Below are 65,501 nucleotides of genomic sequence, written 5' to 3'. Positions count from 1 at the left end.
TTCATCACACATGTCGGGCTGTATGAATTTAATGTACTCTCTTTCGGGCTGCGGAATGCACCCGCCACCTTCCAAAGACTTGTAGATGGTCTCCTAGCAGGATTAGGAGAATATGCAATCGCCTACCTTGATGATGTAGCCATATTTTCGGATTCCTGGGCAGAACACCTGGAGCATCTAGAAAAAGTCTTTGTGCGCATAAGGGAGGCAGGACTAACTATTAAGTCTAAGAAGTGTCAAATAGGCCTAAACAGAGTGACTTACCTTGGCCACCAGGTGGGTCAAGGAACTATCAACCCCCTACAGGCCAAAGTGGATGCTATCCAAAAGTGGCCTGTCCCAAAGTCAAAGAAACAGGTTCAATCAAGACAATTTGTACAATACAGCCAAATCACTGCCCCACTGACAGACCTAACCAAAAAGAAACAGCCAAATGCCGTTCAGTGGACCGAAGAGTGTCAGAAAGCCTTTAACCAGCTTAAAGCAATACTCATGTCTGACCCTGCACGAAGGGCCCCAGACTTTGACAAACCGTTCCTAGTAACCACAGATGCGTCCGAGCGTGGTGTGGGAGCAGTTTTAATGCAGGAAGGACCAGATCAAGAATTCCACCCTGTAGTGTTTCTCAGAAAAAAACTGTCTGAGAGGGAAAGCAACTGGTCAGTCAGTGAAAAAGAATGTTACGCCATTGTCTACGCTCTGGAAAAACTACGCCCATATGTTTGGGGACGGCGTTTCCACTTGCAAACCGACCATGCTGCGCTACAGTGGCTTCATACCGCCACAGGAAATAAAAAAAAATACTTATTCGGTGGAGTTTAGCTCTCCAAGATTTTGATTTCGACATCCAACACATCTCAGGAGCGTCTAACAAAGTGGCTGATGCACTCTCCCATGAAAGTTTCCCAGAATCAACTGGTTAAAATCGTCCTTGAAATGTGGAAAATATTGTTAGTCTTTATATACTTGGTAGTATATTTAGAGGTGCATGTGTCTTATTAACTCTGTTTTTTCCTAGAGCTCCAGGAAGAAATCCCACCCAACGTTTCACCCTATCTGTGATTTGGGGGGGGGGTGTCATAAATATAAAGGGAAGGGTAAACACCTTTAAAATCCCTCCTAGCCAGAGGAAAAACCCTTTCACCTGTAAAGGATTAAGAAGCTAGGATAACCTCACTGGCACCTGACCAAAATGACCAAGGAGGAGACAAGATACTTTCAAAAGCTGGGGGGAGGGAGAAACAAAGCCTAACTCTGGCTGTGTGATGCTTTTGCGGGGGACAGAACAGGAATGGAGTCTTAGAATTTAGAAAGTAATCTAGCTAGATATGCGTTAGATTATGATTTCTTTAAATGGCTGAGAAAATAGGCTGTGCTGAATGGAATGTATATTCCTGTTTTTGTGTCTTTTTGTAACTTAAGGTTTTGCCTAGAGGGATTCTCTGTGTTTTGAATCTAATTACCCTGTAAGGTATTTACCATCCTGATTTTACAGAGGTGATTCTTTTACTTTTTTTCTTCAATTAAAATTCTTCTTTTAAGAACCTGATTGCTTTTTCATTGTTCTTAAGATCCAAGGGTTTGGGTCTGTGGTCACCTATGCAAATTGGTGAGGATTTTTATCAAGCCTTCCCCAGGAAAGAGGGTGTAAAGGTAAGGGAGGATTTTGGGGGGAAAGACGTTTCCAAACGGGCTCTTTCCTAATAATAATAAACCCGGTTAGATGGTTGGTGGTGGTAGTGATAAAGTCCAAGGGCCAAAGATAAAATAGTTTGTACCTTGGGGAAGTTTTAACCTAAGCTGGTAAGAATAAGCTTAGGGGGTTTTCATGCAGGTCCCCACAGCTGTACCCCAGTGTTCAGAGTGGGGAAGGAACCTGGACACATGGGTCTGCGAGGCTGCTATCAGCGTTGGGAGCTGCCCCCTTGGGGGTTCTGCTGAGAAGGTCCTGGAGATATTTGATGTACCTGATGCAGCTCATAAGGTTTTGACTTTGCTGAGGTGTTTCTCTGCTATGGAAGGTGGCCTTGGAGCCAGGCATAGCCTTCATTAATGCACTTCACCCTCCAGCTCTCCCTCTCTTTCCTCTTCTGCATGAAGGCAAGTTCAAAGGTGTAGTCGCAGACCCCAAAATGCCTGTAGAAAGGGACCCAAGATAACCTACTGCCATAAGTGTCATAATAGGCTGGGTCAGAATTGATGAGGTGGAACCAGACAGGGATATTGGGTCAAAATGTCTGCTGAAGGAAGATGAGAATGGCCATGAGAAGGGGAAATTACCAGTTGCATGCAGCTGTGGGTAGCCATTGTCCTCCTGTTGACCAGTGCTCTGCAGCAGCTACTGCTCATGGTTGGCTAAACAAATCTCGCTTCTCAATTTGGCTGAGTGATCCCGAGCAGTAACCGACCTCCAGCAGCAATCCCAGCTCCCTGAGTGTGAACAGCTAGATGGTACTCCTGTCGATTGCTTCCAAGCGTCTTGTATCGGCCTGGAGTTAAAGAGGACTGGAAACAGAACCCAGCTCTCCAGACTCCACCCTCTCCACTGGCCTGCATGGCGTCTTGTTATCCTGAGCTACTTAGTCATTGTAGCCAAGCCACAGCAAAAGGTGCGACTGGCTGGCATGTGTTTGGCAGCCATAAGATGCTGAGCTCAACATTTGTCCTTATCGTGGGGTCAAGTCCTCACCATCTCTGTCCAGCAACAGCTGCTCCAAGGACCTCTTCCTCGTACTGCTGGCAGAGCTGTGTACCGATGTGCAGAGGTTAACCTGCAAGCGGGGACAACCTCAGTCATCTGCAGGCATCCCAGCTTTGTGGGAGTCTACTTGGTGTCTTATCCCACCCTCATCCTGGTGGTGCTGGAGCACTGTGCAGCTGTGCATTAAGCGACGTGAATCCCATGTGTTTTGTTCTCTCAGCATCTTCCCCAGGGGGAGGATTGGGTGTGCAGTGTAGTGGTTTGTTTTGGTAGGGCTGGTTGGTGGTTGAGTTCTTGAACAACTGCACTGCTCTGTACTGATGTTCAAGGAGGCCGGCTGCAGATGTGTGCCTGGCACTGGAAGCAGGAGCTGGGGAGGCCTGTGATGGTCCTTAGCTCCTCGACAGGGGGTTCCACAGTCTCTGAGAGGCCCTAAGGAAGCTCTGCCTCCTCCACCAATGAGCTTGTGATGGTCCCTTGTGGTGGATGGTTGGATGAGCAGAGCTATCGACCTTTGTGCTCATCCTGGAGCTTTACGCGGGAGCTTGGGCCCAGGCTGTTGAGCGCCTTGAAGGGAAGGACTGAGCCCATGACATTGACTTGTTCTATGGCGAGCAGGGTAGAGAGCGCTGGCCAGATGAGTGGTGTGATGGTCCAGTGACTAGACCTCTGGAGTGGGAATTGGGAGACCCTGTCAGTGCCACTGACCTACTGCATAACCTGGGGTAGGCTGGCATTAACTCACCCATTACACCCCTGTGGGACAGTTAACACAGGGTTCTGGTTAGCTGGAGCGTATACAGTTACTCGGTGTTCTCCTGGGTATTAGCTTGCAGAGCGTCTCTCTCCCTTGGTTAAACCAAGTCCTCATCCTCCCCGCCTACCTGTCCCAGGTTCCAAGCCCAACCCATCCCCCACGGTGCTTTTTATTCCACCCAGCTGCTGAGGCTGCCTGAAGACAGGGAGGGGGGAAAACTTCTGAACATTCACAGTTGCAAGACCTCCATGGGACTGGGGTCTTCTGGCCAAAAGCAGATTTCTCCTGAGACCAGAACCGAAGTGTTCTCAGGCGGCGCCTGGCTGCGAATACAGCTGTGGTTACAGGTAAAGCCAAGAAGCACAATTACCACAGGCCCCTGTTTATTTTCACAGCTGCACCTGCTGGGTTGTAACCTTCGGGTTCTCCAGCTGCTTGTCTCTAGGCTCAGGGACTCTCTCAGGCTCCGGATCCTGCTGCACCCCAGGTCTGAGCCAGGTTGTGCCACTGTTTGAAGCCTTCATTTCAGAGGCAGCATTCACCTTGGATTGTCCTCCGCATTGCGGCCTCCGTGGGGAGGGCAGGAAGTGTCCGGCTGTTGGGATGCTCACAAAGCATGTTAGGAGAACGGGGTGTTCACGGAAAGCATCGCTCCCCATCCAGAAGGGATGCCAGGAGATTTGAGGGTCTCCTGCATGTTTTGCCACCCAGCTGTCTGCAGTGAAGTAAACACCTAGCCCGGACTGGCAGTGCGCCGTGAACCCTGCAGCTTCAGCACTAAAGCACGTTTCTACACGTGAACCATAGGCGTAACTCAATTAGCTGATAGCAGCAGGTTCTATCTGGCCACTAGCTGGATCCCCAACATTAGATGGAATTATGCCATTAAACCCAGGGGAGTTCTGATCCAGGATATTTGTTCATGACTCTCCATAAATTTTAAATAGATTTATTTTGCTGCAGTGACAGGCTAGCCTCAGGGAACAGCCACAGGGCAGCGGTGGTGAATTTCACGTTGAGGAGGCAGATGCAACTACAGGAAAGAAATTTGGCTTGTAAAACACAGGTGCACCTGAGCCTGCGAGTAGGACAATATGAAAGCCTGTTCGAAGGATGGGGCCATATTTATCCCTGGTGTAACGCCAAGCTGTGGCTGCCTGTCGCCCATGGTCCCCAGAAAAGCGCTGATGAGACCTTTGCTGTTTTTTTGTGGGATCCAGGCATGCAGGCCCAAAATAAACCAGGAGGGCTCTTTATATTTTGAGTGACAGTGTATATTTTGTTAGCCCTCTGCAGGATCCAGTCCTAAGTACCCCTGTGAGGTATTCTCCCACCCTCCCAATACCACTGAAGTCAAAGCAGTTTCTCAGCACCTTTCGGGATTAGGCCTTTAGCCAACAGCCTAGAAGCTGAGGTCAGAAGGCGCTATTCTGATTATTGAGTCTCACCTCCTGCATAGCACAGATCAGAGAATCCCATTATCTGACTGGGTAAACCCTGCACATCAGCTGAGCCTGGGCAGACGTTTAACGTAAGGCTGGGAGAACACAGGGAAATTTTGGGTGATATTTATATTCCCTTCCCCCAGCTGCCAATTCCACCCATTGCCCCCCTTTCTCCTCTTCCCCTCCCGCCCAGCTGCAATTAATTTTGCTCTGAAAACCAGGTGCTCATCCTGGAGCTTAGAGCAAAGCCCAGCATAGAATATTTTAATTCTTACATAGCAAAAGTATCCAGTTAAAAAAAAGCCACTCAAGTGACACACTCCCTTGTTTCTGTTTAAAGAAGGGATGCTACATGATAACAAAACTCAAGCACTTAGCAAACTCTCTTGATGGGAAAACAAACCGGAATAACAGATGAATAAATACACTAATGAATTACTTTGCTTTCTCACACTCAGCAGAAATATTTACCATAGTCAAAGATCTCGAACAGTTTTTTTATGCATTACAGAAACTAAAGTGCATCTTTAGTAAATGTTCAGGGCTCTGTGATCTAGAAAGCAGGAGGGGCTTAAGTTCCAGACCTGCTAAACATAGTGAAATCTTTGTTCTAAAGTCTCATTGATACTAATGGCCCTATGCCTCGCTCTGCCAGTGTAAACGGGCCTGAAAGTGGATCTAAGTGTAACTTACTCCCACTATGCAGGGGCAGGGCTAAAGTGTAAATGAGAATCAGGCCTTTTTTCCCCCGTCCACCCCTCCAGGGCTTCTTGGGTTGTTAGTACCCAACACTCCTCAATTTCACAATGCTCAGTTAGACAGAAGGCTCAGGTGCCAGACTGTGATCTCAGTAATGTGGGTGTAGATCTGGAGAGACCCCACTGACGTCAGTGGAGTTACGGTAGATTTACACCAGAGTAAATGAGAGCAGCAGCTGAATCCCAAGGCCTGGATTTTCCTCTCATCCACACCAGTGCAAATCCTGACACTGGTGCCAATGAGAGGAGAACCAGGCCTTTTGTGTCCAGAGCAGCGTCCCTACAGAAAAGGCTCTGGGACCAGATCTTCCACTGATGTCAATGAAGGTAGCTCTACTGAGCTTAGTGGAATGATGCCAACTTACACCAGGTGAGAGTCTGGCTCCCTGTAGTACATGGTAGAACTTTTGGTACCCTGCCATGGAGTAGAACCATGAGACAGTATAAATAATATATAATCCCATCTCCTATTGAAAATGAGCTCTACGGGAGGACAAGCTGCATCCTACTTCCCACATGTACAGAACTGGCTTATTTCATACAGCACAAACACAAACTTTCTTCCCTTGTTGGTTTCTCTGGGTTCGCAGCCCCTCAGCTGAGGCCAGTGGGCTCTGTGTCTTGACAGCACAGTGGCCGAACAGGTTTGGCAGAAGACATGTGCCGAGATATCTGTGTAAGGCAGGAATGGGCTGAAACCAGCTTTGTTTCATTAAATAGTTTTCTTTGAATTCTCCAGGCTGCAGATTGTTACATGATAGCTCAAACAAAGAGACAAGGGACAAGGATTCCCCAGTGATTACAATGCCCTCGCTCAAGGCTATTTCATGCCACGTGACATGCTTCAGGAGAGGGGCATGCAAAGCGTCAAATGCAGACAAGGGTGTTCGAAAACCGGGTCCCACATTTGCCACATCTTGCAGCCAGCAGAAACGACAGGCCCCAGCATGCAGCACTGTGTCATGACCGCTGTCAAGATAGAGCAGTGCAAGCCAGGAGCTGTAGTCTCTGCTAGTCTCCTTATTAAGGATGGCAGCGGCTGCACCGGGATTCCTTTGGGGCCATTTGAGAGCAGTTGTCAGTGGGGCCCTCAGCTGGGCAAAGCTCAGGGTGCCTCTGGCTTAGGCTGCAAAGGGGGCAGGGGGCACAGTCATGGGCAGGCACTTTGGCCTTGTTTGCTCTATGAAAGCCAATACACCGGGGAGGATGGGATTGGGGGCTCAAACCAAACACTGTGGGGATCCTATTGGGTGAGACAGACATTGCCTATCCCCGCTATGCTGCAGCTGCCTGTCCCCAGCAGACCGTCACTGCATGCCTGGCTTGCTCTAGCTCAGCATCTTGTGCCTGTCAAAAACAGTCTTCCTTTGCTCCTGCACCTGGCGCTTCCACCGCTGCTGGGCTCCTTCCACCCTCTCCAACACCGTGTTGGCTTTGGCGCCGGCGGGAGCAGGAGCTGCTGCCAATGAGCGGGCCTCCTGCAATGCAAAGAGAAGGAATCAGGAGGTCAAAGGGGTGAGTGGGGTGGAGGAGTGATATCTCTAATACAGAAAAAGACTGCTCAGCATTGGGAGACACTCTTACATGAAGAGATATTTCGGGACTGAGTTTTCCTTGCAGAGAGAGGGCCTGGTTTTCGGAGATGCCCAGCTCCCACTGACTCAAACTGGAGGGGTGGGTCCTCAGTGTAACTGGGCTTGAAGCTGGGACCATCCGTGCTAAAAGCACAGACCTCCAGCACTGGAGCTAAAGGAGCAGCTCCCCTAGGAGGTAGCTGCAGTAGGCTCTTATCCTCTCCTGTATACCAGCAACTAGAAGGGCCAGTGCTCCACACTGCTAATGTGAATTGCATCAGCACCGCTAAAAATTTGGCCCATGCTTACCACTTGTGCGTGGGGGGACCCACTCATACATCTGCGGGGTGAAATTTCAAACCAAAAGGCAATCATTATTGGGTTTGGGTCCTACTGAGAGGGAGAGCATGAGAAAGGGCTGGAGCAAGAGCTCCTTATGCCAAAGCACAGGGTCAGATCCTCAGCTGGTGTAAACTGGTGTAGCCCAGAGGCTCTGACTCTCAGTGTTTATCCTGCACCAATTCCCAGCTGAGCTATTGGGGCTGTTCTAACCATGTGCCCTTGTCATTTAGTATTTATACTGCAGTGGTGCTCAAAGGCCCTATTGTGCTAGGTGCTGTATGACCGTGGGGGAAGATAAAAAGCTTACACGCTAATGTCCTGGTATTTATATCATGCTCATCACAGGGTTAGCAAAGTGCCTTAAAGAATTATGCAAATCTGTATTAGTGAACTACATGCAGAACCTGATTCCCTCTCACTCATCCTGGGTGTAAACCAGGAGTAACTCCATTGGCCCTGATCCCTCACTCCTGATTTACCCCAGGGTGAGTGAGAGGGGATCAGGGCCAGGGGAGTTACTCCTGGGTGAATGAGGGGGGATCAAGGCCAGGGGAGTTACTCCTGATTTACCCCAGGGTGAGTGAGAGGGGATCAGGGCCAGGGGAGTTACTCCTGATTTACCCCAGGGTTAGTGAGTAACTCCCCTGGCCCTGATCCCCTCTCACTCACCCTGGGGTAAATCAGGAGTAACTCCCCCGGCCCTGATCCCCCCTCACTCACCCAGGAGTAACTCCAGTATAATCAATGAAGATCCCTGATGAGGTTTTGCAAACACCAAACCAAACAGCCCCCTCAGTCCAGCCCGTTTCCGATACTGAATCTGCCCAGGAACGGACCGGCAGAGCGAGTGAGAGAGCAATACTGTTACTGAGCTACCGTCCACCCGAGCCCCTCCCATCTCTGCTGGACACAACAGAGAGAGAGCAGAGTTAGGAGAAACCCCAATAAAAATACCCACAGGGAACAGCTGTCCCTCAGACCAGGCACCAGGAGAAGGAACAGCCTGAGGACTAGCTGGGAGAGCAGTGGAGGGAGATGGAGCCGATTTCCCTCGCCTCAAACTCCTCGCTTTCCACTCCCTCGTCCCCATTCCACTACCCTTGCTCCCCTTCCCCTCCCAGGAATCTCCCCCTGCCCTCTGTCTTGGGACTGCTGCATTTCAGTCCTTCCCAGCCACATCTCTCCATCAAAAGGGAGCATTACTTCCTGTAACAGCAGGGAGATGCTGGGGCTGGCTCTGTGCTGAAGCTCAGCCTGGCTCCCCCGTTCCTGGAGGGACTTCTGAAGGGCTCCGGGCCCCTCTCCTCTGCTGCCACATACCTCGAAGGGATTACTATGCCGCGTTCGCCTCGCTGAGAGCCGCCTGCTAAATGCACCTTCCTTTGCAGTGCCCTGAGCTGGCAGGCTTCTAAGGCCACAGAGCTGCCATGCTTAGCAGGGAGCAGAGCAGGGGTGTGTGGGGAACCAGTCAGTGATTAACTCCTTGGCTTCAGCCCACTGTCAGATCCAGCCCATGGTCCACTGAGCTCACACCAGCGCAGGAACTGCCGGACCAGCACTGAAGGGGTTGAAGTGCCTGGCTGTTTGTCCCGGCTTTGCTCCCAATTAAGTCAGTGATCCAACTCTCATTTGCGCTAATGGGACCAAGCATTGCTCCATGCTCAGTGTGTTGCTCATGACTCTGGAGGATGTCGTGTTAGCAGGAAGGAGGGGTGGATCCCCAACCAGGGCTATGCCACCAGCAGATCCAGATGCCCTCTGAGCATGTGTCCAGCTGCACACTTGCTAGCCAGACCCCTCATGCTTTGCAGCAGTTGCTCTCCAAGCTGGGCCCTTCCCCAGCCAACAGGAGCTGGGCTAAACTCCTCCCAGGTGTAAGCAGCTGGAAAGCAGTACAAGTGACCACGGGCCTTCTGAACCACAGCACTGAGTCTGCTGCCATTGTGGGTTCAGTGCAAGCGCAGCATGTTACAGAGGAGACGCACACACTGCGCTCTCCCTCTCTCAGGTCTGGTGCTTGTCATTCCTCTGTTAGAAGGAAGCATGTGTCTGTTTTTTGTGGGTGAAAGGCAGTTTCAGAGTTTAGGTGCAAAAAACAGCGCTGGGAGAATGCAGGGACAAAGCAGAGCTGGAAAGGGGCTAGGGGATGGGCGTGAAGTCCTCTGGGTTGGGAACCTGGGACAGAGAGTTGTTTTTGGCTGTCTGCAGACTCAGGCAGATATCACTGCACTGGTTACACTTGGGGCTCATATGAAAGGTTCAGGCAGCCATGAATCCTAGACACGTACCGGTTTTAAAATGAAGGATTCTGGAACAGTTGCATAGGTCATGCTGGCCACGTAACTGCAGGATACAAGTTGGATCTGGCCTACAGGCCATTTATTTGACAACTCTGGCCTCAGACACCCAGTTCCGGTGACAGTGCTTTCCTGCAGATCGAGGTTTGTGTCCTACGGCTGCCACTAGCCTGATTCTGGGGTGGGGAGCCGGTGACTAATAGGTTTTCCACTGGTGATATTGGCCTGATTCTCCTCTCACACCAGAATCACACTTATGTGATTACAGTGAGGTCAGCAAAGTTACTCCTTATTTACACTGGGTGAGTGAGAAGGGAATCAGGCCCCATGGAGTGTGGAACAGGACACAGAAGGCTCCATGCAAGGCAGGAAGGGGTTAATGAACTCCTGGCAGCCCAATTAGCTCAAACACAGTCACCTAGAGCAGCAGGGCGGCATCCAGGGAGGGGCTGAATAAAAAGAAGAGCTGTGAGCAGCTGGAGAGGAGGCTAGCGAAGGGTCAGGGCTGGGATAGGCTGATGCTTTGCAGATCTCCTGGGACAAGTACGTGTTGTTTCACACTTGTTTTGGACTTTGAGACCCCTGGGAGAAGTAAACCACATAGGAGCCAGGGGGAGGGCTAACCCTCTGGAAGCCAGAAGGCTTTGGAGGTAGAGCAGCTGGATGAGAAGCTGGGAAAGGGAGGTGGAGTGGCTGTTGCACTGTGAAATGCTGCTAGGGGGGTGATCTGGAAAGGCAGCGGGGCTATCCGATGAAGTGAGCTGTAGCTCACTTATGCTCAAATACATTTGTTAGTCTCTAAGGTGCCACAAGTCCTCCTTTTCTTTTTGTGAATACAGACTAACACCGGCTGCTACTCTGAAACCAGTTACACCAGTGTGTAAATGAGAAGACTGGGGCCCTGTGGTTCTGTCGCAGCACTGAATAGATGAATAGATCTATGGGTTCTGCATAGACCAAATCTTCCCCCATTAGTGCGTCAGTCAGTCACCCTGTGAGTGCCCCGTGATCAGCCCCAGGAATGGGGGAGTGTTTCTGAACATGTCCAGGCCGAGCTCAGGGCTCCCTTCATCACACCCTATCTCCGCAAACACACTGGCTTCCTCTCTTCAAAGCGTGTCTGAGCATCTGGATTACAGCTAATCCCTGGGGTGGTGATGTGCCCAGCAGCTAGGCTGGGGCCCTGCCCAGCCTGCAAGGTGGTTGAAAGGAAGGCAGGTGTCTTTAATCTTGCTCCTGAGAGGTGCCCTCCTAGCGCACAAGGGCAGGCACAGCGAGGAAGGTCCCCTCAAAGCAAACAGCTACAGGGACACCTGGGCAAGGGCCCATGAGCTCTACTGAGTGCTTGGGGCACATCCTGTCCTGTAGAACCATCTCTGGCTGGGACAGGGAAGGGGGCTCTCCCCAAAGTTCCCCTGCCCCACTGAAGACCAGGCTGTGCTCTAAGGACACAACTGGCATCACGGGGAGCTGGGCTTGTGTCCTGCCTTCAGCTATCAGTGATACAGCCTGGGTTCGAAACTCTTCCTACTCCCTCCTGACTCCTTAAGGCCCCATATCCTGGTAATCCTCTGGCTGACCTAGGGTGGGCTTCTCCAGGGCCTGTTAACACTGAGGCAAGAGTCCTGGACATGCTGCATGCAATCCATCCCTAGGGCCGTTCCCGCTACAGGGCTGCGAGAGTGACTGGTGAATGCCGAAAGCCCAGTACCACCAGTGACATGCAGCGTCTCACACCATGGCTGGGCAGATCCAGCTTCCGCTGGCCTGGGGGCAGAGACTCACCTCTGGCTGAGGGCAGCTGGGAGCTTTCAGCGCCTGGGGCACAGCAAGTTCTGCCACCTCTCAAGGCCTCGGCACCATCCCTTCAATGGCTGTTCTCTCTTGCCTGTCAGCGTCCCCTCCCTATCCTCCTTGTGCCCCTGCTGGTAGTAACCAGGCCATTGGCTGAGGAGGGTGGCTGCCTAGGGAACCCAGAAGGGGTTGTCTGGAAGGGACTGAGATGGCTCCCCCTGCCAAGGGGGCTGCCTCACCCCACTTCTCTGCCTCATCTTTCTCCTGGGAGCCAAGGCCCGACCTTAGAACCTGGGCATGCACCATGGCAGTGAAATGACGAGCCACTAGGCTCCTGGGCCAGCCCTTGTTTGGTTAGTCTGCTCAGAACTCAGCTGGCCTGGAGACTGCAGACAGGTGGCTCCTAGAGGCAATGATGACCTCAGCCCAGAAGCTCCACTGATTGGGAAGGGATCATCTAGCGATCAACACAACTCCAGCTTGTCCAGCACCATGGTCCGAGCTCACAGAGCAGGTCCAAACAACCAACACCTAAAGGAAATGCTGGGTCCCAGAGCTGCATGTTCCACCTTCCATAATCAGCCCCCTGCATCTCTCAATTATAGCATGAGCCAGGGCTACAATTAGCTCATCACTGTGTGTGCATCAGCTCCACTACCCCGCCTCCTGGAATACCATTACCGCACACTAACCAGCTTCATCTGCGTTTCCTCTGGGAGGCCACCACGCCCCAGCCCCCTGCTCAAGCGATGGGAGCTGAGGGGGACAGACAAGGCAGGATAGATAGGGCCTAATCCTGGTGCCTTTGCCCTGAAATCCCCACGGAAGTCCATGCAAGTGTTGCCTGAGTCCGGAACTGAGGCTCAGAAGAGGATCAGTGGCTTTTAGACAGAGGTGTGGCAGCAAGACCATGTGTGACCCGATAGCTGTTTGTCATTCTCCAAAATCCACCTGAGCTAAAGGAGGCCTCCTTGAAGCTGCTAGCAGTAGCAGATCCTTTATCCTCACATCACTCCCTAGCTCATACACAAAGCTAGGACGTTACCGCAGGAAACACCCAAAGCCGATTTGAAAACCAAGCCCGTGTTTAGGGCTAGCAAGACCGGGCAGCAGTCAGAGTTGCTGAGGGATGGGCGTTCCCTGGCTTAGAGAGTCACCTCCAAAAGGAAAAACAATTGTATTAATGGGGCACACGCATCTTCTCACCCCGGAGCTCAGGGCACTGTATGGATACAGGGATCTGGCAGGGGAAAGATTAAAAAATACAGGACTTGGCCATGGGTACAGAGTAAAAAACCACCAACCCTCTCCCCGGCATGAGACAAGTTGAGGTGTGAGTGAAAGTGAGCAGGTGTGACTGGATGTTAAGGGGGAGTCAATGGCCAATCGAGGCCTATCAGCACAAAGGCCCAATCAACTGCTGACCCCTAAAATGCAACAAAGGTTGTCAAAGGTGGGTGTAGTCTGAGTGCAGCTCCTGGTCCAGAGGGGTCCATGGAGTAGGGGGTCTGGGGTGTAGCCCTTTGCACCCTTGCAGAGTCAAAAGGCACCATCTCTAGCTTTAAGTCAGCTCCTCTATGCAGCTCTCCTGCCTCCCAGCACTGTCTGGGCCTTCACCAAAAGACCATCCTCCTGCACCCCTCTAGATGGGTGTTGCCAGGCGGGGGCTGCCAGGGCTGCACACAGAAGGGAACAGTTTGCATTTTGTTTGGATCCGATCCACAATTCAGCAAATGAAAATCAGTCCTATCAGGACCACAAAATTCCCCTGCTAACCGCCCCGGGCAGGCCAACTCTGGGTCCCGGGAAACCTGCAGCCGCAGGCTTCACATTTCAGAACGTCACGTGGACCAAGATCAGGGATTTAAAAAATAAAACAGAATTAAAAATTCTACATTTCTAGTTGGCATGTAAAAAGGGCCAGCCCAGCAGGACCCAGGTGGGATGGGAGATGAGAAACATCAGCCATAATGATCCCTGGTGCCTGCCTGCCTGCCCTAGTTCCCAGGTGTTAACCCTGCTCTCTCTCCTCCTCTAGGTTTTCCTACCATGCCCACCACCCTCCATATCACCCACCGCAGCCCCCTTACCTCGTTCTCCTCTTCATTGTGCAGGGGCTGGGTGTAGGCATCTGGCTTCCGGATCAAGGGGTCAACCAGCATGAGGAAGGCCATGTACAGCAGCAGCGCCCCCACCACCGAGAGGTAGATGATGATGATGATCTGTGGGCTCATCAAAAGGGACTCTGAGCCGTCTGGAGTGATTGCAGGGTTGGGGGCCACCCAGCCTCCTCCCCAAGCCAAGCCGACCTGCCGAATGATGGGCTCAGGAGGAAACATCCCCCCCCCCATGGGCAGCTCAGTCCATAACTATCCACAGGATGGAGGGCAGGGGCACTGTCGGAGCCAAGATACCAGGCTAGAGGGGCCCCTGCTGTGCTGCAGTCTGGCAGTGCCTCAGGGAGGTGGATTGGGGCTCCATCCTGGGCTCCCTCCCAGACAGCTCCATGGGGCTGGGCTGCCTCTCTGTACAAATCTGACCCTGTCTGCCCAGCTGGGGCGTGGCAATGGGAGAAGCAGGGGAGGACCCAGCAGGGTGGCTGGCAGGCCTGAAAGCAGGCATCTGGAGATGGCCTGGAGCAGGCTGGTGCTAAGAGTGGAGGGGAGTGAGGCTGGGCTGATTTCTGTGGGGAGAAAAGGGGAGCGAGGAGGGCAGGGGGCTGTGCATGGAGGGCTTGGGAAGGAGGAGGAGATTGGCGCAGTGTTTGGGGAAGAGGGCCATGGGAGGAGCCTGGCCAACCTCCCAAGCCGCCCCACAGCTGAGCTACCTGCTCCATCTCCCAATGTCGACACCCTTCACATAGGGGAGGGGGTCAGTGTCATCATCCCCAGACCAGAGCCAACAAAGGGAAGGGGTGTGGAAAGTCTTTGCTATGCCCCTCCCCAAGCTGGCCGACAAGAAAGAATCCAAGTGAGGAATCCCTTCCTCCCCCATAGTATGGAGAACTGGCACCAGGCCCCCAGAGCAATCTCCTTTGTCCCATGTCCCGCCCCTGCGGTTCTGCCCCAGGACCGGGTGGTGCAGGGGTGGGAGTGGCCCAGCTTTACCTTGATGGTGGTGGTGCTGCGCTCCTCGTACTTGCACTCACACAGCAGGCAGTAGGCTTCCACGTCATTCCCCGGCACCGGCATCGGCTCCACCACGTGCAGGCAGTTGCTGCATCACAAAGGAGCTGGTGTCAATGGTGGGGTGGGGCAGGTGGCTGAGCTCTGGGCAGGTGCCTGTATTCTGGGGCCCAAAGCACAGTCATCGGTCATGGAGAACCCTAGGGGTGATGCTAGGCAGCGCCGATAGCTTGGTGGAGAACCACCAGGCCTGTCTGCATCCAGCAGCCCCCTTTGTGCTCAGTCCACCTGGGAGAGCTCAACAGTTGCTCAGATCAGTTTACATGGGAGTGTGGGAGGTGGCCACTGGCTGGCTAAAGCTCTGGGTGCTCCAAATACTCACCCCCAGAGTTGGGGCTGGAGGAGGATGGCCTCAGCCAGTGCCTTGGAGTCAGGTGGCTGTGCCTCTAAAGCCACCCCATGCTAATTAGCTCTCTGAGGAAAGAGGCCAAGGACTGAATGGGCCCTGGAGGCTGATCTCCCCCAGAGAGGGGCTGGGCTGAGGCGTAGGGGTAGCTTGGGGGGGAAACTTGCCCTGCTCCTGTCTCTGCTCTGGGGTTAAATAGATCCCTCAGGCTCCAGTCAGGCCAGTCACATGACTGACTCCACTTGCTCAGAGATCTAGCCTGCTCCAGCTTCTAGGCACCTCTAGGAGCACACAGGTGCAAACCCTGGGTTAGGTCACAAGTGCAATGAGTTTTCTGGCCTCAGCCTAGTCAATGAATGATGTATGGTCACATGTCACAGCACCATGACATGACAGTCTTTTGGGGGAGAACAAGGCCTGGCACTGTAGCTTATGTGAGGACTGAGGGGCATTGGCAGAGTAATGTTTGTGGGGAGTGGGGTGGAGTCCAGGGCTGGGCTAGCAGGGGGGTTGTGGGTCAGGATTGAAGGACACTGGCAGAGTTGTATGGCACAATGCAGACAGATGCACTGTGCCTTGCTCTCGTCAGTGCAAGGGCCTTTAATTCCCCATCCCTGTCAAAAGCATTAAATTCCAGTGCACTGTAGGAAGAGAGAAGCAGCTTTGGCAAGGCTCCCTCGCAAACAAACGTTGAAGCCTAGCTGTGGCCCCAGATTATCATGTTAGCAGCACAAAGTGGGGGCAGACAGCCTGGCGCGTCACTTTCCGCTGATTCCCATGAACCAATAAGTGCACGCACACAAGGAAATAGTCTTGACAGTGTAAAGTCACTGCAGTCTGGCATTTGGGGAAGAGCATGTACTTCTTGTACATGGTGGGCTGCAGGGCTGCTACTAGCAGGTGTCAGATATGAACTGGCTACAGAGCTTCCTTCTCACAGAGAGCCCCACCAGCTGTGTTCAGTGCAAGGGTCCTTAATTCCCTGCCACACCAGCCTTGCTGAGGTTAGGTTACATAAGGCATGTTACACACTGCGCCACCTAGTGGCTGGATAGTATCATACAAATTAGCATCCCATTGCCTGGAGGAGAGTCATGGGACAGACCCTCAGCGGGTGTAAATCAGTAGAGCTCTGGTGATTGCCACAGAGCTATGATGATTTACACCAGTTGAGGCTCTGGTCCAGAACCATTTGTTCTGGTCTCTTGTGCTTCTTCCTATTTTTTTCAGTGCACCCGGTGTGGCTGCAGCCCTCTCAGTATCCAGGTGCTTGTATTGGTATAGTTATGTCCCTACAAGAAAAGGAAGAAGCTACCCAAGTAAAAGGCACCTGTATAGCTGGGTCTACACTAGGGGTTGCTCCGATTTAACTAGTTCTGGAGAAAAACACCCTCTTCCCCCTTGTGGAAATAGTCAAATCAGTGGAAAAAAACCTGTAGATGGGGCCTATGCCAAGAGAAAACTGGTGCAGACAGACAGGATCCTGGTGAGAAACTAGCTTCACTGAACCGATGAGTAGAAATGATGAGGCTAAGTACCTCTAACTTACTCAGTTAATGGCCCATCATTTTAATTTTCAGCCCCTCCGTCCTGTCGCTCTCCTGAGATAAACTAACAGATCTCTGTGCCTAGGCTTGGCACCATTTAATGTTTATTTTTTTGTAACCTTGACAGATAATATCGATGTTGATTCTGAAGCACTTTTTTCAATTTTAGTGATGTAAATGTTCACAGTTGTGGGAAATCCTTGAGGGAGGCAGACAATTTTTTAATGACCATAGATGTTGAGATTCAAAAAGTTAAAGCTAGCTAATTGGTGCCCCGCTCTAACTCCAGATTCACAACACATTGTAAGGTGGGACTCTAATGAGCGCTCTAGGAGCATTTTTCTTGCTTTGCCTGCCTGTACATTTCAATTACTATTGATGGAAATATTTTGTCCTTGGTGCGTGTGCGTCTGGTGAAACTGATGTTTACTTACATTTACTGAGAAGAAATGACATTTACAGATAAGCAAAGTAAGAAAAATGGCCCTTGAGAACAGATTAAAGTCCTGCCTTCTGAATGTGTATAAAACGTGTTGTAAAGCTGGAAATCAAAGGAGACGGCCTGACAAGGAAATGGAAATGATTCAGCAAAATGCCTCCCTGTAAATGATTCAGCAAAATGCCCCATATTTTAACAGAATAAAATCTCACCCCATGCCCCAAGGCATGAAATATACACTGCTATGTAAACCAGTCTGAATATAAGCACAAAGAGGTCATTAGATAAGGAACAGACTGCTCACTGATGCTCAAGGACCTTTGTTGAATCCAGGTTGCAGCTTCAAAGTGATCAAGGCCCTGTGCAGACACTCACAGAGGACACCCCCGCAGCATGGACAATTTCTTCATAGCCCTGGGATTTGGCAAGTGGCCTTAGCACTCAGGAATGAGCCAATTACAGATTTGCTGAGAGTGCAGGTATGGGTTGGTTAGGTTCTCAGCTGGTTTTTCCTCTTCCACCCCCAGCTCCGCCAGTGTCCCAGCCCACAACCCCCCAATATGCCAATCATGGGCCATTGCAAGACTGCAAAACCCACAGGTGTGCATGATCCGAACAAATGGACTGCAGGGAAAATGACTAATTCTGAACATAAGCAAGGGAGCAGATCTGATTCTCTGCTCAGGGTTACTGAAGTCAGTGGAGTTACCCCTGTATTACAGAGCAGAGAGGCAGGCTTGAGGCAAAGTGTGAATTGCTCCTGAAAGCCATGAATTTATCCCTCTCTCTACTTATGGGATCCTCACAACTGCAGCATCTGTCCCGCAGGGTGAATGTAACCCCACTGTCACCTGGGAGGTAGGAAAATATTATCCCCATTGTACAGATGGGGAACCAAGGCCCAGAGAGATAAGTGACTTGCTCAAGGTCACTAGGAGAGTCCGTGGCAGAACAGAGACTGGAACCCTGGTTTCCTGACCCGCCCGTGTAGGGTGTTTGGGGATCACCAGTGGTTAAAGTGTTTACAAGAGCTGTACTTTGTTCAGCATCCAGTTCCCAGCCCTTAGAGGCACAGCCTCAACCACCACACAATCTAGTGCCTTTATCACAATGCCATGAAGAAGCTGAAGTTGGTTCTTTGCTTCCTTACTTCACCTCCCGTTTGCAACAGAAAGCTGATGACTTCAAGTGGGAGGTGATTCTTCTCCTGTTGTAGAGGGCACCCTGTGCCCAGGACAATGCCCTGCAGCTGTGTAAGACAGAGATGCTGGGGAAATGGCCAGGCTTCCAACTTCAGTAACCAAAGAGCAACCCAGAGAAGGAAAGGCCCTGTGGCCTTAGGGTATGGCATAGATACACTTATTGTAGTGGTGCATTGTGGGTATTTTAAAACAATCAGGTGGATGCATCACACATGTTTAGGTTCTTTCTTCTCTCATTCTTTAGTATGCAAGGTAGTCGAGTGGTCAATCCAGGGGATTAAGACTCAGGACTCCTGGGTTCTATTCCCAGCTCTGCCACCGACTCGCTATGTGATATTGGCAAGTCACTTCCCAGCTTAATGCCTCTGTTTCCCTATCTGCAATATCTGGCTAATGATACTTTGTAAAGTGCTTTGAGAACTACACTAACAGCTCAGCTGTTCCAGGGGAGGAGGTTAAAAAGGTACTAAAGCCTTTCCGTTGTCATCCTCAGCAGGGAGTAGACAGAGCTGCAGAGCACAAAGACAACAGGTTACTAGACTCTCCAGAGGGTGCAGGACCAGACTCCTATCTGCCAGACTCCTATCTCTCTCTAAATGAGCAGAGTGCCCATCACTATGTGGTGCAGAGACGTAAATAGCTAGCAAGGGCTCAGCTAAGCAGCTCCACCCAGAACGAGCTGTTACACACGATCTCTGACCTATTTCCATTGAAGAAGGACAGAACCTCGGGGTGTCAGATCCAGGTCCGGGGTTCCTGGGTCAAGTCCTTCAGTATTTTGACAGGGGAACCCCACAAGCCTTCCAGAAGAGGGTAACTCACCAGTCTTTCTGTGACACATTCTTGTTGTAAATGTGTCCACTGATGTTCCGGTACGGGGGACAGATGCACTTGCAGCGGATATCCTCTGAGCTCTGCATGGGGAGAGGAGTTGGCATTAGTGACTGGCACATGAACAGCTGTTCAATGAGTCCCCCCACATGGTGTGAGAAGGGCGAGATGTTCCCCAATGGGGGTTAACTTTCCTTCACATCTCTTCTTCCTGCTCTGCATGTTTCATAGCAATGACATCGTTCAGCCAGATGCCAGGAGCTCTCCAAACAGATTGTTCTAGGGACTGAATCGCCCACTACCCTGGCCGTTCAGAGCTTCAGTGAGAGTGGGGCTAGAACTCAAATCCTCCAGCTCCAAAAGCACAGGCTGAAGGAGAATCTCCACTAGCTGTTTGTGGTATAGGGCACATGACACAAAAGGTGACCAGCTCAAATTCCATCCTGAAGAAGGCAGTGCCATACACCCCTCCCCCCACCCCCACACAAGCCAATTTGTTACAATACCCACCACCTTTGCAAACTTCCATAAAAAAAGCACACTCCCTATGGTCCCTGTTTCAGTTGCATGTGGCACCTTAGGCTGGTGACTGCATCCGTAGCTGTTCCCCACTCTCCACCCCTCACCTTGCTGGTCTGGACCGGAGGTGCTAGGACACACCACGCCACCATTGCCAGCCACAAGATCTTCATATTTTTCCACCTGTGCCGTGTCAACATCCCAAAAGCCTGAAACAAGGAAATAAAAGAGTGTGTTGGGGGAAGGATTCCCATCTTAAAGGGGACAGCCACGCTGTAGTATTTAGCTCCCTCATCTTCTCCAATCTCTTCACCCTCCTCCCAGACTGCAGGATGTCCCTAGATTAGTATTTAAATTACAGTAACACCCAGATCAGGGCCTCGTTGTGCTAGGTGCTGTACATACACATCGAGACAGGTGCTGTCATGAAGAGCTTTTACAATGTCAAATAGACAAGAGAGGCTAAGGATGGGAGGGAAAACTGAGGCAGGGCAGGGTGTCTAACTTTTGTGACTCTGTGGCAAGCCTTGCAATATTTGGTGCTTTTCTTACAGTCCCAGCTCCTGTAGTCCTGGGATGATGAGGGGCTCTCAGTTTGCCTTTATTATAAAGGGAAGTTCCTAGCCCTTGGGCTCGTAGAGGAAAACTCAAAAATGTGACCCCCCTCGTCAAGGTTCCTTCCCCACTCTGAACTCTAGGGTACAGATGTGGGGACCTGCATGAAAACCTCCTAAGCTTACTTTTACCAACTTAGGTTAAAAGTTCCCCAAGGTACAAACTATTTTACCTTTTGCCCTTGGACTTTTGCTGCCACCAACAAACGTCTAACCGGGTTTATTATTGGGAAAGAGTCGTTTGGAAATGTCTTTCCCCCCCAAAATCCTCACCAAAACCTTGCACCCCCCTCCTGGGGAAGGTTTGATAAAAATCCTCTCCAATTTGCATAGGTGACCACAGACCCAAACCCTTGGATCATAAGAACAATGAAAAAAAGCATTCAGTTTCTTACAAGAAGAATTTTAATAGAAGCATCACCTCTGTAAAATCAGGATGGTAAATACCTTACAGGGTAATTAGGTTCAAAACATAGAGAATCCCTCAAAACCTTAAGTTACAAAAAGACACAAAAACAGGAATATCTATTCCATTCAGCACAGCTTATTTTCTCAGCCATTTAAAGAAATCATAATCTAACACATCTCTAGCTAGATACTTACTAAGTTCTAAGACTCCATTCCTGTTCTGTCCCCGGCAAAAGCATCACACAGACAGACCCAGACCCTTTGTTTCTCCCCCCTCCAGCTTTGAAAGTATCTTGTCTCCTCATTGGTCATTGTGGTCAGGTGCCAGCGAGGTTATCCTAGCTTCTTAACCCTTTACAGGTGAAAGGGCTTTTCCTCTGGCCAGGAGAGATTTTTAAAGGTGTTTACCCTTTCCTTTATATTTATGACACCCCTAAAGTCTCCAACTCTAGAAACAAAACAAAAAATCATTTAAAAAACATCATGATTTTAAGCCAACCTCATTTGGGAGAGTGGGGGCAGGGGGACCTGACTTGTGATTTCTGAACACTTTTGTCACAGGCTGGTTAGTTCCTTTAAATGATGCAGGTACAGTGCTCCTGTACCTGGACAGGTGCTCCCAGTTTAGCCAGTTAAGAAGGTGGGGCAGCACCTGGGCTATAAAGGATCAAGGAGCAGCAGGGAGGGAGGAGGTTGAAGAGCAGTAAGAGGACCTGACCTGACAGTAGACTAGTAGCAGATTTGTTACCTAGTGATGTCTCTGTGCTAGAGGAGGCTGAAGGCTAGAGGGATAGTGGTAGGGTCTCCTGTTGGAGGTGAGATCTTAATAGAACAGGGGCAGTAAGGGATGATCTCCTAGGGAGACTAAACTCCCAACAGAGAGGCTTGGGTGAGTTCCTGCTGGGAAGAATGGGGCACATTCTAGCTAGAAGGACTGTTGCTGAATCCACGTGTGGTGAAAGACACTGGAGCATGGTAAGTGCTATGCTGAGGGAAGATGGTGTGGGGTTTCTAAGGGCTATATGCACTGGAGATGATGACTGGACTGTGTTTGGGGACTTTAGTTATAGATAACGTGCACTGTAGTTCAGTAATAAACTGGTCCCAAAGAGGGATATTTATTGTAGTGGAGCCCTCTGGGGCTTGAGAATGGGGGTGGAATGGTAACCCTGGTGTTGGGGTGCCCAGTTGCTAGGCAGTGCTCTGGGATGTGGGGGAAATTGTTCACCATGGGACTAGTGGTACTGAAAGTGACTGTACCAGACCAGGTTGCCCTGCTGGCCACTGGCAGGGTGAGGAATAGAACCCAGGGTCTTTGGTCTCCCACTAGATTACACTGCCTCCCCTGAGCCATGCTATCTCTAGGAGATGTTCAGGAACCCAGAACTAGCTCTGAATCCAAGCCCCGCATCTGAACTGCCACAGGCTTGGGGACCATTTGGACCTAGTTGCTAGTAAACTCTAGCAGAGTCCTAGCTCTGCTGTAGTTAAGGCTAAGAACTCCTTTCTGTCTAAAGACTTGCTCTTCTTGGCACTCTAACATCACTGTGGATTTGCAAAGTGTCTCCCAACTCCCTGTGGCAAGGAGGGTTCTTGCTTCCAAAAATCTCCCTCCATAGTTTCCTGATGGGAGTGGTCTGTGGGGTTTGTTTTAGGGCTGTAAAAACAATGCAACCCTGCGGAGTTTGCATTATCAACCCAGTGATGACCAGTCACCAGTGGCTTCACAAGTAGAGACTTTCCCACAGACATAAGAACTGGACTAGGAAGACCAAGAAATCAGAATAAAATAAGCTAGTTCAATGGGGCTCCTACCAGGATACTGGTAGGCTACTGCAACAGAAGTGTTAAATATGGCCCCAATCCTGCTACTGGGCTCCTTGACTGCAGATCCAATCGCAGGAGGGAGACCTACTGTCGTACTGTATTGATCATATGATCAATGAAGAGCTAGAGCTGAACATATTCTGCTTACATCAAGGTCCTGTGATCATTCATACCCCAGAGCTGACACTTGGATCTTTTGCCATGATTCTATATTGGTTTAATTTGCCATCTTGTTTCTCGTGACTCTCTATTCCAGTTGCTCTCCTCACTAGTGATGTCTATAGCATAGCTTAGCAGGACAGTTTATAACACAACAGCCCCCCCGCACGCACGCTAGCCAAGCAGACCACGTGAGCGATGTGGGCCTGATCTATCCCTATTACAGCCACGGGGAGTCTTTCCGTTGGTGGTGTTGGACTTTGGATCAGGGCCCCCGGCAGCACAGAACAACATGTCAGACCATGTTAAATGCATGAGATTCACAGCCCTGTGAATTAGTGCCACAGCCCTGATCCATCACCCACCAACTTCCCTTCCTCCTTTAGCTTCCAGACTTTTTGCAATAGTCACTGCACAATGCAGCTAGTGTTTGCGTCTCTGCTTAAGTAACACTAAAAGTCTTGTGTCCCTATGAAAGTTAGTCCTTTCCCCAGGGCATGAGGCAGCAGCACGGCAACCCTCCCAGCTCCATGCCGAGATGAGCTTGATGCTAAGTTACCTGCACTGCTTAGTACATGGCTGAGTTTTCTTGGGAGGTTTTACATCCACGTAATGACCAGCCCTGACCTTCCTTAGTCTCTGGTTTCTCCTTTAAGGTCCATTGGTGTTTCCTAGAACCTCAAACTCCCTGGCCATTAAGTAGGGGAGATGGATCCCACCAACCAGCGTGGATGGACCACACAGTGCTTGCTTATTGCTGGAGAGGATTCATCTAGAAGGGATGATGTGGACCCAAAATGGCCAAGTTAGAAACATTAACACACACAGGAGGAGGCTGTGAAGCATAGCAGGAAGAGCCAATGGCTGTGACCTTGGGGGGGGGGGGGTCCCAGCACAGACTCGCTTGCCTCTTTAGATGCAGCCTGCCAGATGGGAACCTGGGGGCTGCACCCCTGTGTGTGCTCTGGCTTACAGCAGAATGTGGGGCAGCTGGAAGCAGCCTTTGGCCCTGCCTGTCTGTGCTAGGGATAAGCAGATGCCAGGGATAGAGGAATTAAGTTTAGTCTTCTGTCCCTTTGATTAGCAGATGCACAGCATCCTGATAAAATGCTGCAAGACCTCCCAAGGGAAGGGGTGAGCATCCATGTGGTTGCACCTACTCAGACAGGAAACCAGTCCCCCCTCGCCCTTTCTCCACTGTATAAAGTGAGGCGTTGCCCCAGCCTTATCAGACAGCAGAAGTAGGGAAGCCATTGCTTCCAAGGCCAGAAGGGACCCTTGTGATCATCCAGTCTGACTTCTTGCATAGCCTGGGTCAGAGTAGGGAGCCCACTGCTTGCAGCCGAATGAATAGCCCTCCCGAAGCAATGAGGTATAAAACAGACTGGCAGCTGAGCACCTCCCTGCAGAGAGCCACAGGGTGCTGCAATGCAAGCCCAAAGCCTAGAAACTGAACCCTTTGTTCCTTGTTCAAATGTAAGTCACTCTCCCTCGCTTGGTGCTGCGGGGCTACTATGCCCCTTCTCCCCCATTTAATAAAAGGTAGGGAGACCAGATGTCCCATTTTTAAAGAGACAGTCCTGTTTTTTGGGACTCTTTCTTGTATAGGTGTCTATTCTTCCCCCCCTCCCCCCCGGTCCTGTGTTTTCACAGTTGCTATCTGGTCACCAGTAACAAAAGGGGCGCCTCTCACACTACAGAAATTGTGGCCTTCATCCTAAAAAGCACTAATCGGCTCTGGAAAAAATCTCCAAGCCGGGTGGCGTTGCATCTCTGAAGACTGTCTAGGCTGCGTGTGCTGTCAGGAAGGCTGGCACGCTCACAGGCCCTGAGAATCCAGTCCACGTGACAGCTAACAAACTCACCTGAGCAATGACCACAGTGTACAGCCTGATCCACAGACCCCCGTTGCAGAACCTGCTCTAGAGCCATTAGACAGGTATCAAACTGCTATCAATCCTTGTGCCTTTGACTCATGATTCCCCTGCTAAGCAAGGATCTACCCTGCTGTACTTCTGGCGGGGAAGTGCAATGCCTAACAAAGGCAGCAACTCCAGCTAATAAGCTTGCAATTAATGTGCAGATTAAAATTCTACTTGAATCCATTACATCCTTCTGTACAATCCCACCAGACAGTATGCAGATGGCTCAGCACCGCCCACGGCGCAGGCACTTGGTTACCCTAAACAGCAGTCAGCATTACGGATTGCAAACCAAAATGCCAACTGCAGTACACAGGTCTCGTTTGCATTTTTTTTTTTTAAATTAGAATCATGAGACTCACCTTGCAACCGAATTGATACCCACCCCAGCAGCTGCTCCTAGCAATGATGGAAGCCTCGCTCCCTTACCACTGATTGGCTCCCTGCACTGATACTCTCTGGTCTGTCATAACAGACATCATCTGCTACCAGCCAGAAGTCCCGGCCTAGGGCTGAACTAAGGGACCATGGATCATTTCTCAACCCTCGTGTGGCAAGAAAAGGAATAGCTGCAAAATGTGAAGCACCAGTGCAAAAGCGCAGTGTGAATGTGATGCCCAAATGCCACAAGGGGGGCGGGGGGACCAATCATCAGGGAATCATTGCATGAAGTAAGGGTGAAGGGATGGTCTTGTTAAAGCACCAGCATGAGAGTCAGGATGATGCTCGCCATCTGTCCAGGTTTTCCCCTCATCCCTTTTTTTGAGGTAGCTGTCCTGGGAACTTGGTCGGGTTGCTCAATACACAGTCCCCTGGCCAGTTCTGTGGATTCAGGGTCGTTCCTGCTGCCCCAGCATTTTGTATCTCAGAGGTGGCAAGTCTAGTCGTGACTCATAGATTCTAAAGCTCAAGGGACTGTGTGATCGTCTTGCATGCAACAGAGGCCAGGGAACTTCCCTGGATTAATTCTTGTTTGAGCATCTGGCTTCTACTCCCAGCTCCGCTACAGACTCTGCATGTGACCTTAGGCAAGTCACTGCCCCTCACTTCCCTCTCTGCACAAGAGGAGACTGATCCCGAGCTACCCCTTAGGGGCAGTGTGTGAAGTGATCTGTGCACCTGCTTTAAATGGGTGCGGAATCGGCTTCCTTCTGTGGCAATGGAGTTTTCAGCCCAGCTCCTCAAAGGTATTTAGGTGCCTCACATCAATGGGAGTTAGGTGCCTAAATACCTTTTGAGGAGCTGGGCCTTAGTGCTTGAGCCAGGGCTGCCTGACATTTGCAGAGACTGACACCTCCCACCACTTGCACAGAACAGGGACTAGCAGAGCCCCCTTCCCACCCCACCAGTTAACTTCAGCCCTAGCCTGGCAGGAGGGGAGAGATGGCTGGCAGTTTCGAAGGAGTCAAAGGGAGTTAGCCCCCACCATCCTAGGGAAAGTCACAGGGAGTTGGGCTCGCTGTGTTAACTCTTGTCTTTGGAAATCCCACTCTCTACAGTGCTCCTGGCCTCTCCGCTGTAGCTAAACCAGGGCACTAAGTGAGGGGGTAGGAAACGCCCCCCTCTCCCAAGAATGGGACTGAGTCCCACCAAACTCCTTGTCACCCTGTGGCCAGGGAACAGCTCTGGGGTGGGACCAGCAGTCATCAGCACCCAACGAGGCCCAGTCTGTATTAGTTGCCTAGAAGGGAAGGTGCCCAGAGCCCCTGGCCCAGGGAGTGCGAAGGGGGACCCAGCCCGGGGGGAGGCAGATTCTCCGCACTGTGGGCGAGCTGCCTGCTGGGGGCACGTGAAGGGTTAATGGTGCTAGGAAGTGATGTCACCCAGCTGGGGGGGCAGGGGGAGGGTGGGGATGGGAGTGGCTGTGGGTGGGGTGGGGCAGCTGGTGGGGTGGGGGGGATGGCTGCTGCGGGAGCTGCATTGTGCTGCATGGAGCAGGGTTGGAGGGGGCCCCACTGGGGTCCAGGGAGCTCGCCTGGCCCAGTCAGGCCCCGTTCTCACCCATCCCAAGGCACAAACCCCAACGAGCTCAGCCCAGCACAGATTCGAGACAGGGAACGAGTCTGTCTCAAGGACACGGGGGCTGCAGGGGGCTCCCCATTGCTGATCCCAGGGACACCTGGGATGGTGAGACATGAGACCCCCTAGAGGAGCAAAGTGTCTCTGTTCCTTGGTCAAGCTCACTGCAGTCCCCTGGGAGGCAGGTGTCTATACTCCACTACACGTGTCTCCATGTAAGAATCATACAATATCAGGTTTCAGAGTAGCGGCCCTGTTGGTCTGTAGCCGCAAAAAGAACAGGAGGACTTGTGGCACCTTAGAGACTAACAAATTTATTTGAGCATACCCTTTCGTGGGCTACAGGGTTGGAAGAGACCTCAGGAGGTCATCTAGTCCAACCCCCTGCTCAAAGCAGGACCACTCCCTAACTAAATCATCCCAGCCAGGGCTTTGTCAAGCCTGATCTTAAACTTCTAAGGAAGCAGATTCCACCACCTCCCTAGGTAACCCCTTCCAGTGCTGCTTCACTCTCCTAGTGAAAGTTTTTCCTAACATCCAACCTAAATTTCCCCCACTGCAACTTGAGACCATTACTCCTCATTCTGTATAGAGTTGTGTATAGAACCGAAGAGTCCTGATTTCTTGTCCCACGTCTAACTACTAGACACTTTGCCTTATTTTATTGGAGCATGTGCTATGACTGTATCTGTTAGAGATTTTTAACTTTATCTTAGTTTCTATGGAGTGGGGGTCATGATTTGCCATTCAGAGCCCTGAAACCTGTCTCCCACTCCCTTCTGAATTACCTTCTTTGCTTTACATTCCTCCCAGAATTTAAAGCACAATCTCGCCAAAAATCCGCTCCAGAGGACTTTGGAGTCAATCTTGCTTCACTGGCAAGAGGGGTTAGTTATGTGGCACCATAGCCCTGTAGTGCTTCCAGCTTTGCTAGACTACAGAATAAGAAATTGAAAATAAACACACGCCTTCCTTATTATAATGACAATAGCCAATAGAGAGAGTACACATATTTTAAAATACTGACCAAGAAAATCAGCATGTTTACATTCAAAACAAACCAACCAAACCAAAACTCTAGTATCAGAAGACCAGACAATACATTGAATTAATAAAGTGGCCTTCTGTCTTGAGGCCTGGGTTCAAATTTGTTTTGCTTTGGGTCGTTAGTGATGAGACTTTAGTGGTGCCATCTTAAGTTGTTTGTACATAATGGCAGGGATGGTGTCCCTAGCCTCTGTTTGCCAGAATCTGAGAATGGACGACAGCGAATGGATCACTTGATTCCCTGTTCTGTTCATTCCCTCTGGGGCACCTGGCATTGGCCGCTGTTGGAAAACAGGACACTGGGCTAGATGGACCTTTGGTCTAACCACCACAATGGCCATACTGGGTATCCAAGCATCCACACTTCATTGTAAACCCAGGGTCTGCAGGACCAGGCTTGTGGAGTGTTTCCAAGCATCCACACTGCATTGTAAACCTGGGCTTACAGTTGCTGAGCTAACACACCCACACTGCACTACGCGGATCTTGTGACTCGGGTCTGTGGTTTGACCAATGTCCACACTGCAAAATGACCCTGAGTGACAGCGGGATTCACACTCTGACCACCCCCTGCAGCAAGCTTCTAGGATCAGGGTCCTGAGTGCTTGCTGACCTGAGTCGGACTAATCTGTGTGTGGACGGAAGGGTGACTGGGGTTCTACCGTGAACCAGAGCTGGGACTTGGTGTGCAGTGTAGACATACTCTGAGTGAGGTCACTGTGGTGTGGGTCTCTCAGGTCTAAGGAGCTTCGGATGGGACCTGAGGTTAGGAGCAGACAGTGGAAGGGGAGGGATGGGCATAAAATTAGTTATAAGGAGACTTGGGGACAAAGGAAGGGGATTTTTGGATGAGGGAGGCTGTTCCAAGAATAACAAGCTGTGTGAAAAGAGGCTTGGAGGTGGGAATCTAGACATCACAGTCAAGGTTGAGGGGCATCAGTGGAGCAGTGGGATGGAGCGAGCCCAAGCTTGCCATGAAGTAAGTTTGTATAGGCAAGCCTTAAATGGTAGAGAACTGGGTGCTGTGATTGGGCAACTTTGCCATAGCCAGCAGTGTCTGCCCACTGTTACCTCTGTGATAGCAGCAGCCTCCAGACAAATCCTGGTGATGCAGTCTCAATACGCTGAACGCAACATCCAGTTCTGCTCGGTGTTCTCACCAAAGACAATATGCTCTTGTGGCACTAATGCAAAGGTAGACATTGCAAAGCCCCTGTCATAGTAGATGGGCCCAGGAGTCTAGCCAGCCTAGCTATCAGTAAGTCACCCAGTAACTGCAACCCACAAAAGCTTATGCTGTAATAAATTTGTTAGTCTCTAAGGTGCCACCAGTACTTCTGTTCTTTTTGCAGATACAGACTAACACGGCTGCTACTCTGAAACAATATTTAGCTCTGTATCCTGCCCTGGTCAGCTAGCCCCCTGCTCTGGGAAGCTGGCTCACAAGCTGCCAGTATCTGATGTTCCAGGGGAAGATGGCACCCCTTGCCCAATGCCAGATAGCTGCCAATGCAATGCTGCAAGGCAGGCATGAGGGAGGAGATCCATCTCTGCCTGATGGTTGTCAGTCACCTTGATATCAGGGCTAGAAGGGTGCTTGGACCCTGGCATACCCAGGCTTGTCAGATCGGCTTATCTCTGGGTTACTGGGAGGGTGACCGCTCACGCAACAGCATCTACTGCACTGCCATAGGTTGGATGCTCCCCTGTGTGCTGCTGGCAGCCAATGGCTCAGGGCACTTGCCTACCATCCTGCTATTGGCACACCATGTGTGTTGGTGTGGGCATCTCCTCACACTGGGCATGCTGGGTTGAGGAATTAGTGGGACTGAGTGGGATCTAGCCTGCCCATACCCCCTCACCCTGGCCTTCTTACTATTCCGCTTCTTCTATGATCTCCCTGGACCCAGCATGTTCCTTTTTGACTTGGCACAAGTGGGAGGGAAGTGCCAGAAGTGACTAAATTCTGCAGCTGCCTCTGGGAGGATGCCAGGCCCTCCCAGCCAGATGTCTGGCAGACTCATCACAGGATGGCATGGGCACTGCACACTGAGGAACTGGGTTGAAGTGAATAAATTGAGCAAATGGGCCAGGTGTATCTTGGTCTGAACATTCTAGGGCCACATTTTTAGTGGCTTGCAGCCATTTTGCCTCAAGCTGCAATCCAGAAACCTTGCAAACTGTGTAGGGATGGGCTGGGTTAGGACTTGGATGGGAGGCCACCAAAGAAAATCCAATGTGCTGGTGAGTCAGTAGGGGGCGTTCCTTTTATTCCAAGATTGGAGCAATGCCCCAGGGGTGCTGCCCTTTGGATGCACTGTAAAACCAAAGCCCTGGTGGTCATTACAGATCCCTTGGCACTTTTGGCAGGAGTAAGGGTGTCAGACAGGTGTCCTGGCCAGATTCCACCTTGGGCAGTTGCATTCTGCCTCCTTACAATCCCTGTGTGTTTCAGTTGTGTACAGGATTTTTCCTCATTTCTTCCCCAGTCCTGTCATGATGCATTGCTGTGCTGTACCAAACTGCTGCCCCATCTACAGGCACACTGGCTTGGATAAGAACCTCAAGGACTGCTAATCATCATGCTTCAGGTCATATGCTAATCAGCAGCTGGGATCAGGAACCAATACTTCCTGCTGCACTACATAATACACAATTGATCAGCTGTTTTATAGGGGTTTGGCTGAAGCATCCAAGGCTGTCCATGTTTGGGAGCAGGATAACAGTCTAGATGAACCATTGGGCTGTTTCTTTAGGATGATTCTGATGTTCCTAAAATTGTTCTTGGGATTTTCATCCTTCAGCAAATGTGTTGTGCTCTGGCTCTTACTGCTTTAATAGATAATAAGAATACACTTTGCACATCTCTAGCCTAGTGTCTTCCAATATTAATGATCAAATTTGCAAGTCTGCCATCCGCATTGTGTGTGAATTCTCCATTATTCTCCAGCATGTCGTATTCTTTTGGGATTTTCCATTGATCTTAATGAGAGGTCCTGGATGCTGAACTGTTCTTGAAATCTGGCTCTAATGAATTAAGCAACATCATCCCTGGTCCATTTGCCACAAAGGGAGTTGGTGGCAAAGACGTGTTAAGAACCCAGGATTTCTTGGCTCCTTGTCCTATATGCATCCACTTAATGCATCCTCCTAATCCACTGTTTCTAGAATTCATGGGCTAGATTTGCAATTGTCCAGTGGATACCGGGTCCATTGGAGGTAGTGGAGGCCCTGTGGAGCCATTTGTGACTCTCGGAGCTGGTTCTGCCATGGCCCTGCGGTAATATTAGAGCAGCTTTGAGGCTACTGTGAAATATACTGGTGGGTAAGGTCCTGGATTGGGACTTACAGGTTCATTTCCAGGCTCAGCCAACAAGTGGCTTCTTGTGTGACCTTTGGGTAAGTCACTAAATCTTGCTGTACCTCAGTTTCCTTTTCTAGTGGGAACTGGGAATGATACCACCTCCTTTCTCCCACCTTTTGTCTGCTTTGTCTATTTAGACTGCAAGTGCTTGAAGGCAGAGACCATATCATGCTACATCCTTCTAGTCTCACAGAGCAGCATTTCCATCTCTTTCTAGGGTAGTTTTCCAGTAAGGCAATATTATTATTTATTGGTTGGGCAACCAATAATATGCTTAGAGCTGTGCACAATGGGTCCTGCTCCGAAGCACTTACTATCCAGAAGACAGACATGGGCCTTAGTGTTGCTGATGCTCATAATTTTACCACAAGTCTTTGCTTTTTGACAGTTTTTTCTTAAAAACCCAGCTCCTGGTATCATGTGGTGATGTGAGAATCTCTGCTTTTGGTTAAAAAGTGAATTTCTGTCCCTTGTGGTTGTATAGAAAAGGTTGAAAATGGGGCCCAAGTGCACTAAAGTTCAGAAATCAAACAGCAAAGGAAAAGGCTTAAAATCAGGAAATCCATAGAAAAGCAATCTCATGATTTTGAAGGCCTGACTAATGAGTTTTGGCAATCCTGAGTCCTGGGCCATGCCAACTTATCCATATTGGTTAAATCAGCCTCTTGTAGGCTTGGTGCATTTAGACTGATGTAAAGGTGTTCATCTTGGTAGAGCCAATTCCTGTAAGTTTCAGAAAGATGAACTGGGAATCTCAGAGAAGGGTGTCCCATGAGAGAACTTTATTTCCCTTTTATTTTTTTCCAGCTAAGCTTTTCATTATAGATTTTTTTTCCTGTGCCATGACAGTGCCTGTCATTTGACTGGTTAATGAAGTTAGCTGTTACCTATAACTTTTAGAAGGGAGTGCAACCTAGTGGTTAAAGGAAGGCCCCAGCACTCGGGATCCTTGGGTTCTATTTGTGGTTCTGGGAGGAAGTGTGTTCTAGTGAGTAGAGCAAGGGTGTTGTGTGTTGGCCCCTGCTTCTATTGCCACCTCTGGGTGGCAGTGTTGTCTAGTGGTTGGAGAAGAGTCCTGGGAATCGAGACTCCTGGATTCTAATCCTTACTTTGTTCCTGTCATTGCCTCAGTTTCCCCACCTTTCAAATGGGAATAATATTGACCTCAGAGTATTTTGAGGCGTAATTCACTCACTGCAAAGTACGATGAGCTTCTCCTATGAAAACTTCTGTGAAAATATTTTCAATAACCATGGCAACGATGCTTAGTAAAGGCCCCTCTGTCATGTCAGCAGGGCCCTGCCACAGAGGCAACCATGTGTGGGTGGCAGAGCATGTGCAGGGTCACTCATTGCATTCTCTGCATGTTGCAGCCTTTCTTAAGCACGAGGGACAATTGCAGCTTCTGTCTCCTGTCAGTTTATATCTCTGGACTAGTCTACACTGGCAACGCTAAAGCGCTTCTGCAGAAGTGCTTTAACTTGGCTTGTGTGGTCATGGCAGAGCACTGGGAGCGCTCTCCCAGTGCTCTAAAAAAAAAAAAAAAAAAAAGCCCACCTCCATGAGGGGCATAGCTACCAGCACTGGGAGTGCAGCTCCCAGCGCTGGTGCACTGTCTACACTGGCACTTTTCAGCGCTGACACTTGCTGCACTCGGAGAGGGAGGGGTTCACACCCCAAGCGAGAAAGCTGCAGTGCTGTAAATTGCCAGTGTAGACAAACCCTCTATTACTAACATCTTTCTGCACAGCCAAGCATACCAAACTGCTAGAAAGCAGAAACCCCAGAGGGACTGGGTCTTTTATAAGTTACTATATAAAGAGGTGTTAAAACTCACTAGCAGTAATTTACACTCTCTGCCTACTTCACAGCTGCTTTAACTCTCCTAACCCTGGTATGCCTCCAATTGCATAGGGAGGGAGGCTGGATCCCCTGCTCCCTGTCGGATCAGGACCTTCTGCAGTGCCATGAGCCCTAAGGCAAGCATCATAGACACTAGGCCCTATCGCACCCTACAAAATGCTCATGCATCCATGTCTCTTGGTAAAGGAATCTTTACTAGGGCTGGCAGAGGGGAAAGGCAATGGATATAAGCTATAGGAGAGGGTAGTTTGTGAGATGCCTAGCTAAAGCAGGGGTGGGCAAACTACGGCCCAGGAGTCGCATCTGGCCCTTCAGACGTTTTAATCTGGTCCTCGAGCTCCCGGCGGGGAGCAGGGTCTGAGGCTTGCCCCACTCAGCACTCTAGCAGGGAACAGGGACAGGGGTTGGTGCCACTCCATGTGGTTGCCATAAGCAGTGGCATGTCCCCCCTCCAACTCCTACATGTAGGGGCAGCCAGAGTGCTCTCCGTGCTGCCCCCACCCCAAATGTGGCCCCTGCAGCTCCCATTGGCAGGGACAGGGCAACACGCAGAGTCGCCTGGCCATGCCTCTGCGTAGGAGCCGGAGTGGGGACATGCCACTGCTTCTGGGAGCTGCTTGAGGTAAGTGCTGCCCAGAGCCTACACCCCTGTCCCCCTCCCAGGCCCCAACTACTTGCCCCAGCTCTGATCCCTCTCCTGCTCTCCAAACCCCTTGGTCCCAGCCCACAGCACCCTCCTGCACCCCCAACCCCTCATCTCCAGCCCCAGCCCAGAGCCCCATCTTGCACCCTGAACTCCTCATTTCTGGCCCCACCCCAGAGCCTGCACCCCCAGCTGGAGCCCTCACCCTCCCACACCCCAACCCCCAATTTCATGAACATTCATGGCCTGCCATACAATTTGCATATCCAGATGTGGCCCTCACCAAAAAAAAGTTTGCCCACCCCTGAGTTAAAGGATATCAGGGCTGGTTGGTAGAAGAGATGGATCCCCTTGTTCATCAGAGTTGTTTGCAGGCAGGACCATCTCTCATGTCAGGTTTGGTGCTGTTTTACTGAAGCCCCTGTCTTGTCCTCTTGCTGTGCCATGCTCCAAGTTCTCCCCTCTGCTATAGTATGGATAGTGTGGGAGGATGCTATTATGGGTACTGCACTGCAGAAATAACGGCAAGACAAGCCATTCCCAGCCCCTAGCTTGCTGCCAAGGGGTCCTATATGTGGCATCTCTGAGCTTTTCTTCCCTATAATCTTGGCTCTCCACCCTTTCATGTGCATCCCCCACCCCTGCACCAGGAACTGGATCCTAGAAGCAATAATGGGAGCCCTGTCTTTTTAAAGATGGATCAGCCTTGGGGTCCACATCCTTTTAAAAGGGATCAAGGGGTGGAGGGAAGGAAATCTGGATTTTTAAGCTTTCTTCTTTCTTTATAATTTATGAAGAAGGCCTGAAAGGGGCTTGTATTTGGGGGGGGGGAACCTGGATTGTTTCTCACCCTGTGAATATCAGGAGTGTCCATTCTGGTCTTCTCTGTCTTGCTGGAGCTTTCACTGGAGGACCCAGATATGCAGAATAGCAGCTCTGTCAGCCCTCAACTGAAAGTGGTTGATCTTTAACTCAGATTTTTTTTGTCCCAGCTGTTTCTCAGGCATTTGAGTTAAATAGGTGCCACTGAGAAAAAACCAAAACAAAGTGCTTAAAAAATCTGAATAAATCCATTCCCCTCTCAGGTATCAGGCCTTACTTTGTTGCTGTCTGTGAAGTCATCATCCTATTGGTTCCCAACTGTCCAGGGAAAAGCCAGGTAAGTATAGACCTGAATTTCTAATGTAAAAAGCAAGCGGAAAAACTAGAAGAATGTTCAGACCATCTTTATACATTACAAAGGAGCAAAAATTGTATACGTTACAAAGGAACAAACAATTTTTCCCCTTTGTTCATAACCACTAGGAAGTGATAATTATCTTACATTTATGTGACAGCCCCCTAGCTTACATTAAAAGAATATTAAGTTTGCAAAGTCAAGCTCTCAGAAGTAAGGAAAAGCCAGAAATTACATTGCCTGTTGATTGACTATGCTTGTGGGTCATTATGAAGAATGTTCAAGAGACAAAATAAACTCAGCCACCATTTTTGTCTAAAGACAAAATATACAATATGAAAAGGAGACGTACATGCCCTCCTGAGAAGCAATTCTTATCTCGCAGCATGTTTCCTTTTCACAGAAGATGTGCTTCAAAGATCCAGTCCCCCAAAAACCACTTATATTTATATCATGACTTTTCCCATTTAAAAATTTGATATCTAAGAGCAACCCACCAATGCCTTAACTTGTTGTTCAGTACCTTTCTACATTCCGGACCAGTTGGGTGTAGAAGTATATCCCAACCTGTGCTAGGAAACACCATTCATGTATCTGGGCTTTAACAGGCTTCCTATTTTCCAAGCCAAAGCTGACTTCAGGTTTGCAAAATGTTGTGGGATACTTGACATGGGTGAACAGAATGTGAAAAGAGCCTAATACATTCCGTTAATACAACTTCCCAACCCTTCTATCTATAATGTATATTATATTAATACCATGTGCATTATACCTACCTAATGTGATGTATATTATGTCTACCATACCTGTGTTGGCTAACACTGTAAGCTTAATTCAGCTTCCTTGTGCATATGCCTTTTGATACAGTCTTTAATTATATGGGCTTTTCTATGGTGCTCATCACTACAGTACTTCAGTGCGGCACAAACATTAATGAATTTCTCTTCACAACACCCCTCTGAGATGTAGAGAGATTAGCCCTATTTTTCAGACTGGGAACAGTGGTATAGAGAGATTAAAGCCAAAATTGTCAAGTGTCCAACTGGAGCTGCCCCCAGCCAAATATTTGGGGGTGCTTAGCATTTTTATAGCACATCATATGTTCAGAATTACAGCTCTAATTGACTTCAGTTACAGTTGTGAGCACCCAACCCTTCTACAAATCAGACCCCAGGGGGCATATTTATAAAGACATTTAGATGCCTAAAGACCTTTAATAATCTTGCCCCAGGGTCTCATGTTGGGCATCCAGAAAATGAGGAACACCATTAGTGACCACCTTTGAAAAGTCTGACTATGATTTGTCCAGCAGGGATAGAATCTGATTCTACTAGCTCAACCATACACCCATACTTTCTCTCCTTGCAGTTCCCTGCCTCATTCACTACATATCTCCCAACTTCTGCAATGAATGAGGCAGGGATCTTGCAGACAAGTCTCCTTCACTACATAAACCTGATTCATTCCCAAACAATGGACCATCTGTGCACTGAATGAGGCAGAGGTCCTTTGGAGTATGTGATCATTAGAGAGACAAAGTGGGTGAGGTAATATTCTGTATTGGACCAACTTCTGTTGGTGAAAGTGACAAGCTTTCAAGCTTGCACAGTGATGTCTTGGGACCAACAAGGCTTCAACAACACTGCATACAGTATGTAGTCTTTAAGTACATGATTATCTCATAGTGCATATGTACAAGGGGGCCCAGTTAAGATTGCACAGGCAACCTTAATTTTGGCATTTCCTACCTTCTTTGTGCATGACTTTGTAACCTTAATGTTCTTTTGATGTAGTTTTTATTCATGTAATTTCCTGAGTATACCCCCCCCCAAAAACAGAAATTCAATCATGTGGCATCATATTGACACCCACAGGTCTTCAGCAGGGTTGGAACCTTTAGATCCACCACACAGCCCTCTCCCACTTGCGCGAACGGGTACCAGCAGAAGTAGGCCGCTATTGGACCATGTGAGTATCATAGGCATGGTCCACATGCTTTACCAGTGGATTTCACAGCTATTTGCCGACAGCAGAGGAATGGTGAGACCCAAGTCTCCTGAGTTTAATTCCAGATTCTGGGGGTGGGTGTATGTAGTGGTTACAGACCCTCTTACCCCTGTTCCTCCTGCTGTCATCTCTGCCTCTGACTCCATTCGCCTCTCACCTGTTCCACACTGCTCCTGTCTCCCCCTTCCTCCCACACCTTATCCGCTGTCCTCCTCTTCTCCTGTTTCCCATTCCTATACCTCTTAGTCTAACCTTGTCCTCTCCTCTGCTCCTCACCCCTCTGCATTCCAGTTGTGCTGTTCCTCCTCCCCCAGCCCTGCTAGAGACTAGGCAGTGTAAAGTATTCAGGGCATAGGAGAAACTATCTCCTTGGCAAGTGGATGAGCAATTGCAGAAAAAATCCCGCTCAACTCAGGGTGGAGCATGCTCAGTGCTGAAGGAAACTTCAAAGAATTTAGCTGCCAAACTCTGTCTCCATTGAGCATGTGTAAACTGAGTGTTGGTCAAATTTGGGCAGATTTTCAAGAGGAGGTCAGCAGAAGGCACATCCCTGATACCAGGGTCAATTGCCTGCAAAATTTAAAGTCCCTGCTCCAAAGCACAAAGGTTTTAGAACAGTGGTGGGCAGCCTGCAGGCCACATGCAGCTCATCAGGGTAATCTGACTGCAGGCTCCAAGACATTTTGCTGATGTTGACTGTCCACAGGCACAGCCCCCACAGTTCCCAGTGGCCGAGGTTTGTCGTTCCCAGCCATTCTTGTTTTTTGGAAATGGCTGAACTGTTTCTCTGAAGTTTTCCAGACAAAAAAATCACAGCCTGACAGACATCTGGCATAGAAAATTTCAGCCTGAACAGTTTAAATTTGGCACTTATAAGCCTTTGAAAATACAGTCCAATAATGGAAATAATGGCCCACCTTAACTTTCAACATTGCAACCAACTCTGCCTGGTGTAACATGTCTTAACTTTGGTCCCTTGTGATTACACTTTAAAATGCAATTTCTGTTTAGTTCATTATAAATGACTTGCCAGTTAGCACCATAGGGGATATAGTGCAATCTATAATTTCTAATGCAATATAATGTTTTATATACATTGAGTCTGATTTCCATTTAAACTACAGCCCTGCCACACCGTTCTGGTGGTATAAATGTAACATACTCACACTTTCAGGCCTCTGTATACTTCCAGAATGGTGCAAAGGGGCCCTAGTGTAGTTGCAAATCAGGATCAAGAAGTTATAAAATGATGGTACATGTATTCTTCAGACTTGGCTTTTTTTTTTTTTTTTCAGATTCACTGAAATCTACAAAATCGGATTTGAAGGAAATACTCTTGGTGGCTTTAAAAACTATGAATGTGTAGAGTTCGCCTGTTGAAATTTGTATTGTTTTTTAAGGACAGCTCTGTGTCAGAGCAGCTGGGGCGCCATGATATGCTTTAGATTCAAGTCATTCTCACTTGTAGGTGCTGAATTCTTCAGAGGGTGACCTAAAGGGCAGGAAGCATGAGGTATTGGATAAAGGGCAAGGCTGGGAATTGGAGAGCAGAGCTCAGTCGTTGTCTCAATGCCTGACTTGTTGAGCAATCACAGCTGCGTTTTCCAAAGCAGCCACTGACTTTAAGGGGTTCAACTTGAGATAAGAGGCGGCCACAATTGGATGTTGGTCCTGATGCTTACTGAATTTGCCTCCCCTAGTTCCCCCTCCACTAAGCCTCCAGCTGCCTATAGCCCAAGTTCTATTGCATTACTCTGCAGTCAGCCCTGCTCTTCTGGCTCCTTGCTTCAGCCTGACTTTATTAGTCTGCTCTTCTGGATTTGAGGCCCCGCTTTCCAGATTCCCTTTGGTAGCTTGTGCAACCACCTGCCTGCCACTTTCCATTCCCTAGATTGGACTCTCTGGCTCTCTGCTCCACTTAGGCCTACTGAGCTGCTTCTGTGAGCTCCTGTCTGGGCCTGCTCCTGGCTTTCACATCACCTGCAATGCCAAGTTGCTATATCCTACCCCAGCTTTCTCAGTAATACCACCTGCTCCTCCATCTCCATGGCTGAGAGCCCTTCCCTGCATGTGCTACTGCCTGGAGCCCCAGCCTTGTCAGACACTCATGAAAGTGAAGACTGAGGATTGCTCATGTGTCTGGTGGGATGTCCTTACACAAATAGGGCCGGACCACAGGGCTGAACCTATGTAGGATCCAGGAAGCATCTGCCCAGGTGCCCTCCCATGGGCCAGGTGACTGATGTGGTCTGGTAATCTGACCAAGTCCTGGCCCCACCCACCAGGATCATTTTGGCAGGGGATCTTAGCATGAGGAGGCCACAGTCATTACATTTTATTTAATTGCTTATGTGACAGGATCCCCAGGGTGCAGCCTGGGACTGTGGGACCACAGGGCCCCCTGAACTCTCTCCAGCCTGGGCTGTCTCTCACAGGCCTTGCTAGTGACCTGCAGCAAATCCCTCCAGGTGCTGTGATTACTCAGCACTACCACATGTGGAGCCCCACACCCAGCTGGCTGGCATGAATGGTCCCAGAGCCACTCATGAATCACACAGAGAAAGGCACCAGAGCCAAATCCCCCCCCTCCCGTTCCCAGCCTTGTACTTCAGGAACATACCGTTTAGCACTGCTCAAGACGAGCAATGCAGATTATTAATTGGTTCAGTTCACCACTTCATCAATGGAAAGTGAACATACACGAGCCTTTGCAAACCTGAGCAATTTGCCACATCTTTCAGGCAAACTCTCTGGTAAAGATAAACTGTAAAAAGTTTATTTTAAGTGATAGGCAAAAAGTCAGTTAGTTACCAAAAGAAAGTAAAATATAACTATGCAGTCTAACTCTCTACCCTATTAGACTAGGCAACATCTAGATTAAGCAGTGTGGTGGAAAATTAACCATGTGTTGTGTTTGGAACAGAACCAAGCCTGAGGTCCATTTATTCAAGTATGTGCATACAAGGAGAGTCAGCTGAAGCTGCTCTGCATAAACAGAAAATACACAGGTTTATATAGCTGAAAACCAGAATTTGTTAAGCACATTTCCTTTAACAGCATTTTCCCTTATTTGGCTCATAGTACAAGCTTTAACAGCAGCTTTCCTTATTTGGAATATAGCAAAACAAGTTTTCCTGTTATTAACAGGTTGTTCTTTGCAATTAATAGGTCTTTCCTAATTTATAGCTGTTGGGGTTACATTTCTTAAGCTGTGCTTACAATGGAATTTTCCTGACTCTCTTCTTATGCTCTACATATACAGTTAGCTTGACCAGTTTTTGGCCTACTTGGGAAGTTTAGGCCTCCTTGGATCTAGTGGATTTTTCCTCCACAGCAGTTTTTCTCACCCCACTAGATATTGCAGTCCATAGTATACAGATCTCACCCTTGAAATCTGGGGCAGTTCCCTCAGCTGGAGTTTTCAGAGGGTCCTCGTTGCTTGTAGCATAGGAGGGTGAGGGAGAAAGGCCCCGCATGTGACCACTGTGTCTGTTTTACACCCTCAGTTCATGTGTTTGGAAACACAAGTCCAGGCATGTCTGGTGGTCATTGCTGAGTCTCCAAGCAAGGTTGAGGAATTCCCCTGGTGGGGCCTCATGCAGGTGAGTCATTGCATTGTAGCTCCCTTGCTGGACAATGGCTGTGGATGGGCTTTTTGACACCCGGCCCGGGCATAGGTTACCTTCCTTGCTGTTGCCTCTGGGGAGCTAATGTCTGGCTGATTCTCCAACTTACAGTATGTTTTAGTGATAACCATACAACACAATTTTCGTGACTTTATATGAATTAATGATATACATATACAGATAGAGAAATAACTTGGCAAATCATAACCTTTCCCCTGATACCTTACAAGGCATGCTTTATATGCAAGGTCACAATCATATATAAATGAGGAATATGCAGGTTACAGGGTGCTCCCCCAAGGTACAAAATGTCACAGCTTATTTCACCACAGAAACACAGCTGCAGCCACATCTGGGGTAGAACACAGCAGCTGTGTCTCAGGCACAATGACACTGCACCACAGATTAGGACAGGAAGTGAAGGCTGTGGACCCTGGCAGAGGTAAATGGAGTGGCACTGCCTCTTTCCTTTCCTCTCAGAGCGATCCCAGGGAATGGGGTTGGGTAATTACTCTTCTGTTTGCTTGCGTAGGGTACTTCACGGTTCTACTCTTACCCTCACCTGCTCAGTGCATATCTGAAGGGAGAGAGTGGCATGGTCTGGGCTGAACTTCCATCACCATGTGGAAAACACTCAGCCCTACAGCTCTGTTCCATCTGCCTCAGATGGTGTCTTCATGGCTCTCCTGCCATCTAGCCACGATAGTCATGGATCAGAGTTGCGGCCTCTTGCCGGTTGTCGGAGACAGGTGATGGGGCAGATAATACCAGCATCTTTGACTTGGGGGTCTGTCCATCTCTTGTTAAAGCTAATATTCAAAGGGCCCTTTGGGATCCTTAGCTGCTCCTGGGTCCTGGTCACAGCAGTGGCAAATATTTTTATTTGCAATTAGACTCCACCTCGGGAATCCTGGTTTCTTTTACCTCCAGACTGGATTAATCTGACAGGCTTTCCTTGGGGCTACCCCAGAATGGCGCTTGGGAGCTTTGTCTGGTGCAGAATGCAGCTGATTGTTTCATGAGCAAGTTTCAGAGTAGCAGTCGTTAGTCTCTATTCACAAAAAGAAGAGGAGGACTTGTGGTACCTTAGACTAACAAATTTATTTGAGCATAAGCTTTCGTGAGCTACAGCTCACAAGTACTCTTCTTTTTTCGTGAGTAAGCGTTGCTTATGGGGAACATATTATCCTAGTGCCCTGTGGTCTGCTTTGGCTTCCAGTTTGTTGCTAAGACACTTAGATCCATGTATCAATAGGGTCCTGGCTTCCTCAGACACATCTTCTCTCTTCAGGCTCCAGCCCAGCACTTGAGATCAGCTGAGATAACTACGTTGACAGCCTCTGGATCTATATGACTGCATGCTGGGGACAGAGCAATGTTAGCAGAGGGCCGTTGACCCTGACATTCACTTTCCCCTATTTGGTTTGTTGACCTTCATGTCATGTGGCAAGGCTGCTGAATTCTGGCCTGGTTCAGGGAGGTTTCTTTGTAAGTGATATTGTCTCATGTTAGCAATGGTCAAGTTGTTCCATTTTTGTACATGCACATTGAGAGATAGGAAAGAGGCCAAAGCTCATCTGCAAAGAGGGACTGTAGATGTTGGTCTTTTTGTTTAATGACATGCATGTGCTTTGAGCTGTAAAGAAGCACTCTCATTCTTATACTAAGATAAGCACCGAGAGAGCGGAGGAAAGAAGGAAGATGCATAGACGGTGAGACAGAGAAATAGAAAGATGGCCAAGTTAGGTCAATGCAGTAGAAAGGAAAAGAAAGAAGATGCTGTATCCAGGGAAATCCCAGTGGGGGATTTAGGGATATGGGAATGAAATAGTTCTGTTGGAAGCTGGGCAGGAACTTAGGACACAGGGCACCCCTGATCTTGCTGGAGCCGTCACAATGGGATCTTTAATAACCATCTTGTCCCTTGCTGAAGAAGGGCAGCTGTTTACATGATCCAGGCTCTTCAGAGTTCTTTATTTTGGCACTTTGGGCTCCTGGCATTTTGGGAAGCACCCTCACTTCCCCCCTCCACCCAGTATGAGTCTCTCTCAGTGGTTAGGGCGCTAGCCTAGGACTTGGGAGACTCAGGTTCAATTCCCTGCTCCATCAGACTTTCTATGTGACCCTGGGCAAATCACTTAAATTCTCTGTGCCTCAGGTCTCCATCTGCACAATGGGGATCACCAACCTGCCCTGCCTGACAGGTGTTGAGGATAAATACATTAAAGACATGAACTGCTTGGGAATCTACTGATAAAAAGTGCTATATAAGCAATAGATACAGAATTATTAATATTCCCTAAATGATCCCACTTTGCTGTTGCCACCAGTTTGAGTCTGGATTGAAGTTTCTTGCCTGCCCACTGCTAATGAGAACATGCAGGAGTGGTCTCTCTTTAATGATGCAAAAATATTCCTCCCAACAACCATGCCCAAAGCTGTTTCCATGATCCTACGGGCCCTGGGGGAGGGAAAGGCAGTGCCCAAGCTCCTGGGGGAGCTGCTGGATTCAGGACAGGCCCACAGCTGATAAAACCTGACTGGCTGCCCCCACCATAATGCTGCCCAATTTTCTCCACAGAGCAGTATCTCTGGGAGAAGGACCCCTTTGGAACACAAATTGGTTAAGTTCCTTTCAAAACAGAAACAGCTGTTTGGGGTGAAAGAGAAGCAAAAAGATATGGAGCACAAAACAAGACATGCCTGAAAATGACACATGACTGACTGGCCAAAGGGGAAGAGGGATTCGCCATTCTGTCATGAATGTCAATGAGTTAGAGATGTCCCCAGACCATCTGGGGACACCTGATATGCAAGTAAAGGAGATTGATAGGAGCCTGCTGGGCTTCATTAATGCCCCAGATGGAAAACTATTTGCTGGACATCATCTTTGCCTCAAAGTTACAGAAAAGAAAACCAGGCTTGTCTCCCCTGCTCTGCTTCAGTCACTGCTGGATTTATACTGCAAGTTCTATTCATCAGCCTGTCCACTTGTATATACATCATCGGCCCCACCACAGCAGCTACCTGTGGGCCCCTGTTTCCCAGTAGATAACATCATAGTTTCTACCCACAGTATTTATCTCACCGTCCCATGCATCCATCCATCCCATCTCACTTGATCTTCCTTCCATGGATCCATCCAATCATGCATCCACCCATCTATATCCCTCTACTGCATCCACCTGCAGCATCTATCAGTCAGCCTATTGTGTTCCCTCCAGCCCTTTGTCCTGCAACAGCCTGTCTGTCTGACTGTAACCAAAGGGAGCTTGTGTCTGTGTGACATCTAAAGGTTTGGTCCAGATGGAAATGGGTCATATGGTAATAAGGTGTGTCCATGGAGATGGTCGGACAGTCGCATGGGGCTCCAACTTAATAGCCACCTTTCCCAGCTCTTTGTTAGGTAGAAACCTGTGCTGAGTAAAGGTCTGTGAGAGGCAATAGGTCTAATTCATTTTAAACCCCTGGGATCCTAGGGGCCAGGAGCCTCTGAGTGTCTTTGCTGGTCCCAGTCACACCCCTGGCCTGGTGTGTCTCTGATACTAGATGTACAGGCACAAGCTGCACAATAATATTTAGGCAGGTTTGTAACCAGTCTTTGACCTGGCTTGTATCCCCACTAAGTGTGAATATTTAATTTGTAATCGTGGTAGCTGTCCAGGGGTTGCCCTTGCCAACAGACTAGATGGAGCCATGGTTGTCATCCTATTGTGGGTTTGTAGCCCAGTGCTTTGCTCACCCTATAAGTGTCTTTGTAACAGACTTGGCCAGTCTTTCTGCCTCCTGGCTGTCTGTGACTGGTCATCCCAGAGTGTGTTCTCACATGCTGCCCTCGGTGTCTGTCCTCTGGCTACGCTGGTGTCATCGGAGGCACTGTAACACCCAAACTCAGCCAGTGATATTATATTAACAATCCCTTGGGATTTTTGCTGTAGGCTTTGTCACTTGCAACATGAAGAATGGCATGGTAGGAGCTGAAATCTCGAGGCTTAAGAGGTGGTAAAGGTTGTGGAAATCAAACATCTGTGCCCTGAAATTCTTCCTGAGGAGACACCAGTTCCAGCTCTTGCATTAATCTCCACGCTGAGGCCTGAGACATTGACTCCAAAATCATGTGGCTATCTTCCTGCTGCCCCATTGCCTCCTGCCATGGCTGTGTCCTGTCCACTCTCAAGCCAGTAACCGGCAGGAGGTGTGTATGGGGAAGGCAGGGATAGATTGGCATGACAAGAAAGGGAAGAAACCATGGCCAGCTGGACTAGGGAGGGCACCCAGATATGGGGATGTGAGCAAGGGAAAGGCCTCCTTTGGTGCTCATGTGGGGGAACAGAGGAATGTAGGGAAATGGGCAGGGCTCTGGGAAGAGAGCAGGAGCTGGGAGTGAGGCAGGTTTCCTGCTGAGGCAATAGGGAAGCATGTGAGGAATGGAAATTGAATTCACCCTGGCATCTTCCTGTTAGGATATAGATATTCAGGCCTGTCTGTAAAGGCGTAGACTCTAAGAATGTAGGTGTATTCTTATCACTTGGCTAGTTCAAGAGCATAAAAGAAAAAATCAAAATCACTGTCTGCCAGTGTCAGGGCCTTCTCTTAGGGTATGTCTACACTACAAAATAGGCCAAATTTATAGAAGTCGGTTTTGTAGACTATTTTTATACAGTCAAGTGTGTGTCCCCACACAAATGCTCTAAGTGCATGTAGTCGGTGGACTGTGTCCACAGTAACGAGGCAACCGTCGACTTCTGGAGCTTTGCACTGTGGGTAGCTATCCCACAGTTCCCACAGTCTCCACCACCCATTTGAATTCTGGGTAGAAATCCCAGTGCCTGATAGGGCTAAAACATTGTCACAGGTGGTTCTGGGTACATATCATCAGGCCCCCGTTCCCTCCCTCCATAAAAGCAAGGACAGACAATTGTTTTGTGCCTTTTTTCTTGAGTTACCTGTGCAGATGCCATACCATGGCAAGCATGGAGCCCGCTCAGCTAACAGTCACCATATGTCTCCTGGGTGCTGGCAGACATGGTATTGCATTGCTACGCAGCAGCAGTTTATTGCCTTTTGGCAGTAGACAGTGCAGTATGACTGGTAGCTGTGGTCGATGTAGTCCTGAGTGCTTTTAGCTGGGTGCCTGGGCAAACATGGGAGTGACTCAGCCAGGTCATTTCCCTTGTTTCATCTCATGCTGATTGAGTCCTACCGGCAGTGCACTGTCTTTTAATCTGCAGCTAGCAGAAGACTATGGCGAGCAGTCATACTGCACCATCTTCTGCCAAGCACCCAGGAGGTTGGTGATGGCTAGCGGTCTTACTGCACAGTCTGCTGCCAGCATGATGTATAAAGATAGATGAAGTGGCTCAAAACAAGAAATAGATCAGATTTGTTTTGTATTCATTTTCTCCTCTCTCCCTCTGTGAAATCAATGGTCTGCTAAACCCAGTTTTGAGTTCTATCCTTGAGGTTTTGAGTTCTAGCCTTGAAGCGACCATTCAGTTTCTCACAAAACCACCCCCTTTATTGATTTTTAATTCCCTGTAAGCCATATCATCAGTTACCCCTCCCTCTGTCAGGGCAACAGCAGACAATCATTCCGCGCCTTTTTTCTGTGCAGATGCCATACCACGGCAAGCATGGAGCCCGTTCAGATCACTTTGGCAATTAGGAGCACATTAAACACCACACGCATTATCCAGCAGTATATGTAGCACCAGAACCTGGCAAAGCAAAACTAGGCAGGTAGGCAACATCAGCACAGTGACAAGAGTGATGAGGACGTGGACACAGGTCCTTCTCTCAAAGCACGGGCCCTGCCAATGTGGGCATTATGGTGCTAATGGGACAGGTTTATGTGGTGGAACGCTGATTCTGGGCTGGGGAAACAAGCACAGACTGGTGGGACCAGATAGTGTTGCAGGTCTGGGATGATTCCCAGTGGCTGTGAAACTTTCACATGCATAAGGGCACTTTCATGGAACTTTGACTTGCTTTCCCCTTTCCTGAGGCGCAAGAATACCAAGATGAGAGCTGCCCTCACAGTTGAGAAGCGAGTGGCAATAGCCCTGTGGAAGCTTGCAATGTCAGACAGCTACCGGTCAGTTGGGAATCAATTTGGAGTGGGCAAATCTACTGGGGGGGGGGGGGCTGCTGTGATGCAAGTAGCCAATGCAATCAAAGATCTGTTGATATCAAGGGTAGTGACCCTGGGAAATGTGCAGGTCATAGGGAATCCCATTGCAGCAAAGCCATCCACTAACTGTGGTGGGGCCATAGACAGAACCCATATTCCTATCTTGCCACTGGAGCACCAAGCCAGTGAGTACATAAACCGCAAGGGGTACTTTTCAATAGTGCTGCAAGCACTGGTGGATCACAAAGGACGTTTCACCAACATCAGTGTGGGATGGCTGGGAAAGGTACATGACACTCGCATCTTCAGGATCTCTGGTCTGTTTCAAAAGCTGCAGGAAGGGACTTTCTTCCCAGACCAGAAAATAACCGTTGGGAATGTTGAAATGCCTATAGTTATCCTTGGGGACCCAGCCTGCCCCTTAATGCCATGGCTCATCAAGCCATAGATAGACAGCCTGGAGAGTAGTCAGGAGCTGTTCAATTACAGGCTGAGCAAGTGCAGAATGGTGGTAGAATGTGCATTTGGATGTTTAAAAGCATGCTGGCGCGGTTTACTGACTTGGTTAGACCTCAGCAAAACCAATATTCCCACTGTTACTGCTTGCTGTGCACTCCACAATATCTGTGAGAGTAAGGGGGAGACGTTTATGGTGGGGTGGGAGGTTGAGGCAAATTGCCTGGCTGCGGGTTACGCCACAGCCAGACACCAGGGTGGTTAGAAAAGCACAGGAGGGTGCGGTGGGCATCAGAGAAGCTTTGAAAACCAGTTTCATGACTGGCCAGGTTACAGTGTGAAAGTTCTGTTTTGTTTCTCCTTGATGAAACCCTCCCATCCCTTGGTTCACTCTACTTCCCTGTAAGCTAATCACCCTCCCCACCTCCCTCTGATCACCACTTGCAGAGGCAATAGTCATTCTTGCTTCACATTCTTGCAGTCTTTATTAATTCATCACACAAATAGGGGGATAATTACCCAGGTAGCCCAGGAGGGGTGGTGGAGGAGGGAAGGACAAGGCCGCACAGCACTTTTAAAACTTTATTGAATGTCAGCCTTCTGTTACTTGGACAATCCTCTGAGGTGGAGTGGCTGGGTGGCCGGAGACCCCACCCAGATGCCCAAGAAGGTGGGGGAGGAGGTTATGGAACTTGGAGAGGAGGGCAGTTGGTTACACAGGGGCTGTAGCAGCAGTCTGTGCTCCTGCTGCCTTTCCTGCAGCCCAACCATACGCTGGAGGATATTTAGTTTGATCCTCCAGCAGCCTCAGCATTGAATCCTGCCTCCTCTCATCATGCTGCCACCACCTTTCAGCTTCAGCCCTCTCTTCAGCCCAACACCTCTCCTCCTGGTCATTTTGTGCTTTCCTGCACTCCATTGTCTGCCTCCATGCATTCGTCTGTGCTCTGTCAGTGTGGGAGGACAGCATGAGCTCAGAACATTTCAGCACGAGTGCATGTTTTTTTTTTTTTTTTTTTTTTTTTTTGCCTTCTAATCTTTCCTAGCCTCTGGGAAGGCAAAGATCCTGTGATCCTTGAAACACATGCAGCTGGTGGAGGGGGGAAAAAAGGGACAGTGGTATTTGAAAAGACACTTTATAGAACAATGGGTACACTCTTTCACAGTAAACCTTGCTGTTAACATTACATACATAGCACATGTGCTTTCGTTACAAGGTTGCATTTTGCCTCCCCCCACCGCGTGGCTAACAGCGGGGAACATTTCTGTTCAGCCGCAGGCAAACAGCCCAGCAGGAATGGGCACCTCTGAATGTCCCCTTAAGAAAAGCACCCTATTTCAACCAGGTGACCATGAATGAGATCACTCTCCTGAGGATAATACAGAGAGATAAAGAACTGATGTTGTTTGAACATCAGCAAACATGCACTGCAATGCTTTGTTCTACAATGATTTCCAAGTATGTGCTACTGGCCTGGAGTGGTAGTGTCCTACCATGGTGGAATAAGGCTGCCCTCCCCAGAAACCTTTTGCAAAGGCTTTGGGAGTATGTCCAGGAGAGCCACAAATGCCAGGGCAAATTAATCATTAAACATGCTGGTTTTTAAATCTTGTATAGTATTTTAAAAGGTACACTCACCAGAGGTCCCTTCTCTGCCGGGGGGTACTGGCTCCAGGTCCAGGGTGAGATACAGTTCCTGGCTGTCGGGAAAACCAGTTTCTTCGCTTGTTTTCTGTGAGCTATCTACAAACTCCTTATCATTGTCTTCCTCATCCCCCAAAACCTGCTTCCATGTTGCCTCCATCTCCATTGAAGGAGTCAAATACCACCACTTGGGTAGTGGTGGCTGAACCCCCTAAAATGGCATGCAGCTCATCATAGAAGCGGCATGTTTGGGGCTCTGACCCGGAGCGGCCGTTTGCCTCTCTGGTTTTCTGGTAGGCTTGCCTCAGCTCCTTAAGTTTCACATGGCACTGCTTTAGGTCCCTGTTATGGCCTCTGTCCTTCATGCCCTGGGAGATTTTCACAAATGTTTTGGCATTTTGAAAACTGGAACATAGTTCTGATAGTACGGATTCCTCTCCCCATTCAGCGATCAGATCCCGTACCTCCCGTTCGGTCCATGCTGGAGCTCTTTTACAATTCTGGGACTTGATCATGGTCACCTCTGCTGATGAGCTCTGCATGGTCACCTACAAGTTGCCACACTGGCCAAACGGGAAATTGAAATTCACAAGTTCGCAGGCCTTTTCCTGTCTACCTGCTCAGTGCATCTGAGTTGAGAGTGCTGTCCAGAGTGGTCACAATGGAGCACTCTGGGATAGCTCCCAGAGGCCAATACCATCTAATTGCATCCACAGTACCCCAAATTCAATCCAGCAAAACCAATTTCAGTGCTAATCCCCTTGTCAGGGATGGAGTAAGGAAATCAATTTTAAGAGCCCTTTAAGTTGGGGGGAAAAAAAGGGCTTCGTCATGTGGATGGGTGCAGGGTTACATAGATTTAACGCTGCTAAATTTGACCTCAACGTCTAGTCTAGACCAGGGCCTGTGCTTAGGCTAAGGCCTTTGGCTAAGCAGTAGAGGCAGCCCTAAGCTGGGAAGTGACCGGTCACCACCTCACATTCCAGCCTAGTCATATTGAAAGAAGGTGCTATTGGGCCGTTAGGAATACAGTCCTGTCCTGATGATGCCTGTCACCTCCAGAGAAAGGGAAGTGCCTAGAAGATGTAAAAGGAAACTTAGTTTGGTAGCATCCTGTCTTGCAAGAACTCACTTATCAATAGCTGGGATGTGAAATCCTCATTTCTGAGTTTGTTCTATCACTGTAGTCCCCATTTCCCTATGGTTTGTCTGCATAATCTGTCTGATTCTGTGATTGTCCCTGTCTGCTGTATAATTAATTTTGCTGGGTGTAAACTAATTAAGGTGGTGGGACATAATTGGTTAGCTAATCATGTTACAGTATGTTGGGATTCGTTAGTTAAATTTCAGTAAAATGATTGGTTAAGGTATAACTAAGCAGAACTCGTCTTACTAGATAGTCTGCAGTCAATCAGATGGGTGGGAGGGAAAGGGAACAGGGAATGGGGGGTGGGGAATTGGAATCATGTTTAGCTAAGGGCAGGAATGGGAACAGGGACACGGGTAAGGCTCTGGTGTCAGAGCTGGGAAGGGGGACACTAAGGACAGAAACTGGAATCATGCTTGCTGGAAGTTCACCCCAATAAACATCCAATTGTTTGCACCTTTGGACTTCGGGTATTGTTGCTCTCTTCATGCGAGAAGGACCAGGGAAGTAAGTGGGTGAAGGAATAAGCCCCCTAACACTTCCCCTCAGTGTAGCATCTCCCTGAGGAGGGTGTGGGACTAAAAGCCCCCTGAAGCCACAGAGAAGGGCAAGCCCAGGTTGAACTGGCTTCACTTTAATAACCAACCTCTTCTTCCTGATTCCAGTTTCTTTGGGCATTTCAAAGCGAAGGCAAATGTCATGGCCTCAGGATCACCAGCATGCTCTGCCAGGAGCAAGGCCCTTTGAGGGCTGTGTCTGACCGGGCTCTCCGTTACGAAGGTACGTAGTACCCCATGCCTCCCTGAATAACAGGTAGCCAGCATCTCTTACCCCAGTGGTGGGGCATCATGAGTAGAGCTGGACAGGAAAGGTGTTTCCCATGCACAAGTGTTTCCAAGAGTTCAGAAGTTTTTTCCAGTCCTGAACTGGGACAAAAAGTTGAAATCTCAAAACTTTTCACCAAGCAGTGATTTGGATTGGGTCAAGCCAAACGTTTTGTGTCCCATTTGACATTTAAAAGAAAACAAATAACCAATGTCTTGTTTGCTATCAGTTAACTAAAACTTTGAAACAAAAAGTTGTTTTGACCGAGAAAATGAAACTTTTCACTTTGCAAATGTCAAATGGGGGCATTTTGACAATTTGGAAACTTGTTTGTTTTTGATTGGGAGATTTGTTGTCACTAGCTCTTCCTGTGAACAGTTTGTTTTGTCAAAGGGCCAGATCCTAGGCTTGCACTCTCCACAGCTCAAGAAAGGGGGACCCAAAAATAGTTTTAAATAGCCTGTTCATTCCCCCAGTCCTGGACCATCATGGTGTCAGACTGGTCTCTCAGTACATTGTAGAGCAGCCTTGGGTCTGCTCTAAGTTGCACCTAGCTACCCACAGCTATGAGGGGCTGTTCCAACAGTAGAGGTGCTCTGGTCACACCCCCTCAATCCCAGTCCTATGGATCAGAAGGAGAGCAGAGGGTGAGAATAACCCAGGAATCTCTTACACACACGGGATCCTGAGGGACTCAGGGAAGCAAATTTTCCAGCTTCCTAGAGCATCATGGGGTTTGTGTAAAGTTTGTATCTGCTCTGTTCAACAGAATCTTTTCTGTCTGCACTGAAGCTCCCTATGAATAAATGATACAGTCTCAAGGGCAACAAAATAAACAAATGCTTGAGACTGTAAAGCAAGAAAATGCATATGTACCTGCTAAGGCCTGTCCTATGGCACCTTGCAGCTGGGCCTCCTGGAAGAACTATAGCCTTCCACTGTTTTTAGGTGTGAATGATCTCGGAGAAATGCAGAACTGTCAGGTCTTGTCAGGTAAATAGCTGCAAACCAGTCCCTCCTCTATCTGCAATTTTTAAGCTTGCATATGTAAATCATGTAATTTAGTAATAATAATAATACCTTTTTATATAGATGCTTTTTTGTGAAGTATCCCAAAGCATTTGCAGAACTTAATGAACTGAACAAAGGGTGTAATGCAGCCACCTCCAGGGTGAAATACAGCTGTTCCCTATCTTCCTACCTACACCAAATCTAGGATAGGAAAAGTTAATATTGGAAATTGCAAGGGGATATTTAAGAAAGTGAGGCATAATACATGCCCTGTGGATGGTTAGCACCCCTATTTATGTAAAGAATAGCATGGAATCTGACTACAAATGGTCAGGACCTCTCAGATTTACACCTTGTCTGAAGGAGGCACCCCTAGCAGCTTAGAGCTCCTTAACATTGTACGGTATAAGGATTCTGGTTCAGTCCTGACTCCGCATGAAGGGAGCCACCTACTGGGTCGACTTCTCGATAGATTTGCACCTTGTGCAGTGATTTGCTCCTGTGCAAAGGAGCCGTAAAACGCTTCCATTGGAGAGAGTGAAGAATTATTGCATATTTTGTTGTTGGGAAAGATCCTTAGCTGGAGGAGTTTTTGATATGCTAAACTGGGGGGTAGATAAGGGAGGTGTGATGGTAGTTGTAAAGGTTTCTGTTAATGCATTGAAAAATATGGGGGAAAAGCACAGTCCTTGAAATCAGGAATTCTGTATTGCACCTGGATTTTATGCCACATTATTTTAATATAAACAGCAGTGTTTTATTAACCCCATGGGTGCCTGGCAGTAGTGCATGCAGCGTGGCTAGGACTGCCTATTGCCCTGATGCTAATTTTAGCTAGAGTGAGAAGGGCAAAGAGCAAGGACCATATAGGGCCATACAGGACCAGTGGTGCTGGGTGCATTTTCCATGCCCATTAAGGTGCAGGTTGGGTTAAAATGTCACTTTCTTTACCATGCCTGGGAGAAAGGGGAGGGTGGCTGACAGTGAATCAGGGTTTCATTAATTACATCCTTAAGGAAGAAGAAAAGGAGTACTTTTGGCACCTTAGAGACTAACAAATTTATTTGAGCATAAGCTTTTGTGAGTTGCAGCTCACTTCATCAGATGCATGATCCAATGCTGGCCAGCCAGGAGTGGTCAGGTACTGGGCATTGGTCAAAGGGCAGCAATCACAAAGGTATGAGTGCCAGATTGATAAGCAGCCAGTGCCCCATCTAAATCCATGGATGGAGTTGACAAACATCCCCAGTCAGTTATAGAAGAAAACAAATTAGTGTTGAACGAGAGAATATCAGGGATTCTATACATCATAGAAAGGACAAGGCTAATTTACAGCGTGAGCACTGAGTACCGCTACTCCTTGCAGTCGCTAGGCCTGATTCTAACCTTCTCATGCTGAGCAGCAGCTTACCCAGTTGATGGCAGCCGGACTAATCATGGCACTATGATGAGGTCAGAATGATTTATGGTATGGAACTATGAGGAGAGAGTGTAAACTGGGACTATTCAGTTTGGAAAAGAGACAACTAAGGAGGGAAATATGATTGAGGTCTACAAAATCATGACTGGTGTGGAGAAGGTGAATAGGGAAGTGTTATTTACCCCTTCACATAACACAAGAACCAGGGGTCACTTAATGAAATAGTCATCTGGTTTAAAACAAACAAAAGGAAGTACTTCACAAACATGTAAGAATAGCCATAATGGGTCAAACTAAAGGTCTATCTAACCTAGTATCCTGTCTTCTGACTGTGGCTAATGCCAGGTGCCTCGGGGAATGAACAGAACAGGGAATCAAGTGATCCATCCCCTGTTGCCCATTCTCAGCTTGAGGCTAAGGACACCATCCCTGCCCATCCTGGCTAATAGCCATCAAGGTTCCTTTCCCACTCTGAACTTTAGGGTACAGATGTGGGGATCTGCATGGAAAACCCCCCAAGCTTATTTTTATCAGCTTAGGCTAAAACTTCCCCAAGGTACAAACATTTTACCTTTTGCCCTTGGACTTTTATTGCTGCTACCACCAAGTGTCTAACAAAAATCCAGGCGGGCTTTTTCCCAGTTATAAACATCTTTTCCCCGCAAAATCCTCCCAAACCCTACACCCCCTTTCCTGGGGAAGGCTTGATAACAATCCTCAATTTGCATAGGTGAACACAGACCCAAACCTTTGGATCTTAAGAACAATGAAAAAGCAATCGGGTTCTTAAAAGAAGAATTTTAATTGAAGAAAAAGTAAAAATCACCTCTGTAAAATCAGGATGGTAAATATCTTACAGGGTAATCAGATTCAAACCACAGAGAATCCCTCTAGGCAAAACCTTAAGTTACAAAAAGACACAAACAGGAATATACATTCCATTTAGCACAGCCTATTTTTATCAGCTATTTAAACAAAACAGAATCTAACGCATATCTAGCTAGATTACTTACTAAGTTCTAAGACTCCATTCCTTTTCTGTTCCCAGCAAAAGCATCACACAGACAGAGAGAACCCTTTGTTTCTCCCCACCCTCCAGCTTTGAAAGTATCTTGTCTCCTCGTTGGTCATTTTGGTCAGGTGCCAGCGAGGTTATCCTAGCTTCTTAATCCTTTACAGGCAAAAGGGTTTTTCCTCTGGCCAGGAGGGATTTAAAGGTATTTACCCTTCCTTTTATATTTATGACATAGCCATTGATGGATCTATCTTCCATGAATTTATCTAGTTATTTTTGAACACTGTTATAGTCTTGGCCTTCACAACATCCTCTGGCAAGGAGTTCCACAGTTTGAGTGTGTGAAGAAACACTTCCTTGTGTTTGTTTTAAACCTGATGCCTATTAATGTCATTGGGTGACCCCTAGTCACCATAGTGGAACCCACACTCAACCTGTGGAAATTGTTGCCATGGAGTAATGTTAAGGCCAAAACTGTAACTAACTGATCAACAAAGAATGAGAATTTCATGGAGGAAAGGTTCATCCATAGCTATTAGCCAAGATGAGCAGGGATGCAACCCCATGCTCTGGGTGTCCCTAAGCCTCTGACTGCCAGATGCTGGGACTGGATGACAGGGAAGGGATCACTTGATAGTTGCCCTGTTCTGTTCATTCCCTCTGATGCATCTGGCATTGGTCACTGTCAGAAGTCTGGATACTGGGCTAGATGGACCATTGGTCTGACCCCATATGGCCATTCTTATGATGGAGGGTTCTGTGTAAATAGGAGCATCTAGCAAACATCCATTCCATATAGTCCTTAAATATACATTTCTATCTATTGTATTTATGGGGTTTTAATCACTATAGTGTCTGGGTAGATTTTGAGGGTGGGATATTGAAAGTGATCTAGGGGATTTGGACACCCAGTTCCTATTCATTGTTTGTCCAAATGTCTTGGGTGGCTTTGTAGATCCCACCCTAAATGTTTTTTTCAGTCCTTCCTGGTGTAACGTTGTCTTCTAGCACAGTAATCCAGAGATGAATATGGCCCTGTCTGTCACCAGAGAAGCACAGCCCAAATATTTGGTCCTACTCAGCCAAGGCAGGGGTCATGAGAGAAGGTCATGCACCTAGCCTCATGTTCGATGGACAGGGCTGTGAGCCTGGCAGAAGTGTCAGTTCCTAGCTTCTATGCATCACTTCTAGCAACCCTCTCTGGGCAGTCCAGGTGTGCTGTTGCAATGTTCCAGAAGGAATCCGGTCCAGCCCTCATCAGCCACAGCTGATGGATTCAAGATGCGCTCTTGAAAGGGAAAGGAGTTAAAGGCTAAATAGAGGATGCAGAAGAATCTCACCTTCAATTAAAATGTCCCATTAAATGGAATCCTGAGATGATGCAGGGGATGAGATGCTCTCTTGGGGCAGTTGTTTCCCTTGTCCTCTTTCATTCACTTCTTGCTGTGGTGGGGGCACTTGCTCCTATGGAGAATGCATCCTCTCCTCCTTTAAATCCCTGACCACCGCTGAATGTGCCAGACACCACCCTGACATTTAGTAGCATTTCAGTGGCATGCCAGCAGCTCAGCTGTAACGGTTAACAAGACTATGGTGGGGGGGTGGAAAACAAGCTGTGAAATGGAAGGTCAGTCTCTTGGAGGGTTTTGCTGCATCACAGATGGTTTTAAATTATCAGTCCATCTGCAGAAGATGTCTCCATTCCTTCCCCCAAAAGGAAGGCTGGAAATTGACACTTCTTATGACCAACTGTCTGACTAAATGAAAGAGTCCCCTGGTAGTTCAAGTAGAATCCCTACCATAACTCATAATGATCTCCTCACAGGCAATCTCCCCCTATCTACCCCTCCCCCCATTTAGGCACCCTCCTCCCCTGCCCGCAGCCAAGTGGGGAGGAGTGATTGACCTGCTTCCCCTTCCCCACCCCTTTCTCCCGTGTTTTCCCCTTCTTCCCCTCCCTCACAGCTCATCGTGGCGGGAGACACGGCGGGTGGGATTCCTGGGGCAGACCCTGCCACCCTCCCCCGCCTGCCCTCCCCATGCCCCCTCAAGCCTGTACCTCAACTGTCCCATTGCTGAACCACCTGCTATCGCCCCTGCAGGGGAGCCGGCAGTAGCAGGCAATGGGGTGACCTCCACGGCTGCCACGTCCCTCGCCCTCTCTGATTCTGGAGCTGGTGGGAAGGGCTGGGGAAAAAAGAAGGGAAAGAGCCCCGCTAAAAAGACCAGGCCCTCCATGGCAGGGGCTGCTCCCACTGCCGCGGCCCCACCACTGGCCGCAGCATCCCTCCCCGATGTTCCCTCCATCAGCACCGCGGGCGCCCCCCCTCCAGCCCCCAGAGCCTATGCCCAGGTGGCGGCCCTGCCCCGCCAACTACTATGTCATCTTTCTCAGCCACAACCACTGTTACCATCCCTAGCGGCCGGGGCCCCTTCCCCACCTTGACCAGGAAGCACAGCGTCCGTTGCCTCCTTGTGCCTGCCTCTCCACACGTGGAGACCTATGTGCGGGCGTTGGTGAGGGTGGTGGGGCCCACAGCCATCGTGGCGGCCTCCAAAATGTATGGCAAGGTCGTCGTCTTCCTTGCCTCAGAGGCCACCGCCCAGGAGGTGTTGGAGAAGGGCCTGGCGGTGGGGGCATGTTCGTCCCCCTGGAGCCGCTGGAGGATCTCAGTGCCCATGTAGTTCTGACCTCCGTTCCTCCCTTCCTCCCCAGTGCTGCCCTGCTGCCTGCCCTCTCTACCTGGGGAAACCAATCTCCATTATCAGCCCTCTCCCGCTGGGCTGCAAAGACCCCGCCCCCCCATCACATCCTCTCGTTCTGCCGGCAGGTGCAGATACAAGTGCTGCTGGTGGCACATGGCGGAGAGGCGCTTGAGGGGTCTTTCCTGGTCCCCTACCAGGGGGTCCACTACCGGGTGCATTATTCCATGGGGGAGGCCAAGTGCTACCTCTGCTGGGCGATGGGGCACGTCCGGAGGGACTGCCCCTTGGCCCGGCACGGAGAAGCACCCGGGACCCCCAAGCCCTGGCAGGGCACCAGCCCCATCATCGCTGGCACCCCTGGCTGCCCAGTGCCCGGAGCCGCCCTCCTTCTCGGTCCACCATTTCTCCCGCTCAGGCCCAAGGGGTACTTCCCACAGTGTGCCCAGACAAGCGGGAGAGCCCTGCCGCTGCTGCATGCAATCTGGCGGGGCCCATAGAGGAGGGTGCAGTGGGAGTATCGCCGGGCATGGGAGAGATCCCACCCCAGGGGGAATCTGCCCCACCGTTGCCTTCCCAGGTCCCCAAGTCATCATCCTTTCCCCCAGACCCAACCCCTGTTACTCAGCCCACAGACGATGCCACAGAGGGCTGGACCCTAGTACAGAGAAAGGAGGGCAAGTGGAAGGCTCGAGCTCTGCTCTTGCGATCTGATGCGGAGGCCCCCCGGAAAACCAGGAAGGGGGGGCACCGATGCCAAGCCTTCCACCCTGCCCACGGCCATGTTCCATCCACCGGTGCCAGCTGTGGAAGACATGGCAGCACCGGAGGGGAACACCGCCCCTCCGTCGGGGTCCCTCCCCACAGAGGCCTCTGCCCCCTTAACATCTGAAACCCCTGCGAGCTCCGAAGCGAGCGTCACCCTGGGCGCTGGCGGGGAGGGCCACGGGGTGGCGGGAGGCGATCTCCCCTCCATCTATGAGGAGATCGAGGCCCTGGGTCTGACCCCGGTCACCCAGGGGAAGGATGACCCTCTGCCAACAGGCCTCAACCTGAGTGACCTCACCCCGGCCCCCCCCTTCTCCATGCCCCCTCCCCATAACCACTGCTTCTACTCCCACCTCCAAGGGTCCCCTGGACTCTTTGACATGCCCGGTCGCAGGTGGTGCTCCGCTGATGGCTGCCAAGCCTGTTGAGGCAATGACCAGTGTTACCAGGGGTATCCCCCGTTGGCGTGGGGCAACCGACTTCCTTCCCAGATGGGGGCCCCACTGAAACTTGCCCACCTCCTGATGCCGTGGCTATTGCACCTGCTATTGAGCCTGGGCCCGGCATCACTGGGGACCCCCTCCCTGTCCCTCAGACCCCTGAGTCAGACCGAGGGGAGTCCTGGGGCCCAGGATCCCGCCTCTGTCCCTCTCCCTGCCCCTACTTCTGACCCCTGCCCCTACTCCTGACCCCGTCCCTATCCCCTCCACCTCCTGCGATGCCATTGCCACCCCTGGGGCCGTCTCCTTCCCTTTTCCAGAGGGTGACCCCCAGGGAGCGGCCTTTGTGTTTCCCTGTCCCGACCCACTAGGACCTGCTATCTTCCCTCCGCTGCCCCCCATTGAGCCAGCATCTGAGGCAGGCCATGTGGTGCCGGCCCATCAGATGCCACGTCAAGGGTCTGCCCCTTGCCTGTCCACCTCGATGGGCCACGGGGCTGTGCCAGGGGCCGCACCAGAGGACGACTGGGGGCCAGTGACCCCACCCCCCCATCGGCTGCGATAAGAGCTGTGGGAGTTTCTAGAAGACGTCTGTGGCTCCCGTAATAAGGTGCAGCTTGCTCTCCAGCAATGGGGGGATTTTCATCAAATCCTCCAGGCCATGAGGGCCCTCATGGGGGAGGGTAAAAGGACCAGGAAGCAGGGCGCTGTGGCTTACCACTGGGCCCGTGGCTTCCGTGACTCCTTGCTCACCTTCAGGGTAGGTCACGGTTTGCTGCGCAGCCCACTGGGGGCCAGGAGCATCCCTGCCGGCGAGGATCCCCCCCAGCCCTCCTGGCACCTATCACCTTTGCAACACTGAACATCCGAGGCTGTAGGATGGCCAGGTGCCAGGTGCTCTCCTTCCTTCGGGAGTGGGGGTACTCTGTGGTTTTCCTGCAGGAGACCCATACGGCTACGGCTGCCGAAGACAGCTGGCGGCTGGAGTGGGGGGACAGGGTCTACTTTAGCCATCTCACAGTTTGTATTGCTGGCGACCCTGTTCTCTCCCAACTATGGCCCGAGGTGCTGGGGGTCGCCGAGGTTGTGCCGGGCTGCCTGCTGCACCTCCGGGTCCGCATGGAGGGGCTTGTGGTCAACCTCGTTAACGTCTATGCCCTGACATTGGGCCCGGAGTGGCTGCTTTTTTATAAGCAGGCATCCGCCTTCCTCGGCTCCTTGGATCCTCGTGAGTGCCTGGTCCTGGGCGGTGACTTTAACGCCACCCTCGAGGAGCGGGACCGCTTGGGGACTGAGCAGTGCCTGGCTGCCATGGACGTCCTCCAGGAGATTGTCCAACATCAATCCCTGGTGGACGTCTGGTGTGACCACCACCTGGACGATGTCTTGACGTTTACCTATGTCCGGGTGGAGGTCCATCAGTCGTGCTACTCCCGGTTGGACCGCATCCATTTGTCACACTTCCACTTTTCATGGGCCCACTCCTCCAACGTCTGGCTGGCCCCTTTTTCAGATCACTGTCTGGCCGCTGTGATGGCCTCTCTTTGTGCGGAGAGGCCGAGGCCGGCAACTCACGGAAGCTACTAGATCGCATGCCCTGATTCTCATGGGTGACTTTAATTTTCCTGATATCTGCTGGGAGAGCAATACAGCGGTGCATAGACAATCCAGGAAGTTTTTGGAAAGCGTAGGGGACAATTTCCTGGTGCAAGTGCTAGGGGAGCCAACTAGGGGGAGCGCTTTTCTTGACCTGCTGCTCACAAACCGGGTAGAATTAGTGGGGGAAGCAAAAGTGGATGGGAATCTGGGAGGCAGTGACCATGAGTTGGTTGAGTTCAGGATCCTGACGCAGGGAAGAAAGGTAAGCAGCAGGATACGGACCCTGGACTTCAGGAAAGCAGACTTTGACTCCCTCAGGGAACAGATGGCCAGGATCCCCTGGGGGACTAACATGAAAGGGAAGAGAGTCCAGGAGAGCTGGCTGTATTTCAAGGAATCCCTGTTGAGGTTACAGGGACAAACCATCCCGATGAGTCGAAAGAATAGTAAATATGGCAGGCGACCAGCTTGGCTTAATGGTGAAATCCTAGCGGATCTTAAACATAAAAAAGAAGCTTACAAGAAGTGGAAGGTTGGACATATGACCAGGGAAGAGTATAAAAATATTGCTCGGGCATGTAGGAAAGATATCAGGAGGGCCAAATCGCACCTGGAGCTGCAGCTAGCAAGAGATGTCAAGAGTAACAAGAAGGGTTTCTTCAGGTATGTTGGCAACAAGAAGAAAGCCAAGGAAAGTGTGGGCCCCTTACTGAATGAGGGAGGCAAGCTAGTGACAGAGGATGTGGAAAAAGCTAATGTACTCAATGCTTTTTTTGCCTCTGTTTTCACTAACAAGGTCAGCTCCCAGACTGCTGTGCTGGGCATCACAAAATGGGGAAGAGATGGCCAGCCCTCTGTAGAGATAGAGGTGGTTAGGGACTATTTAGAAAAGCTGGACGTGCACAAGTCCATGGGGCCGGACGAATTGCATCCGAGAGTGCTGAGGGAATTGGCGGCTGTGATTGCAGAGCCCTTGGCCATTATCTTTGAAAACTCGTGGCGAACGGGGGAAGTCCCGGATGACTGGAAAAAGGCTAATGTAGTGCCCATCTTTAAAAAAGGGAAGAAGGAGGATCCTGGGAACTACAGGCCGGTCAGCCTCACCTCAGTCCCTGGAAAAATCATGGAGCAGGTCCTCAAAGAATCAATCCTGAAGCACTTAGAGGAGAGGAAAGTGATCAGGAACAGTCAGCATGGATTCACCAAGGGAAGGTCATGCCTGACTAATCTAATCGCCTTTTATGATGAGATTACTGGTTCTGTGGATGAAGGGAAAGCAGTGGATGTATTGTTTCTTGACTTTAGCAAAGCTTTTGACACGGTCTCCCACAGCATTCTTGTCAGCAAGTTAAGGAAGTATGGGCTGGATGAATGCACTATAAGGTGGGTAGAAAGCTGGCTAGATTGTCGGGCTCAACGGGTAGTGATCAATGGCTCCATGTCTAGTTGGCAGCCGGTGTCAAGTGGAGTGCCCCAGGGGTCGGTCCTGGGGCCCGTTTTGTTCAATATCTTCATAAATGATCTGGAGGATGGTGTGGATTGCACTCTCAGCAAATTTGCGGATGATACTAAACTGGGAGGAGTGGTAGATACGCTGGAGGGGAGGGATAGGATACAGAAGGACCTAGACAAATTGGAAGATTGGGCCAAAAGAAATCTAATGAGGTTCAATAAGGATAAGTGCAGGGTCCTGCACTTAGGATGGAAGAATCCAATGCACCGCTACAGACTAGGGACCGAATGGCTCGGCAGCAGTTCTGCGGAAAAGGACCTAGGGGTGACAGTGGACGAGAAGCTGGATATGAGTCAGCAGTGTGCCCTTGTTGCCAAGAAGGCCAATGGCATTTTGGGATGTATAAGTAGGGGCATAGCGAGCAGATCGAGGGACGTGATCGTTCCCCTCTATTCGACACTGGTGAGGCCTCATCTGGAGTACTGTGTCCAGTTTTGGGCCCCACACTACAAGAAGGATGTGGATAAATTGGAAAGAGTACAGCGAAGGGCAACAAAAATGATTAGGGGTCTAGAGCACATGACTTATGAGGAGAGGCTGAGGGAGCTGGGATTGTTTAGTCTGCAGAAGAGAAGAATGAGGGGGGATTTGATAGCTGCTTTCAACTACCTGAAAGGGGGTTTCAAAGAGGATGGCTCTAGACTGTTCTCAATGGTAGCAGATGACAGAACGAGGAGTAATGGTCTCAAGTTGCAATGGGGGAGGTTTAGATTGGATATTAGGAAAAACTTTTTCACTAAGAGGGTGGTGAAACACTGGAATGCGTTACCTAGGGAGGTGGTAGAATCTCCTTCCTTAGAGGTTTTTAAGGTCAGGCTTGACAAAGCCCTGGCTAGGATGATTTAACTGGGACTTTGGTCCTGCTTTGAGCAGGGGGTTGGACTAGATGACCTTCTGGGGTCCCTTCCAACCCTGATATTCTATGATTCTATGATTCTAAACCACTTTAGAAAATGGGATTTAAGCTCCTAAGTCACTTACATGCTTTTCAACATTTTACCCAAGGGCAGCAAAACATTAGTGGCAATACAACAAAGAAGGCTCGATTCCAGCCTGACCTGGGTATAACTCCTATAATTTCAGTGGATTTCACTTTGCAAGGTATTGGTGGAATTGGTACCAGGGAGCCCATTTTTTAAAACCTCGGTGCTGAATTTTGTATTTGGGTACCTGTGCACCTTGTGCTGATTTACACACACAAATGTAGAATTAGGTCAACCAATACAGACAACCATATTTCAGAATTGGACCAATAGTGTTTGCTTTGTGTATGAGTGACCAGGGGCCTGCTGGGTACTATCCAGCTTGCCTAAAGCAGCAAAAAGTGGAGGGCTAGTGCTGTTCCTTTTGCTACGCTGATATAGTGATGGGTAAAGTAGGTTCCACACCATTTTGACAATCTAATGGAAGATCTACCAAAGCCAGCCCTATCATATATCATGTGCTTGTGTCTGTCCTTCACAGTATATCTACAGTGTCACAAACCTCAAACACATCAAGGTCAATAAGGAGGGAAATGCTACATTCCATCTAGAGATGGACCTGAAAAATCCTGAGAGCAGAATTTACCTGTACAAGGTAAGGTGGGAGAAGGAGTGGCTAGATCAAGCCATTCTGAGATTACAATGGTCACTTAGATCTTACTCATAATATGCCTGATTCACTGTGCAGCAAGTGAGTGTGTAAGAATTGCTTTATAATGTGTCTCTCAATAGCAACTCCTTTGATTGATTAAGGAGCATAATTGAAATGGGAGTCCCATCCAGTTGTCCTCTGCTGGTGGATGTGGCATCAGACCTGAAGTGCAGAAGATGAAGGGGTTACAATAAAGATGGAATATTCAAGTCCATCAGGGTCCTCCATGGAAATCCAAGAGCCCCACAGGCAATAAATTGATCCCTGCAGTCTCAAATCAGCAAATTCAGACTAGTCTCATTCATTTTGATGGGCATTGTGTCCCTGTCTAATTTGTCTTCTTTCAAAGAGGACTCTGAAGGAAATTAAAAATATACCTAGTTACAGAATTTCACAGACATGGTCAATAGATCGCTGGTGGTGCAGGTGATTTATGAACAGCAGGATGATCACATGGTGCTGAGTCCTCTTCCTCATTTCCTGCTGCTCCATTGCATTCCGAAACAGCTAAAATACATTAAGTATTTTCCTAATATGCCTTTCCTGTGTAAGCAGTTTTTATAGCTGTTTTAGAGACATGTATGCAGTGCCAAATGAACTCTCAGTGCATTAAAAAGAGCTAATGGGATCTTTGGCTGTATGAGCAAAGAGTGGGTGAACAGCAGTAGCGAGGTGGGTTTACCTCTGTATACTGCGCACATTTTTAACAGCAAGCGTGATTAACAATTGGAACAATCTACCAAAGGAAGTGGTGGATTCTTCATTTCTTGAAGTCTTCAGATCAAGACTGCATGTCTTTCTGGAAGATATGCTTTAGCCAAACACAAGTTACTGGACTCAACACAGCAATAACTGGGGGAAATTCTCTGGCCTATGTTATAGAAGAAGTCGGACTAGATGAACTAATGGTCCCTTCTACCCTTAAACTCTGTGAAGCTATGAAACAAATGGATGGGGAAGTAGTCCGTGCAGCTACAAGTGGTAGTGGAGATGGTGAGTAAAATCACAGATTGGAGGGCAGTTTGATCACAAGCTATTCCATCCACATTAGGAGAGAGTCTAAGCACCCTGAGCATTTACATCTTCAAAGCTACAAAAAGAAACTAATTAAGCCTCAAAATGCCATGTGAATTAGGCAAATAAATGTTTTTTCCTCATTTAAGTAGGGTGACCAGATGTCCTGATTTTATAGGGACAGTCCCGTTTTTTGGGTGTTTTTCTTATATGGGCTCCTATTACCCCCACCTCCCCCCACCCCATCCCAATTTTTCACATTTGCTGTCTAGTCACCCTATGTTTAAGAGAGTTCTGTACAAGGCTCATTGTGAAGTCAGTTTTCATAAGCAATGAGCAGCAACTGCCCATTATCAGCAATAATAGGCTATAGGGCCAACAAATATGTGGACAAAGGTGATCCAGTGGATACAGTGTACTTGGACTTTCTGAAAAAACTTTGACAAGGTACTTCACCAAATACTCTTAAGCAAACCAAGCAGTCCTGGGATAAGACGGAAGGTCCTCTCATAGATCAGTAACTGGTTAAAAGTTGGTGGGGAGGAAAGGGTAGGAATAAATGGTCAGTTTTCAGAATGAAGGGAGGTAAATAGCTATGTCCCCTAGGGATATGTACTGGGACCAGTGCTGTTCAACATATTCATAAATGATCTGGAAAAGGGATAAACAGTGAGATGGCAAAATTTGCAGATGATACAAAATTACTCAAGATCGTCAAGTCCAAAGCTGACTGTAAAGAGTTACAAAGGGATCTCACTAAACTGGGTGACTGGGCAACAAAATGGCAGATGAAATTCAATGTTGATAAATGCAAACTTAAAGTAATACATATTGTAAAACATAATCTGAAGTATACATATAAAATGATGGGGGTCTAAATTAGTAATTACCAGTCAAGAAAGAGATCTTGGAGTCATTTTGGATAATTATCTGAAAATATCCATTCAATGTGCAGCGGCAGTCAAAAAGTGAACAGAATGTTAGGAACTGTTAGGAAAGGGCTAGATAATAAAACAGTAAATATCATAATGCCACTATATAAATTCATGGTACACCCACACCTTGAGACTGTGAGCAGTTCTGCTTACCCCATCTCAAAAAAGATTTATTAGAAATGGAAAAGGTACAGAAAAGGTCAACAAAAATCATTAAATAATTAATGATTAATGGATGAACAGCTTCCATACGAGAAGAGATTAATACGACTGGGACTAGTCAGTTTGGAAAAGAGACGACTATGGGGGGATATGAGAGAGGTCTATACAATCATGACTTATGTGTAGAAAGTGACCAGGGAAGTATTATTTGCCCCTTCATATAACACAAGAACCAGGGGTCACCCAATGAAATTAATAGGCAGCCAGTTTAAAATAAACAAAAGGAAGTATTTCTTCACACTAGGCACAGTCAACTGGTGGAACTCGTTGCCAAGGGATGTGTGAAAGCCAGAACTATAACTGGATTAAAAAAAGAGATAAGTTCCTGGAAGATAGGTCCATCAGTGGCTATTAGCCAAGATGATCAGGGATGCAACACCATGCTCTTGATGTCCATAAACCTCTGACTGCCAGATCCAACAGAGGATGGATCATTTGACAATTGCCCTCTTCTGTTCATCCCTTTGAAACATTAGCCACTTTTGGAAGACAGGATACTGTGCTAGATGAACTATTGCTCTGACCCAATATGGCCATTCTTATGTTCTCAGCCATCTCTGGTATAACTCATTGACATAAATGGAGTTGTACCAGGGATGAACTTGGCATA

The 65,501-nt window shown here is 49.1% G+C and overlaps 2 protein-coding genes across 4 annotated transcripts in view; one reads left to right on the top strand and one right to left on the bottom strand.

The window, feature by feature from the left end:
- Window positions 1-5,125: 5,125 nt before the first annotated feature.
- On the bottom strand, window positions 5,126-25,157 carry TMEM9 (transmembrane protein 9). 3 transcript variants are annotated; one of them, XM_038380379.2, is made up of 6 exons: window positions 25,030-25,157; window positions 19,845-19,946; window positions 19,210-19,301; window positions 14,776-14,884; window positions 13,759-13,890; window positions 5,126-7,139 (listed from the first exon to the last, which is right to left on the bottom strand). In XM_038380379.2, the coding sequence occupies exons 2-6, from the start codon at window positions 19,935-19,937 to the stop codon at window positions 6,990-6,992; spliced, it is 576 nt and encodes a 191-aa protein (XP_038236307.1). In that variant the 5' UTR covers window positions 19,938-19,946; window positions 25,030-25,157; the 3' UTR covers window positions 5,126-6,989. The 3 variants fall into 3 exon arrangements, with proteins under 3 accessions (XP_038236307.1, XP_043356417.1, XP_043356418.1); XM_043500482.1 differs by having other exon boundaries at window positions 25,053-25,115; XM_043500483.1 differs by lacking the exon at window positions 25,030-25,157 and adding an exon at window positions 24,611-24,759.
- A 37,402-nt stretch (window positions 25,158-62,559) lies between these two features.
- LOC122457126 (immunoglobulin-like and fibronectin type III domain-containing protein 1) overlaps window positions 62,560-65,501 on the top strand; it is a 3,498-nt gene continuing 556 nt past the window's right edge. Inside the window, exon 1 of the mRNA XM_043500424.1 lies at window positions 62,560-62,663. Within this exon, the coding sequence (XP_043356359.1) occupies window positions 62,622-62,663 (42 nt within the window). The 5' untranslated portion in view covers window positions 62,560-62,621. The remainder of the gene's footprint in view (window positions 62,664-65,501) is intronic.

The sequence above is a fragment of the Dermochelys coriacea genome, chromosome 21, assembly GCF_009764565.3.
Source record: "Dermochelys coriacea isolate rDerCor1 chromosome 21, rDerCor1.pri.v4, whole genome shotgun sequence".
NCBI lineage: Eukaryota > Metazoa > Chordata > Testudines > Dermochelyidae > Dermochelys > Dermochelys coriacea.
This window is presented reverse-complemented; position numbering and strand designations above follow the sequence as displayed.

Coding starts and splice junctions, on each gene's coding strand:
- TMEM9 (XM_038380379.2), bottom strand. CDS start 19,937: ATGTTGACACGGCACAGGTGGAAAAATATGAAGATCTTGTGGCTGGCA. Junction 13,891..14,775: donor GCAGCACCACCACCATCAAG/GTAAAGCTGGGC, acceptor ATGAGCCCACAG/ATCATCATCATCATCTACCT. Junction 7,140..13,758: donor ACAATGAAGAGGAGAACGAG/GTAAGGGGGCTG, acceptor TTTGCATTGCAG/GAGGCCCGCTCATTGGCAGC.